We start from the raw sequence: 72,089 nt of genomic DNA, 5'->3' as shown, positions 1-72,089 counted from the left end.
GCATCTCTGCCATTTCTGCGTTCCCCACTATTAACTCCCCAGTCTCATCCTCCAAGGGACCAACATTCACTTTAGCTACTTTCTTTCCTTTTATATTCTTGTAGAAGCTTTTGCTATCAGTTTTAACATTTTGCACTTATTTTCTTTCATAATTTACCTTTGCTCTTTTTATTATTTTTTTAGTAACCCTTTGTTGATCTATAAAAGTTTCCCAATCTTCCAGCCTGCCACTGACCTTTGCAATTTGGTATGCCTTAGTTTTTGCCTTTATGTTAACCTCCTTGCTTAGCCATGGATGCTTTTTCCCCCTCTTACCATCTTTCTTCCTCTTTGGAATATCTTCTACTTGGGAGGAATTGAATATCTCCTTAAATATCTGCCACTGTTCATCAACTGTCCTACCATGGAATCTTCCTGCCCAGTCCACGAGGGCCAAATCTGCCCTCATGCCTATGTAGTTACCTTTGTTTAACTCCAGAACACTAGTGTGGGACTCAAGTTTCTCGCTCTCAAACTGAACTTGAAATTCTAGCATGCCGTGATCACTCTTCCCTAGAGGATCCTTTACTATGAGATCATTAATTAATCCCATCTCATTACACAAAAACAAATCCAGAATAGCCTGCTCCCTGGTTGATTTCACAACATATTGCTCCAAGAACCAATCTCTAATACATTCTATGAACTCTCCCTTGAGGCTACCTTTGCCAATTTGATTAGTCCAGTCTATATGCATATTAAAATCACCCATGATTATTGCCATGCCTTTCTTACACGCTCCCAGTATTTCCTGGTTTATACTGTGCCCTACTGCTGAACTACTGTTTGGGGAACTATAGATTACTCCCTCCAGAGACTTCTTTCCCTTGCTATTTCTTATTTCTAACCAGACTGACTCTACGTCGTGCTCTCCAGTGCCTATATCATTCCTCACTGTAGCACTGATCTCTTCCTTTACTAACAAAGCTATACCACTTCCTTTTCCTTCCTGCCTATCCTTCCGAAACACTGAGTACCTTTGGATATTTAATTCCCAAACCTGTTCTCCCTATAACCATGTCTCAGTAATCACCACCAAATCATACCTATTGATCTCTATTTGCACTGATAACTCATTAGTTTTATTCCGAATGCTACACGCATTCAGATACAAAGCCTTTAAGTTTGCCCTATTGTCAATTTTCCCTACTCTTATATGATTCTCTGGTGCAATATGGCGTCCACACACTCTGTCCCTTCCTTTCACTTTTGGGTAACAATCAGCCTCATCACTAACCTGCACTCTTACCCTCTCCTTAAACTTTAATTTTCTATATTTCCATGCAACAGAACTCTTCCCCCCCCCCCCAACTATTTAGTTAAAGCCCTATCTACAACCCTAGTTATGCGATTCACCAGGACACTGGTCCCAGCATGATTCAAGTGGAGCTCGTCTGAACAGAATAGCTCCTTCTATCCCCAGTACTGGTGCCAAAGTCCCATGAATTCGAATCCATTTATACCACAACAATCTTTGAGCTACGCAATTACCTCTTTAATCCTATTGACTCTGTGCCAGTTAGCTCGTGATTCAGGTAGTAATCCAGAGGTTATTACCTTTTTGGTTCTGATTTTTAATTTAGCCCCTAGCTGCTCGGATTCCCTCAGCAGAACCTCTTTCCTCATTCTACCTATATTGTTGGTACTTATGTGGACCACGATAACTGGGCATCTTTCAGAATACTGAAAGGCCTGGATAGAGTGGACATGGGGAAGATGTTTCTTTTAGGAGGAGAGACTAGGATCCGAGGGCACAGCCTCAGACTAAAGGGAAGACCTTTTAGAACAGAGATGAGGAGAAACTTCTTTAGCCGGAGAGTGGTGAATCTATGGAATTCATTGCCACAGAGGCTGTGGAGGCCAGGTCATTGAGTGTATTTAAGACTGAGATAGATAGGTTCTTGATTGGTAAGGGGATCAAAGGTTATGGGGAGAAGGCGGGAGAATGGGGTTGAGAAACTTATCAGCCATGAGTGAATGGCGGAGCAGACTCGATGGGCTGAATGGGCTAATTTCTGCTCCTATGTTTTATGGTCTTATGGTCTTATGGTCTTTCCCCTCCTACTCCAAGTTCCTCTGCAGCCCAGATGAGATATTCTTAACCCTGGCACCAGGTAGGCAACACAGCCTTCAGGACTCTTGATCCTGGCTACAGAGAACAATATCTATTCCCCTAACTATACTATCCCCAATTACAAATACATTTCTCTTTCCCTCCCGCTTGAATAGCTCCCTGTACCATGGTCAGTTTGCTCATTCTCCCTACAGTCCCTGCTCTCGTCCACACAGGGAGCAAGAATCTCAAACCTGTTGGACAAGGGCAAGGGCTGAGCCTCCTACAGTGCTACTTCCTGGATCCCTCTACCTGCCTCACTCACAGTCACACCCTCCTGCCCCTGACCACTGGCCAAATTTAAGTTAGCTAATCTAAGGGGTATGACTGTCTCTTGAAACACAGTGTCCAGGTAACCCTCCCCCTCCCTGATGTGTCACAGTGCCGGAAGCTCAGACTCCAGCTCATCAACTCTGAGCTGGAGTTCCTCGAGCAACCAACATTTGCTACAGATGTGGTAAATAGGAACCACAATGGGGTCCACCAGCTCCCGCATCATGCAGCAACAACACATCGCCTGACCCTGCATCCCTATTTTGCTTAATTAGTTTTTCAATTTTTTTTTAAGTTTCCTAATTGTCTTTAGTTTATCAATCTGTAAAATATTTCTCCTATTTACCTTTAATCTGAAAGCAAGTTATAATAGAGATTCAAAATATACTTTTCAAAATCAACTGGAACTCACTCTCTCTGCTGAGTTGAAACTGAAGTGTTAGGCCTCTGATCCTGTGCCCCAGTATTCACCTTTAATCTGAAACCAACTTAGAATAGGTAGTTCAAACAAGCAGTTACTTACCAACCAATGAATTTATGGGTTTCCTGTGATGTCATTCTTTGTTTTTTTTTCATTCAGCAACAGTGGCTGCAGAGGCCACTCTTCCCAGGCTGCTTCACGGTGATGGTGACTGCAGAGGACACAATGGGTAAAATGCTTCAAGGCAAGGGTGCTCAGCCACATGAGAGAGTTTGCAAGTGATACAGACGGTGTCAAGTAAGCCTTCAGTAGAGAAAACAGATGAAAGGCTGCTCTTTCTCCCTCTCACTCTTTTGCAATAAATGCTTCATCTGGTATGAGGAGCCAGCTCCACCAAAAACTTACCCACAAACCAAATCTCATAATATTTGCAACATCTTCTACATCTGACTGCATCCAAAGAAGTCAGCTAACAATTAAAGGACACTTAACCATATTGTTTTACCTTTCTTGAATTGGACTCTTAACTTCCTTTATTTCTGAAAACACTGTGTGTTGGGGGGGTGGGGTGGGGAGGCGTGGGGTGGTGGGGGGAGGGAGATGTATGGCTGCATGATGATCAATTGTTGATGTCATGTTTTTATAATTTTTCTTGGATTTAGTGGTTAATAAATCTGCTCTTTCTTTGACTCAAGAAAACCTTGTTTGATTGGCTCCATATTTCTCACAGCTTCAATAGTTAAATATGTTCTGATTTGGAAGACGCATATCCTCGAGAATAAGAAACTAAACCTTTGTTGTGACCAACTGAGGAGGTTGTACAGAAGGGAGCTAGTTCATCCCTTCTCACCTGGTTATAACAACTATGACAGCTAATCTGACAGTGCCGCACTCCCTCAATACTGCACTGCAACAACTACCTAGATTATGTGTTCAAGTCTGTGGAGTGGAACTTGAGCCCACAGTCATTTTATGAGGTGACAGCGTCAGCCAACTGAGCCAAGGCTGACATTCAAAATCATAGCCTCCAGTCAGCTTAACTACAGTGAATCACATGTAGAGAGCATGAGGGTGATTTTCAACTGGAGGCTTTTCTTACCAGAAAGGAAGCCCACCTTGGCAGCCTCATGGACATCCAATTTTCAGACAAGCCTGTAAATAGACAAACAGCATTTATGTGTGCTCCTCTGGCACGGTTGGCAGCCATCTCACTAAAGACTCAACATTTATTTTGTGGGGGGAGGGGAATTTATGCGGGGATAGCAGAAGCTGTAGCAGCTCACGGGCAACAGCCAAATGGAACATGAATTCAAAAACGTTTCAGGCTTCCTGACAGTGGCTTTGATCAGATGGCATGGCTGCTCCACTGACTTCGTGCCCATATGGGACAATAGTCAAATTCGCCTCTTTTCCCATCCTGTGTCTTCTCAAACTCTGAGAGACTTTTGCTAAAGACTATAGCAACCCTAGGTCTGCGGCTTGTATAAAGAAATTAAAAACCTGAAGTTCCCACTTCATCCACTGTAGCATTCACCTACACCTCCTTCACTGTCAGACTTTGGCCTATAATTGGAGTGTAGCTAAACACAACAGTCCCAGAATAGAACAGTCTAATCTTGTCTCAGTCTTTCAATAATTGTAACCTTGTAGTTAATTTTAGATATTCTACAAGTACATATGATGCAATATTTCAAATGTAATTAATCCTTTGGAAACTCCACAATATTCTGACAATGCTCAATGGAAGACATCTGTCATACAAAATCAGAGACATTTGAGAGTGAGTCAATCTATGCTGCATTTTCGTCGTTTACAACAGCTGGTTACAGAACTCCGTTGGCAAAACAGTTGAAACAGGATACATACCAATCCTTCTCATGAGGGAATTTTGCGCTGTACTATGCAGTTAAGGGAACCCAAAATGTGGGATGGGGGTAATAATTATAAATCAGGGAAGGGAATAATTCAAAAGTTTGAAGAAGTTAGAAAATGTTGCATGAGATGTATTTCCAAAGTATATGACATTAGGTGAATGCCATATCAATATAATGTTATAGTGTAATTAAACAAAGATAAGCAGCAGAATTTTTTCATTAAACTCATGAAGATGTATAATGTCAGGAAGTAAATCCATTACAGTAAACAATTATATTATCAACAAAATGATTACAAGACAGATTGGTATGTAGGATTTGCTTTTTTATTTACCTCACATTTGTTTTGGTTCTAAATTTCATGCTAGTGATAAAAGAGAGGAAATATTTTATAGATATTGTATTCAAATCGCAAAGTGAAATTAAGAAAATAGTATATGTAAAGTTTGATCCCTACTTTTCTGAAACATATTCCTGCACCCGATTTCTCCTATTTTTATAATGGTTTGTTAATAATCTATATACAATTAGAAATTTATCAGCTGAAACATGTCCAAAGTGTCTATTTGGCTTAGGAAACTATCCAAACTGTACTTGCTTTGAAACATGCTAGCTGGCTAAAATATCGCATTTGCAAAAAGTAACAACTCATAAAACAGTTATAAGCTCACAACTCTGTAATTTCTGAGCTGCTTCTTTTGATTCTACTGCTCCTGTTGCTTTGGTATCATTTGAAACTTGGACTAACTTAAGTTTAGTTTACTGATCTCTCATTAATGTGAACTAAGTCCCATTGATCCCTGCCCATGTCCCCCACGGGCTATGTAACTTCTAACAAGTATCCATATTTTTCTACTCTTTGGCCAATTTCTTATCCTTTCTCAAAATTTATACTAAACTCCCACAGCTTTGAACGTAACTAACAGCCTTTCATGTGGGACTTCCTCAAATATATTTTGGAAGTTTGGGGATTACCGAACTTTAGAGAGTTTGCTGCTGTTCACTAGGTTGTAATTTCCTCAAAGAAATCAAGAAGTTTGGTTATGAAAGATCTTCCTCCAAGTTGATTGTCATGTATTAGGTTATTGTTGTAAAGATAAATCCACAAGCTTGCTCCTGGTAATCAATTCCATTAATTTCATTGTATTGAAATAAGACTAAAGAGTTTTTACTTGCCCAACTCTGTTTCATCATCCTTTTTGAATATGGGTAGCACACTAACCTGCTTTAAATATATTGGCATATTCCCATTGATCTGTAATTTGCTCATAATGATTGCAATGTTTACAAATCTCTATAGTCTTCCTCAGCCTCAGAGAAATTACCTTATCTTTTATTACTTTGTTCTTTTGAGTTCTTTGAATCTCATTTATAATGAATTAAGTTTTTTGTATAATAGAAAAGCAAAATAATGCAGATTCTAGAAACCTGAAATAAAAACAGAAAAGGCTGAGCTGTCTGGTGGATCAGGCAACATCTGTGGAGATAAGTAAGGTTAATGTTGATGACCCTTCATCAGAACTTCATCAAACTGATTTTTACTTAGGTTACTTCTGTTAGGGGAAGGCAAATTGCTCATATCTTCCCTACTTGAAGTAAGTAATTATCTAGAATATTTACTATCCAGTGCTCATCCTCAATTTTGAGTCACTTTATACCTTTTAGAGCTCTCTCTTCTTTGATTGCCCCATTTTGCTACTGTGGCACTAACAAAAGGTTTCTCAATGAATTTCAGATTGAAAATGGAATAGGAGGTTATAGGGTTAGGTGCACAGAGATGATCAAATACTTCATGGAAAATATTGACCATGGAGTCAGACAGAGATATCGGTGGAGGGCTACAATCGAGTGGGGATGGATGAATGTTCTGAAGTCCTGCTTTCTGTAATATTTTCATTGGATAGAGCCATGATTGATTAGTTAGTACATTGGTGTCTGGAAGAAGCTGGACTAATTGGTTGACGGACATTTTGTGCATAACCTTGTTTGCATATGGCAGAGTTCAAAAGCACCATTGCAAAAAAGGCAAACTTACATTTATGTAGCACAATTTATGTCCCAAAGATGTCCTAAAGTGTTTCATAGCCATAAAAGTACTTAAGAAATGCAGTACTGTTGTAATGCAGGAAATTGCAGGTTCCTTGATGGGCCTGGGAGGAGCATTTCTGCACCTCCTGGTCCACAGAGTGCTGGAGCAGCCATTTGCCTTGGGAAGCCAGCAGCTCATTTATCCATTTCACTGCGGCGTTTCTCAACCCCTAGGAAACGTGTGTAGCACCAGTTAACTTCAAAATGGGCTTAAAATTAGAAGAGCCTAATTTAAGTATGTTCATAAGTGCCCCTACACTTGGTGGTCACTTGGACACCCCAATATCCGTCAGCATTAAAATAGTGGTGGCACATACACAGCAGGTTAACTTCACATTCTGCATGTTTCACTTTTTAATTCCTCCACCCCCTACTCTGTCCTGTCTGTTGCGCAGTGGTTGATATCAAGGCCATGGAGTCAATAGCCCCTATCTCGATGGGTTTATAAGAACTGTTGGTTGGGGAGTGTGTGCCCCAGCTGAAGTGTACATGAATATCTCAGGGACCTTTTAACTTATTCTTGCAATGCCGAACCCTAATAGTGTTTCATACCCAGATCATACTCACCAAAGGTTTGAGAGACAATAGGGCTGCTCTTCCCAAAAGCAGTCGACAAGATGACAATTCAGTGATCTTTCTAACTGACTGATAATAATACATACAACCAATAGGAAATATTTCCAAAAGCACCTATTAAAAAAATCTGAGACAGGCTGCAGATCATCAAATAGCTGCTGGAAAGAGAAATAGAAACAAATCCATTGGTCACTTACCTAGACTCAGTGGATTAGTGCAAAACAAAGCAAGATAAACATAACCTCAGTTAAAACATTGACATCTCAGCATCAACAGTGTTGGCTTTCCCTCGGTTTGAATATGATATCTACACCAGGCCGTGAGTTTTTGCCATGGGTCTTCATGTGACTGAACAGCCAACTCTCGTCCCACAAATCTTTGGACAGATGGGCACGATGTCCCACGAGTAGTGGAATCTGGAGTTCAGGATTTGATTCCTTTTCTATCCTTCTCTGCCACCGCTCTGCCTCATTATTAATACATTGGTCAGGATTTTGCCCTCGTCGGGCGGGCTTGGCAGGGGCAGGGGCAGGTGGCAGTGGTTGGGAAGATGACCACCGCCCGCGATCAGAGCCCAACTGTGAATTCATACTGACAGGCCATTTAAGAGCTGCCTCAGGAAGATCTTAAAAAATCAAAAATAAAGAATTTAAAAATGTTACAAAACATATCCCCTCATATGACTCAGCCACTTGAACAGGGACATGTTATTAATGAAATGTTAAAATTTTTACTTTATTTTTAATTGCTGTTGGAAACCTTATCTAAAAATGTAATTACTTTTAAAAATTACATCTAATTGGTACTTTAATAGCCTTAATAGGCCTGTTAATTGTTGGCACGCAGGTTGCCAACTCCAACGCACGCCCGCTGACTGAAATATTGCGCGTTATTTTATGCATTTTCAGGTTGGGCATGCGCCCGCCCAACGAGGTAAAAATTCTGACCATCGTAACTCAAGGCGTGATGCAGCTTGATGGACAAGTTGTCGCCATTTTGAACAATTGGTAGCAAGATTCCCCCCACTCAATACTGCTGTACTTCAAGAAGAGCTTCAGAGTATCTTTGAAACGTTTTCTTTGTCCTCCCTGGAATGTTGACCATTTGAGAGTTGAGAAAATAGGACCTGATGGGGAATACTTTTCTTGGCCATCTGATCACAGTGTCCAGACCATTGAGGTTGATTTTGCAGGAGTTTTGCCTGGATGTTTGTGGAGTTGGTTTCAAGAAGGACACTAGAGTTTGTTCAATGGTCTTCCCATTGAATCTGGAGGAATTTCTCTAGCCTGTTCATGTGTGGCTGATACACAGTCCAGGTCTTACTACAGTACAGGAGTGTAGTGATGGCAACTGCTGTGTACACTAGAAGTTTTGTTGACTTGTAGTGGTCTTTGTTGTCAAACACTTGCTGCTGTAGTTTGTAGAGAGCTGAGCTGGCACAACTGATCCGGTGTTGGAGCTCATCGTCAATGATGGCCTTTTGAGGGAGGTGGCTGCCAAGGTATGGGAAGCACTTAACATATTCTAGAGTCACTCCTTCAACATATACAGAAGGTGGAATAATTGGCTGATCAGGTGTGAATTAATATGAGTTTTGTTTTAGCAACATTCAAGGACAGGCTGAGTTTGTTGTAAGCAGAACTGAAGAGATCAAAATTGGCGTGCAAACCTGGTGCAGAATGGACAATGACACTGCAGTCATCCGCAAACTGTGGAGCATGTATATCTATGATGGTCAGCTTAGTTTTAGCACAGAGGTGACTGAGGTTAGAGTTTTTTGTGTAGGTGGTTCTTAATACTGACACCAGAGGGCAGTTGATCTTTGATGAGGTGAATAGCCACTGTCAGGTAGACTGTAAATAAATGGGAGTTATCATACAGCCTGGCTTGACCCCTGTCTAGATTTTGAAGGCATTTGTTTCCACTCAAGAAAGTTGCAGTCATATCATCGTAAAGCAATTGCAGGATTGTGATGAAGTTTCTTAGGCATCCAAATCTTTTCAGCACAATCCACAGAACCTTAATGCTTTGGTCAAGTCAATGAAATAGAGTTCCTGATGTTGTTCTCAACATTTTTCTTGGCTTTGTCTGGCAACGAAGACTATGTCAGAGGTTTCTCTGGAAGGTTTAAAGCCATACTGTCTCTGGGACAATTTTCTCAGCCTCAGGAAGTAGGTGGTTTAGGAGAATTCCTCGAGTCATAGAGTCATAGAGGTCTACAGCGCAGAAAAAGGCCCTTCAGCTCATCAAGTCTACGGCAAACAAATACCTAACTATTCTAATCCCATTTTCCAGCACTAGGCCCATAGCCTTGGATGCCTTGGCATCGCAAGTGCACATCCAAATACTTCTCAAATGATAAATGGGTATCTGCCTCTACCACTCTATAAGGCAGTGAGTTCCAGATTCCCACATGTTCCTCACATCCCCTCTAAACCTCCTATTCCTTGCCTTAAATCTATGCCCCCGGTTATTGATCCCTCCACCAAGGGGAAACGTTCCTTCCTGTCTACCCTATCTATGCCTCTCGTAATTTTATATACCTCAATCATGTCCCCCCTCAATCTCCTCTGCTCTAGGGAAAATAACCCCAGTCTATCCAATCTCTCCTCATAACTAAAACTCTCCAGCCAAGGCAACATCCTGGTAAATCTCCTCTGCACTCTCTCTCGTGCAATCACATCCTTCCTATAATGCGGATTCCAGAACTCCACGCAATACTCTGGCTGTGGCCTAACCAGCATTTTATACAGTTCCAGCATAACCTCCCTGCTCTTATGTTCTATGCCTCGGCTAATAAAAGCAAATTTCCCATTTGCCTTCTTAGCCACCTTATCTACCTGTCTCGCTACCTTAAGGGAGCAGTGGACATGCACACCAAGGTCCCTCTGATCCTCAGTACTTCCATGCCGTGTTTGTCCTGCCCAAGTGCATCACCTCGCACTTATCCATATTAAATTCCATTTGTCACTGATCAGTTCATCTGACCAGCCCATCTATGTCCTCCTGTAATCTAAGGCTATCCTCCTCACTATTTACCACCCCACCAATTCGTGTCATCTGCGAACTTACTGATCAACCCTCCTATATTCAAGTTTAACTCATTTATATATACCACAAACAGCAAGAGACCCAACACCGATCCCTGTGGAATCCCAATGGACACAGGCATCCAGTCACAAAAACACCCCTCGACCATCACCTTCTACTTCCTGCCACTCAGCCAATTCTGGATTCAATTTGCCAAATTGCCTTGGATCCCATGGGCTCTTAACTTCGTTATCAGTCTCCCATACGGGACCTTATCAAAAGCCTTGCTGAAGTCCAAGTAGGCCACGTCAAATGCATTGCCCTCATCTACACACCTGGTCACCTCTTCGAAAAATTAAATCAAAATAGTCAGACATGACCTCTCCTTAACAAAACCATGCTGACTGTCCTTGATTAATCCCTGCTTCTCCAAGTGTAGATTAATTCTGTCCCTCAGAATTGCTTCCAATAGTTTCTCCACCACTGAGGTTAGACTGATTGGCTTGTAGTTCTCTGGTTTCTCCCTTCCCCCCTTCTTGAATAACAATACCACATTGGCTGACCTCCAGCTCTCTGTTACCTCTCCTGTGGCCAGAGAGGTATTGAAAATTATTGCCAGCAGCCCTGCTGTCTCCTCCCTAGCCTCACTTAACAGCCTGGGATACATTTCATCCGGGCCTGGAGATTTATTTACTTTTAAGCCTGCCAGACCACTTAAAACCTCCTCACTTTCTATGCTAATTTCTTTAATTATATCACAGTCCTTCTGATTTCCATACCCACATTGTCCCTCTCACTTGTGAGCACCAACACAAAGTATTCATTTAGAACCCTATCTACGTCTTCCAGCTCCACACACAAATTACCACTATGGTCCTTAATGGGCCCTACTCTTTCCCTAGTTATCCTCTTACTTTTAATGTACTTGTAAAATAACTTTGGATTTTCCTTTATTTTACCTGCCAATGTTTTTTTCATGCCCCCTTTTTGCTCTCCTAATTTCCTTTTTAAGTTCCCCCCTACACATTCTATACTCTTCCAAGGCTTCCGCTGTTTTGAATCTTCGGTATCTACCGTAAGCCTCCCTTTTTCCCTTTATCCAATCCTGTATATCCCTCAACATCCAGGATTCCCTGGATTTGTTGGTCCCTCCCTTTGTTTTTATTGGATTATGTTGGCCCTGTACTCTCCCTATTGCCTTCTTGAACGAGTCCCACTGCTCTGACACAGATTTACCTAAAAGTAGCTGCTCCCAGTTCACTCTGGCCAAATCATACCTGATCTTATTGAAAACAGCCTTCCCCCAATTTAGACCTCTGATTTCTGGCCCATCCTTGTCTTTTTCCATTACAACTTTGAATCTAATGGAGTTATGATCACTGTCTGCAAAATGCACCCCACTGATACCTTTACCACTTGCCTGGCTTCATTCCCTAAAATTAAGTCCAGGACTGCCCCTTTCTCTTGTAGGATCTTCTACATAGTGGCTTAAAAAGCTCTCCTGGATGCATTTTAAGAATTCCGCTCCATCTAAACATATCACACTATGACTAACCCAGTTAATGTTGGGAAAGTTGAAATCCCCCACTGTTACTACCTTATTATTTTTAGACTTCTCCGAAATTTGCCTACATATCTGCTCTTCTATTTCTCTCTGACAGTTTGGGGGCCTATAGTACACTCCCAGCAATGTGATTTCCTTTCTTGTTTTTAAGTTCTACCCATATGGCTTCATTTGAGGAGCCTTCTAAGATGTCATCCCTCCTTACTGCTGTAATTGATTCCTTGATCAATATTGTGATACCCCCTCCTCATTTGCCTCCTTCCCTGTCTCACCTAAAGACTCTATATCCTGGAATATTGAGCTGCCAATCCTGCCCCTCTCTCAACCATGTCTCTGTGACAGCAATGATGTCTGGACTGACCTCATTTTTCTATACTCACTAGCACGTGGCCCCGGAAATAATCCAGGGATTACTACCTTTGAGGTCTTGTTTTTTATTCTGTTTCCTAGCTCCCTAAATTCTACTTGCAGGACCTCATCCTTCTTTCTACCTATGTCGTTGATACCAATATGTACCATGATCTCTGCCAGTTTGCCCTCCCCCTTTAGAATGTCCTGTGGCAGTTCAGTGAGATCCTTGACCCTGGCACCAGGGAGGCAACATACCATCCTGGAGTCACATCTACGGCCTCAGAAACACCTATCTGTTCCCCTTACTATCGAGTCTCCTACCACTATTGCTCTTCCCCTCTTTTTCCTCCCTCCCACTCATGCAGCTGAGTCATTCACAGTGCCGTGAGTGTGGCTGCACTCCCCAGAGGAACCTTCACTCTCATCCTTTTCCGACACAGAAAAACAGTTCTCGAGCGAGATGCACCCTGGGGATTTCCTGACTACCTGCCTGACACCTTTCTTCTGACTGATGGTCACCAATTCCCTCTCTTTCTGCTCTTCCGTAAGCTGTGGGGTGACCATGTCTAAAAACGTGCTATCTACGAAAACACCGCCTTGCGGATGCACCTCAGTGCCTCCAGCTGCAGTTCAAGCTCTGAAACTCGGAGTTCAGGTAGCTGCAGCTGGTGGCACTTTCTGCACGTGTGGTCGGTCAGAGTGCAGGGAGCGTCTAGACTTCCCACGTGTTGCAGGTGGTACATAACACGGGACTGAGCTGCCCTGCCATGCCTCTAGTTGAAAAGAAAACCCCTTACTTTGAGTTAAATTCTACAAAAAAATGTTAAATCATTTCTGTACTTTAAATAAAAACTAAAACCCTTACCTTTCCTTAGCTTAATCTATTTTAAACTGGTGAAAAACTGGAGAATAAAATTGAACAAAAACACTTACCCACTACTCACCAATCAGCTCTCACCTCTGTGCTGATGTCACTTTTTGAAGCTTCCCTGCACTCGCGCTGGTTCTGATTTCTCTGCTGCTGCTCTCGCGCTGTCTTGTGATGTCACTCTTGTTTTTTTAAAAATATACTTTATTTATAAAATATCTGGAAGAACATTCCAAAACATTTCAAAAGCATCATCACAAAAGTACAATCAGATTCAACTTTTACACAAGGATCACAAGGTGCATCAATACACTCAATGAATATTACAATAATTTCAATATGGTCAATGCAGACAATCAGACAATGGTATTGGAGTTGTCAACGTACATCATGTTGCACTCTGAAGTGCTTCAATACAATTATAATACAATTAGTATTCAATGCATACTTATATTTTGAGCTGCTCAGGCCGAGGGGATTTCAACAGTTCCCAGCCCCTCTGCGCACTATGGCAGAAAGGTCTTAGGCAGCGACCTTTCCCCATTGCACCTTTGCGGCGGCTGCCCCAAGATTTAGTGCACCCCTCAGCACGTAGTCCTGGACCTTGGAATGTGCCAGTCTATAACCCTCGGTCAGGGACAACTCTTTGCACTGGAAGACCAACAAGTTTCGGGCAGACCAAAGAGCGTCTTTCACCGAGCTGATGATCCTCCAGCTGCAGCTGATATTTGTCTCGGTGTGTGTCCCTGGGAGCAGCCCATAGAGCACAGAGCCCTGTTTCACAGAACTGCTCAGGACGAACCTCGACAGAAACCACTGCATCTCTCTCCAGACCTTTGCAAAGGCACAATCCACAAGGAGGTGAACAACGGTCTCATCCCCACCACAGCCACCTCGAGGGCAACGTGCAGAGGGGGTGAGACTCCTGGCATGTTGGAAGGATTGGACAGGGAGGGCCTTTTTCACCGCCAGCCAAGCTACATCTTGGTGCTTGTTCGAAAGTTCTGGCAATGAGGCATTCTGCCAAACGACTTTGACAGTCTGCTTGGGGAACCATCCCACAGGATCCACCCTCTCCTTTTCCCTCAGGGCCTCTAAGATGTTATGTGCCAACCATTGGCTGATGGACTTGTGGTCAAAGGTGATCTCTGCATAAATTTTTCCATGAAGGACAGGTGGTATGGCACAGTCCAATTACTTAGAGCGTTCCGCGGCAGCGTGGCCAGACCCATCCTTCGCAACACCGGGGACAGGTAGAACCTCAGCACGTAGTGACACTTGGTGTTTGCGTACCGAGGGTCTACACACAGCTTGATGCAGCCACACGCAAGGGTGGCCATCATTATGAGGGCAATGTTGGGCACATTTTTCCCCCCTTATCTAGAGGCTTGTACATCATGTCTCTGCAGACATGATCCATTTTTGACCACCAGATAAAGCGAATAATGGCTCGGGTGATCGCCATCGCGCAGGAGTCTGGAATGGGCCAGACCTGCGCCACGTACAGCAACAGCGAGAGTGCCTTACACCTGATGACCAGGTTCTTACCAGCAATGGAGAGGGAGCGTCGCTCCCACATGCCCAGTTTTCTTTGCACCATAGACACTCGCTCCTTCCAGTTTCTAACACATGCCCCAGTCCCTCCGAACCATATCCCCAGCACCTTCAGGCCGTCAGCCCTGACAGTGAAGGGGACAAAGGATCGGTCAGCCCAGTTCCCGAAGAACACGGCCTCGCCCTTTCCACGATTTACCTTGGCTCCCGAGGCCAGTTCGAACTGGTTGCAGATGTGGATCAGTCTGCGCACTGACAGCTGATCCGAGCAGAAGATGGCGACATCATCCATGTACAGGGAGGCTTTGACATGAGTGCCTCCATTGCCAGGGATTGTCACTCCTCTTATGCCCGGATCCTTCCTGATGGACTCAGCAAAGGGTTCTATGCAACACACAAAAAGGACAGGGGAGAGAAGGTAGCCCTGCTTGACTCCAGATTTAATAGATTGATTGAGACTGCATTACTGATGTTAGTGTAGAGCAGTTGGATCCAATTGCGAATTCCATCTCCAAACCCCAATTTGGAAAGCAAATCCACCACGTAGGTGTGCGATATTCTGTCAAAGGTCTTCTCCTGATCCAGGCTGATGAGGCAAGTGTCCACATCCCTGTCCTGCACGTAGGCAATTGTATCCCTGAGCAGCGTGAGGCTGTCAGAGATCTTCTTGCCGTGCACAGCGCAGGTCTGGTCAGGGTGGATCACCAATTCCAGAGTGAACTTGACCCGATTGACGATGACCTTGGACAGAATCTTATAGTTCACATTCAACAGTGAAATGGGTCGCCAATTTCTAATTTCCTCCCTTTCCCCCTTGTGCTCGTAGATGAGGGTGATGATGTCTTTCCTCATGGATTCTGACATGCTGTATTCTCGTACACTTCTAGCAGGTCTGGGCCGTTCCAGTCCCACAGAGCCGAATAGAACTCCGCCGGCAAGCCGTTGCTTCCGGAAGTTTTACTCTTCTCGAAGGACTCAAGGACCTTAGTCAGTTCATCAGGAGTTAGCGGTTTGTCCATGCTCTTCTGTGTACTGTTGTCTAAGACCTCCGTGATAGAGGACAGGAAGGACTGGGATGCCATGCTGTCTGTGGGCTTCATGTCATACAATCCGGCATAAAAGGATTTGCTGATCCTCAAAATGTCGGACTGCGATGACTTCACTGAGACATCTTCTTCCTTCAGACTGCTGATCACAGAGCTCTCTCTGTGGACCTTTTGGAAGAAGAAACGTAAGCACGGAGCGGACTCTGGACCGGAAGATGATCTTGGAGGCCTCCGAGGCAAAGAGAGAAGCTTGCTGGCTCTTCATCTCTTGGAGTTCCTTCTTGACATCGACCCCCATCGACTGCAGCAGCAGCAGGTTCTGCATGTCTTCTAGAGTAGGGACATTTCCCTCTGTTCCTTTCTAGCTTTCTGGACACCTTTGAGGATGAAAAACCTCTTGATGTTTCCCTTGATCACTTCCCACCAGTGTGCCAGAGACTCAAAGAGGGGTTTCACAGTTCTCCAACCTTTGTAATCCCTCTTGAGCTCCTCAATGTTCTCTGGGGTCAGCAGTTGCACGTTTAGCTTCCATGCCCTCCTGCCAACCCTCTGGTCTTCCTCTAAGTGACAGTCAGCCAGTAGGAGGCAGTGGTCAGAGAAGAACACCGGCTTGACATCGGTGGATCTGACTGTGAACGCACGGGACACAAACAGGAAGACTATCCTGGAATGGATGGACCCGTCTGGCCGCGACCAGGTGTATCTATGCTGTGCTCTGTCTGCAGGGTTGCTGAAGATGTCATGCAGCTTGGCATCCTTAACTGTTTCCATCAGGGATCTGGACGTAGCATCCAATCTGCTGTTGGCCCTGCTGGATCGTCCAGCCGCATCGATGATGCAGTTGAAGTCACCGGCCTGGAGGTCGCCAGCAGCAGTGGGAGCTGCTGAAAGAGCGCCAGCTGCTCGGCCTTTTGTGCCGGGGCGTACACGTTAATTACCCGGAGTGGAGCATTCTTGTACATTACGTCTGCTATGAGAAGGCGCCCGCCCACCACCTCCTTAACCTGGGAGACGGTGAAGCTGCCTCCCCGCAGCAGAATACCCAGGCCGGAGGAATGAGAGTCGTTTCCTCCCGACCAGATCGATGGCCCGTGGGACCACCATCGTGAACATTGCCTGTAGGAACTGAGGTGCGGTATCGCACACTCCTGCAGAAACAACAGGTCAGCTTTGACCTTGGCAAGGTAGTCCAATGTCACAACACATCGCATAGTAGATTTAATGCTACGCACATTTATGGATACAATCTTTACACCCATTTTAAAGCATTTAATCTCTTACCAAACCTGTTGTCTTTGAGAGTTCCAGACCTTTGGTCTGCTCCTGCATACCCATGGTGTTCACAAATTGCCTCACTTTGGATGAGCTGAGGAAACTGTCCTGAACCTCCCCATTGGCAATGTTCTGCTCAGCTGGCATCTGGGGGTTTGTGCAAATAATGAGATTTGAAATGTCCTCTGTTGGAGAAGTCTCTCCAATCCTGTCCCCCTCTGGGGCGCTGCTGCTCCCGGCTTCCCAGAGTTGGGGTGCGCTGAGCGCTTCACTGTTCCCAGATTCCTGGGGCTGAGGTGCGCTGGCCTCTTCGGGTTTTGGGCAAAGTTGGGGTGCGCTGGTCTCCTCATTGTCTCCAATGTTCTGGAGCTCGGGTATCTCATCCTCCAACTCCCTAGAGCTTTGCCGCTTCTTCTGTAGGTGCCGCCCTTGCACTTCTTTGTCTGAAGAGCAGCTGCCCTTGTCATCTTTATCAGATGGGAGATACCTTTTGCCACTTGTCTGGGAAGTGGCTTGGTCCCTTTTTAGTCCATTCTTGCATTTGGCTCTCATCACCAGCTGCCACTCCCCCTGCTGATTTTCCGCTGTTCCCTCCTCCTCCATTGATTCACTCTCCTGAGGAGTGGGAGGTTCAGGGGGAAGTGCTGTTGATTGGCTGTCTGCTGCCTCAATCTTTTCCTCCACCTTGTCTCTCTCTGTGCCCTCCTTTGTCCCGTTGTTCTTCCTGGGGGCCTTGGTGGTTGGAGAGTTGCAAGTGTCCTAAGTAGGAGTGACACGAAGCATTTCATTTGCTTCCCCCTCGTTGGCTTTGGCTGCCTGTGCATAAGTGAGGCAGCATTTGGGGCAGTTCCTGTAGAGGTGGCCTGCCTCGCCACATAGGATGCAGCACTTAGTCTGTTTGCAGTCCTTTGTCTGGTGCCCTTACTGTTTGTAGTTCTTGCAGAGGACAGCGCTGCAGTTGGCCGCCACATGACCAGACTTGCCGCATGAGCGACAAAGTTTGGGCTGCCCAGTGTAGACAAGGTAGCCACTGCTTCCCCTGATAGCAAAGCTGGAAGGAGGGTAGAGGATAGCTCCCTTACCATCGGTCTTGAGTGTGACCTTAACCTGGCGTTTGCATGGCCAAATCCCGAAGGCGTCTCTGACCTCGGTGCAGCTCCCAACCTTGTCAATGTACCTGGTGAGGAAGGTGAACACGTTGGTGGCAGGGACATGGGGGTTGTAGAGATGCACAGTCACCACACGGTCCCATTGCAATGGCAGAGCAAAGAGCGGCTCCACCGTCAGGATCTTCATCTCCGTCTGGTCTCTCTTCTCCTCGAACACCTTCAGGAACTTGACGCAAGCTGCCACATGCTTGAAAGTCACGTTGAAAAATCCAGTGCTGTGGAAGTCTTGCAGTGAGTAGATCTCCACTTCAAATCCAAACGCCTTTAACAGGATCCACTTGATGAAGAAGGTCCGATCCATGGGTGCTCCTCCTTCGCTGTCATTCACCGTCACCCGAACGGTGTTATGTACACCACGGTGTGGGGCTCGACTGGTTTTAGCCACCGTGTCACAACTACACTTCATCTTAGCCAAAAGGCCAAGAAGCAATGCCTCTTGTTATTTTCAACAGGAACTGACTGCAGGACACCCTTCCCAGACTGCTTCACAGTGATGCTGACTGCAGGACACTGTTCCCAGACTGCTTCACTGTGATGTCAGGATCCTCCCCGTGGTGGACAAGAGGGAAATACCTTGATAGTTTCCACAGAAGGATTTATCTCTCTCCTTGAAGATAGCCACAATTGTCACTTTCCTGAATTTGGGCGTGGCGGTGGTGGAGGGGGGGAGAGTTATTTTACCTCCCAAATTCATAGGATGAGTGCATGGAGTCTTGATGTGAGCAAAAGCCCACCAGCTTTGAAGACTTCAGCTGGAATATCATTGCAGGCTTTGTTGTTTTTCATCCATCTGATTTCTTGTTGCAGCTGTCCCACCCATTGATGGTGGTTCACCCATTAATCCTGCTGCAAGGTACTGGGGGATAGCCTGGAGAGTATCAGCTGCCACTGTGGATTCACAGTTGACATCTAATGCCTTCCTGGCTCATATAACAACTATTGGGTCTTTGGTTTTTCTGCTGCTGCTGACCTTTTGCAGTAAGAGAAAATTGAAATGGTGGTCCAGACCTCAACAGCAGTTATAAAAATCTGGATACTTCCTGACAATTCAAAATATAATGAAACTCCTATCTGTTGCAGAGATAAAGATTGGGATAAGATGGAGTTGAGAAATGGGAAAGAAGAAAGAAGTATTTAATTGCTTCTAAGATTGTTTTAAGGTTGTAGTTCTAAAATAATAATAAATAATTTGTAGTTTACCAGTAACAATATAAACACATTTCATCATAATTTCATCCAAGGGTGTCTTCCCATACCTGATATGATTAGAAACTTACTATCAGACGAAAAACAAGTAAAGCTCTTCAATTTAGGGTAATTATACTTAACCAGCAGTGGTTAGAATGAGTACAAGAGGAACAGATTGGGTTTCCCAATTAGAAGTGGTTAGATTGGAAGGCACGAACAAGAAGAAGGAGACTGAATAAAAATTTGAGGGGAAAACAGAAAACCACTAAGCCAAGGAGTCAGATGAAAAGCAGTGTCAGCACAAGTTCAAGGCAGAGAGACAGAGAAGCAACTTTGGCATGTGGTTTCCTTATTCACGTATTAGAAATTTTAAGGGGAATGTTTACGTGCGAGGTTAAAAAAAGCAGAAGCATCAGAAATAGGAGGTGACAATGACTGGACATTTTGCATAAAACTCACCCATGTAGGAAAGAACGAGGTATTGCATCCATGTTATGGTACATGGTCGACTTAATAAATCTAATCTGATTTCAACATTGAATGATGGGAATAACATAGATGCATTTTTACAGGCATTTGAATTGTTAGCAGGACAGCACAAATGCATGGTGGTGCATGCATAAACAGACTGGTGCCATCACTCAGTAGGAAAGATTTAACTGCATTTTCACATATAGAATCCGAATTCCATACAGTCTGTAGTTTTGCGAAATGTGCAAATTGTATTTTTTACAATCTCTGAAGGTTTGGGGGGAATGTTTAAGGTGGCATGCAACGAACCTTACTGTAACACAAAGAATTGATTCCTGAGATGCACAATGCCTAAAGAAAACAGTTTGAGTAATATCAGCAGAAGAGGCAAATGAGTTTGTGCCAACTGACCAAATTCCAGGAGTTGTCCCAGGAGATTTATGCATGTGGCTGCTGGACAATAAATTCAAACCCTAAATGACAGGGAATGTTTTGCAGTCTTGCAAGATTTGAAAAACTGTTAACATGGATGGGGATAGAGGTGTCCATCACCATTGAACAGGTAGCTGAACCTGTGCATTGTGTGCTTGTATTGGACTGCCAGTCAATCTCAGGATGTTGGTGTGTGAATGCAATTCCTAGGGAGTCATGTGAGGTTTCCTAGCTAGCAGTGATAGTGGTGGAAGGGAGGGAGTAGAATTTGTAGTTATCCACATGATTTGTAATTCCAAAGGATTTAGGATTGGATTTTTTGTGGGAAGATTTGAGCTTTAGATTGTATGGCTATCAGCAGAACAGTTCTGAGGATCTAGGTTCCACAGCACATGAAATGAGTTTATGTTTCTAGAAAGTGACATCTTTTATTATTTTGTTCACTATGCCATCATTCTAATTATGCTTGTAAGCAGCATGATAATGAGATGAAATTGAGGAAAGCAAATGTCAATTTTACTGCTGGAGGTCCATTAGTTCTCATTTCTAGGCAGCCAGCATTCCCATTGTCAACTGGCAGGGGTCTAAGTAAAATAGTCAAACAGTGGTCAATTGATGTTCTCAGGCCTCAATCCCGACATCATTTTTCATATCAATCAGCACTGTCACTACTTCCTCAATCCACCCACAGACCATTGGTGGTACAACAATGCATCACTGTCTAATAGGATTCTTAGCTACAGCCAGAGAAGCTTCATTCATTTATTTCTTCAGAGTTTTAAGTCTTAAGGACTTCCATACATTCACCTTTTTAATGCTGTGTGTGCTAATAAAATTTCCCTGCCCCTGGAGTCGAGTGCTCCTTTTCACCCCAATGCTCCCAGCCTCCCCTTTAAGAAGCTTCTGGATTACCATCCCTCTCCAAATGGCTAGTTGCAGGAAAACTGGATTAGCACTGGCAGCTGGCCAGTTAGATAAGGTTTGAACATAAATTTTGACCGTGTCTCTCTCTCTGAGGTTATTGGGCAGGTAGAGTGGACACAACACTGACTACCTGTTTGAACTTCATTCCAGAACAAAATCGGCCACACTGTTTTATACCATTCATTCCCCAAAGGGAGAGAAAAACAACTGTCATCGAACAAATAAGTACAGAATGTGCTAGGTTTGCATCTGTAAATAAAACTATTTGTTGGTTCCATGCCTGAGTGTAAGCCTGGTGAGTACGGACAAATGATTTAGTTTATAAATAAGTTATTGAGCTATGCTCTACCCATGCTTTGTGAGAGCAACTCCTGAATGTATGATTAGTCTGTCTTTCAAAGAAAGGACAATCATGTTGCATTGTTTGGCACATTCTTGTAGCTAATGTACAGAATAATAGTTCTCACAATCCTTTACCTAGATATTGGGCAAAAAAAAAATCATTCCAATTCACAGGGGACAACAGATCTGTTTATAGGGATGTCTGGTGATGCTGAACCCTAGAAAATACCTACTGTAATAACCCAACAATATGATACTTCTGTCAACAAATGCTTATCTAGGTTTTTTTTGTAAGCAGTTTACAATTTAAGTCATAATCTGTTAGAGTTTATTTTATGGCTCTTTTAAAGGAGATCATTTGCATGTTGGGCTTAACTAGAATGTCAAATTTTGTATTTGTAATATTCAATTAACAGGGAGCTGTTGGTTTCTGCCAGAAATAAACGGAACTCATCAGGTTGAACAAGGGGAGAGGACAAAAGGGATTGATGGGGCTGAGCAATTGACAGGCTAGAACAACTTTAAATACTTATTATTTACCTAAGTGAAAGACTTTCTGTCACAGGAGTTGTCCTCAGAGTGTGCTTTCATTGCTTAGGAGGTGACTGTCAATGCTTTGGAGGTTATTTCTGCCACCTTAGGTTTTTTTTACCTTTGATCTAGATTCCCAAGGTGTCTGCCTTCTTAGTAGCATGGGAGCCACTTATTCAGCTCTATCTTAGAACTCAAGTGACGAAGAAGAAGAGTAACAGCACCAACAACACCAGCAGCAACAGTCACCTTCTACTTTTTAAAAATCATTCAATGGATGTGGCCTTCGCTGGCTGGGCCAGCATTTATTGCCCATCCCTAATTGCCCATGAGAAGACAGTGATGAGCTGCTTCCTTGAACCACTGCAGTCCATATGGTGTAGGTATACCCACTATTAGGAAGGGTTTTGACCTAGCAACAGTGAAGGAATAATAATATATTTCCAAGTCAGGATGGTGAGATCTTTAGGCAGATCTCCTGTTTCCAGGCTTCCACTGCTTTTTTCCTTTAAAGCCAACATACAAGAATGGTCTCATGGTGATTATTTTCCCAACCTTTATTGTGGGGAACACATCTGGGATCTGTTTGTGTTTTCAAGCAATGATGAGGACGAATGTGCACGTTTGAAGAAACTGCAGTAGAACAAGTTTCTGTTTCAAAACAATTATTTATTAGTTTTTGCAATCTCTTTTACAGTAGAAACCTTTCATTGGCAATAGAATGACCTGGAAAAACGTTACAGGATTTGGCTAATATTGCTCCACAAGATAATAGAAATTCTCTCTTTTGTTTCCTCCATTGGGGAGAATCAAATCTTTGATGTATTCCCATGATGTAGCAGCTTATTGCAAGATGGACCACATGCTGATGGTTTCTTACCTTACAGAGTTTCAAAGCACCACCCTTTGGGGAAATTCTTCTCTACTGGCCTATGCCTGTATTCTAATTCCTAGGTCAATTAAACTCAGAATGAAAGTAGACTATAAACGATTTAATTTAAACTAACTCGCACAGTAGACTTAAACAAAAATCTGGGATGCCGTCCAAGTCACTATGTTGTGAAAATCTTGCAAGCCTGTTCATAATACCCTTTGACCATGACATTGTGCAAGGTTGAGTCAAGACTTTCTACATTTTCATGCACTGAAGATCATAGATCTTCAATGCCTACTTTCATAACACGCTGATTCAAAGAACTCTTTCTTAAAAAAGGGTTTACAATGTTTCCTCAGCGTGAGACTTATCAGTTAAGGAGCTGCAGACTTAAGCTGGAGGGCCCAGGGATGGGAAAGTAGGAGCAAAAGGAGTGAGACTCAATCAGCAGGTCTGGAGAAATGAAACAAGAGGAAAGGAAAGTGCGAGGAAGCTGACATGAGGAAATATCTAAATCAATTTGAAACCGAAGACATTGGGGTTTGAGTTGTTTTCCTTTTAAAAGTTAGAGATGCTGCAGGAATCCGAATGATAAAAGGAGGATCAGACAATTTTTAGCTATGGCTAATAAAACCCCAATAGCTGGACAATTCAATTGATACTTTTACAGCACCACCTAAGGGTGGGAGGTTTGTTTTGCGACAGGTAACCATTGCAGGCCATTGTCACAAAGAAAAGAACTTGCCTCATATGCGATCCCAAACCATTTCAGATCCTATGAACTGTAATCACTTCTGAAATGTAGGGAAATGCAGCAGTTAATCTATGCAGCAACAGGATTATTGACTAGATAATCTTTTATTTGTGATGTTGGCTGAATAATATTGGCCAGGATTTCAGAAGAACTTTTCAGGTCTTCTTCGTAAAGTGCCATGCCATATTTCACATGCAACAGAAGGGACATATGGAGCTGCGGTTTACTGTCTCATCGCACAATTTTTAACAGCGAAATTCTCATTATAAAAGTTTACATAAACATTTACAATGTAAACTTGTTGACATAAGCATTATAAAAAAGTACTAGATATGGACGACGTGTGTGCTAAATGCAAAACTTAACGATATAGATATTATTCCAAAACTGCTTGCATTATTTAAAAATATAATTTTCATTTGAATCTTATAATATGCACTATACTGAGGGAAAATGGCCAGTTGGGTGTGAGATTGAATTGTGAGATAGATCCTCAACAGAGGTGCATAAAAATGGAATGAACAAGTCAACGTAGCATAATAAAAACAGAGAATAAGGGCAATACTCCGCAGATCTGTCAGCATTGGTGCAGAGACAAAAACAGAGTTAATGCTTCAGGTTGGAGACCTTTCATAAGATAGCAATGTTGTCATCATTTATATAGCAGTTCACATAGCTAGAGAGGAAAGCATAAACACACAGACACACGTATGCATATACTTGTGGCTCAGTTGGTAGCACTCTGAGTCGCAGTCCCACTCCAAGCCTTGAATACAAAAATCGAGGCTGACACTCCAGTGCAGTATTAGAGGAGTACTGCAGTGGTGGAGGTGGGGTCTATCAATTGAGATGTTAACGGAGGCCCCGTTTGCCTGCTTGATGGGCATAAAAGATCCCATGACACTATTATGAAGAACAGCAGAGGCATTATCCCTGGCCAATATTTATCCCTCAATCAAGATCACCAGAAAAACAAATTATCTGGTCATTATCACATTGCTGTTTGCAGTGCACAAATTGGCTGCCCTGTTTCCGACATTACAACAGTGACGACACTTCGTTGGCTGTAAATAAATATATAAATTCAAGTATTTCTTTTCAATCTCTCAGCATTAATTATGTTTATTTAGGCATAGGAAAGTACACACACACATAGTATTTGCATTACAAACGTAAAATTGCTTGCCCAGATACTGGCCTTACCCTCACCCCCAGACTAATTGAAAGCTGGTGCTGGGTGGCATCACTGCCTCCCTCAGTCTGATTGACAGTTGGTGCCGGGTGAACCCACCCCCATGGTGTAGTCTGAATGACAGTTGGTGCTGGGTGACCCCACCCCCCCCCCCCCCCGGCCTAGTCTGATTGACGGTTGGTGCTGGGTGACCCCACCCCCCTGGCCTAGTCTGATTGACGGTTGGTGCTGGGTGACCCCACCCCCCTGGCCTAGTCTGATTGACGGTTGGTGCTGGGTGACCCCACCTCCCTGGCCTAGTCTGATTGATGGTTGGTGCTGGGTGACCCCACCTCCCTGGCCTAGTCTGATTGATGGTTGGTGCTGGGTGACCCCACTCCCCTGGCCTAGTCTGATTGACGGTTGGTGCTGGGTGACCCCACTCCCCTGGCCTAGTCTGACTGACGGTTGGTGCTGGGTGACCCCACCCCCCTGGCCTAGTCTGACTGACGGTTGGTGCTGGGTGACCCCACCCCCCTGGTCCAGTCTGATTGATGGTTGGTGCTGGGTGACCATGCCACCCCGTCCTAGTCTGACTGACATAAAAACAGAAAATGCTGGAAAAAATTCAGCTGGTCTGGCAGCATCTGTGGAGAAAGAAACAGAGTTAATGTTTTGAGTCTGGATAACTTCTTCAGAGCTAAAGAGAGGTAGAAATATGATGGATTTTATGCTGTTTGGAGGGGGGGAGTGGAGCAGGTGGAGCAAAATAGAAGGTCAAGGACAGGTGGGAGCTAAGGAGAAATTTGACAAAGATGTTATGGACTCAGGAAAAAGGGAGTGTTAATGGTATTGTTAAGGATAGCAGAACGTGCTAATAGCAGAACAAGGGTCAGCACTCTGTGAGAGCAAAACATAAAAACAGGTGACAGATGGGTGGGTGGGGGTTGGGGAAAAAGGTAAAAAAAAATTAAAAATTGTTTTAAGAAAGGTGTAAAGATGGAGCGAGTTCATGGTCTGAAGTTGTTGAACTCAATGTTAATTCTGGAAAGCTGGAAAGTGCCTAGTCGGAAGATGAGGTGCTGTTCCTCCAGTTTGCGTTGAGCTTCACTGGAACATTGCATCAGGCCAAGGACGGACATGTGGGCGTGGGAGCAGGGTGGAGTGTTAAAATGGTAAACGTCAGGGAGGTCTGGGTCATGCTTGTGGACTGAGCCAAGATGTTCTACAAAGCGGTCACTCAGTCTGTGTTTGGTCTCCCCAATATACAGGAGACCGCACTGGGAGCAGTGAATACAGTTTACAGTAGCGACTACAGTCAGACTGTCAGTTGGTACTGGATGACCCCCTCCCCACTTCACCCTAGCCCAGTCTGATTGATAGTTAGTTCTGACTGACCCCGCCCCCTGGCCTAGCCTGATTGACAGTTGGTTCTGACTGACCCCGCCCCCTGGCCTAGCCTGATTGACAGTTGGTTCTGGCTGACCCCGCCCCCTGGCCTAGCCTGATTGATTGACAGTCGGTTCTGGCCGACCCCGCCCCCTGGCCTAGCCTGATTGATTGACAGTCGCTTCTGGCCGACCCCGCCCCCTGGCCTAGCCTGATTGATTGACAGTCGCTTCTGGCCGACCCCGCCCCCTGGCCTAGCCTGATTGATTGACAGTTGCTTCTGGCCGACCCCGCCCCCTGGCCTAGCCTGATTGATTGACAGTTGCTTCTGGCCGACCCCGCCCCCTGGCCTAGCCTGATTGATTGACAGTTGGTTCTAGCCGACCCCGCCCCCTGGCCTTGCCTGATTGACAGTTGGCGGTGAGGGTGAGCGCGGGGCAGGCTGGGAACAAAACAAACCCCGGCTCGAGCGGGCGGGCGGTGGCGGCGGCTCGGGGAGGCCGGAGAGACGGAGCTGCGACACTGGCCACACGGTAAGCAGCCGGGGCCTCTAATATAACACGCTGCGTGTGTGGGTGGGTGGGTGGGTGGGGAGCGAGATCGGGGAGTCCTCCTACTCTTCCAGGCCTCAGACCCGCTTCGGATTGGCCTCAGTCTCTCCCCCCTCACCACCACCGCCCCCCAAACTGCCTCCCCGCCGCCGCCGCCGCCGCCGCTGCTAGGCCCGGGTCTCTGTGTCCGCCAGCCCCGCGGAGGAGGCTTTCCTTGCGATTCTCCACCCCCTGGTGTGAGGCGGTGCTGAGGGCCGGGCCCCAGGACCAGCACCAACAGGTATGTGCCTCCCTCCTTCCCCCCCTCCCCCCACCTCCTCCCCACCTCCAGTCCCAGCACCGCGGCCCTGCGTAAACAATGGCCCCATTGGGCTGACAGACACACATCGCCTCGGTCTCTAACACGCCGATCATTACCAGTGCGGCCCCACTGAGCAAAGGGCCTCATTCAGCCTCAGCTCAGTGTCTCACTCACATGCAGACCCGCGTCTGACGCCTTGATTCCTCCACTTTTCATACATTGAAATGTGTTTCTCCTTCAAATAAAAACAACCGGTGGGGGGCTGGGGGTGGGGGTAGGGGTAATTCCTGATGTGTGTTTCACTCTGCAACTCACTTGTTCAGTGATACCGGCAAAATTGGAACATTTTAAGACACCCATACCTCCTACAAATGAGCTGCATTTGTCTCTTCCCGAAATACAAGAAGCGTTGTGCAAATTTGCAGCCATCCACTTCGCAAACAAGTAAACCGTAGCACCTCAAATACCTGAAATACTAAACCAAAGTGCGCGTGGTACTCAGTGAAGACTCGAGTTGTGGACTTTGTGCTGAAGTTTGAAGCTGCAAATGCTTTAAACCATTCCACTCTCGTCCTGCTTCTCTCTCCTCTTGTTGATCCACCACCACTCAACTGTTTAAAGCTTCGGTGTTGGGCAAGTAAAGTTCATTAAATTTTAGTGATAAATTATAACTGAACCATGCTTCATAGTACAGTGATAAATGGCATTGACCATCGTGATGTACACTGAAGAACTGCATTGTTGTGTACAGTTGGAGATTTTTTTAAAAACTGGCGCATTCACTGAGATACTGACAACACATTCTGAAAGCAAAATTGAGGAGGATTTGTGGAATTACAGGTTTAACAGCATGAAAGTTGCAGATTTTTGTAAGAAAGCATTCATGAGAATGCCTTTGCATCTTATTGCAACCATCATGTCAGTCGGAGCTGTTTTTGCTTTGATATGGAGTGAACAACTATTGAAACAATCCTAAGCCCAGCATGACTTGATAAAAGTTCCATACGTGGTGTATTTTAGAGCTTTGAATAGTATAGCTGACTATATTTGAAATTTGATGCACTTGTTAACTAAAATTCAACTAGGCCAAGAATTGGCTGACTTACGTTAGGGTTTCTCAACTATGAAGCTCTTGTATCTTCCTAAACACAAAGTATATGTTCCACAAATGTGTACAAATCAAATAAATCATAATGTGTTAGTCTAGTAAATGTTTCTAAACTAGCTTTTCTAGTATTTCATCAGCTTCTCTGTGAAATCTTCTGTCACATTATTTCAGGAATTATTCATGCTGTGAGATTGTGATTGCCAAATGGCATGAGTTCCCGCAACTGATGCTGACTTTGAAGGTTTCTGTATTTTTTTAAGTATTGAGATTAGGAAACGTATAGTAGGTTGCACGAACTATCTACTACAAGGTTTAATGAGCATTAAATAGTTCGCCACCTTGAAATTCTGAGCTAAATTTTGTTGGAAGTTATTGATAGTGAAAACTAATAGTATGAGATAGCAACGTAAAATAGTAAACTTTCAATAAACTCTCAATTGTGTACTGTTGGCTTTTTATTTAGACCAATCCTTTATATCCAGGTTTAATTATATTAAATTGTCATAAAAGGGCCAACTGTGCTGAATGAGGGGCTTGAAAAATGAATATATGATACACTAATGAAGTTGCTGGTTGGTAGAAGTGCAAAACTGACTCGCCTGGCCAGCATTAACTTATTTAATGTAAGTTCTGCCAGCAAATAGGAGTTACTATACTGAAAGGCAGTAAACTGATGTTTGCAATTATAAGGTAGGGAGTTAATACTTTATTGGAGTTTTAAGCTCAAAATAAAAGATAAATGTCTTTCCCTCAGGTACTTAGGATACAAGGGTATTGAACACAGCAAGGAGGACAAATAATGGGTCTAAAAACCTTCACACACAATTCTCCAGTCCATGGTCAAGAGCTTCTGGGAAAGTTAAACAAACTCCGTAATGAAGGACATTTCTGTGATGTGACGATTCGGGTCCAAGACAAGGTCTTCAGAGCCCACAAGGTGGTCCTTGCTGCTTGCAGTGAATTCTTCAGGGCAAAACTTGTAAATCAATCAGATACAGATGAGTGTATTTTGGATTTGAATCATGTCACTGTTAGTGGGTTTTCACCATTGCTAGAGTATGCATACACTGCTACACTTGCCATTAATACTGAGAACATTATTGATGTCTTGGCTGCTGCAAGCTATATGCAGATGTTTCACGTAGCAAACACCTGTTCAGAGTTCATGAAATCAAGTATCCTGTGGAATACAAGTAGTAATCCGCCAGGACCTGTTCCTCCACTTTCTCAGGAGAATAGTGGAGCTTGTATTGTTCAGTCCCACGATGACAGCCTATCGCCAGTATCATCAGAATGTAGTTCTGTTGAAAAAAGTAAGCCCAGGGAGTCTCGCCGAAAACGAAAGAACTTCATAATGATATCACCAGAGAGTCCCACTGAATCTGCTGCTCAGCCCAATTGTTCACAAGTTGTGAACCCTTCGGTGACTTTTTCAGACAACAACAGGACCCAGCAGTGTGTGGACTCTTCTGTGTCATTTCAGTGGACATACCCATTGGGTGGTGATCGTCGGACCCAAACTGATAAAACTAAACAAACAGAAAGCGCTAGGATCTTGGAACAAACCATAAACACAGAGGTAACAGGAAGACTACCTGAATTCACTGCTTGTGAGAGCACAAAAGCAACATCACCCCCTATAATAGAAGATGATGTACGGATCAAAGTTGAAAGGTTAAGTGATGACGAAGGTCATGAAGTGGTATCGCAGCCTGTTAGTGCTTCTCAGAGTTCACTTAGTGACCATCAAACTGTACCAGGAAGTGAACAGGCTCAGGAGGATTTATTGATCAGCCCCCAATCTTCCTCTATTGGTATGTATGACAAAACTTTTATCTTTTGATATATTTAACAAGCCCATATAAGGTAACACAAAATCTCCATGAAATCAAGCTTCTTAATATATTGAATGCTGTATTTTTGCCATGGTTCACGTAACTGGGATGTTGATTTGTATTCCAGAAAGCAGTGCTGGTGTAGTTGTCAAATACAATACTTAGTTACATTTACTTAGTAAGGAACAAAAATATTTTATATCTTGAATGGTATTCTTTGATTGTAGCGTATGAGGATTTTATTTTCTACAGTTTCTCTTCTATATCTCCAGTTTAGCTGATCTTGTCTTCCTTCAAGTCAGCTGGAGTGACAAGTGAGCCCTTTGTTTTTGTCACAACGCTATGAGCTGCCTTGAGAAATTGGGTCATGCTGCAGGTGTTTATGGATCTACAGTTGCTGTTTGATCATCCTGCCCACATTTTATATAATGCTTATTGAGGGAACAGGAGTACTGCTAGTTGAAAGTTTAAATATTTTCTGTAAAAATTCTTAATTATTTTACTATTTAAAAAAAAATTAAGCAATACTTCATTAGATCATGTTTATAATTTTACAAAAAAGGTAGCCTTTAAAAGTGAGACATCAATCACTTTTCATTTTAATTGCATTATTCCATCATCTCTTTATTAGTATTAGATATTTGTTAAATCTGCATATCTGCTATGTTTTCAGTCTTTTTTGGCTTGCTTTCCTTTTTCATCCTCCCCTTGCATCATTATCCTCTTGAAGGCAGGTTGGAAAATAGAGATCTAGTATTAATGCTAATACAGTTGCAAGTCTCTAAATTTTGTGCTCTTATTTTCTCTTTTCGCTTTCATTTTAGTTAGCAAAGACTAAAATGTGTTTGATGTAAATTGCTATGTGGAGGTTATTAAACTGGCACAGTGTGAAGTGCCAATACAAAGTAAAATGTATTTAAAAATGTTTATTTCATTGCGGAAGCTTGTGCAGCAGTTGATCCTTGAATTGTAAGTTGCTGTCTTGTTAAAGGCTCTGTCATTTCCCTTTCTCTTTACACAGGTTCAGTAGATGAAGGAGTTACAGAAGGGCTACCAACGTTGCAGGGCACTTCCAATGCCAATAATCACCCAGATGATGACGATAGGTAAGTTGTATCTGCATGCATTAAAGTTTTGTAATAAATGAATGTATAGTGACTATAGAGTAATATATGCAATAGGAATTAGAGGCTTCTAAGCTGAAATAAGAAGTTGGTACTTGTGGAAAAGCTTTGTCTAAAAGCCAATTTTACAATGTACACAATGGGATAAGTTTTATAGCTGCTATCAGTACATATGGTGACAGAGGACAGTGGCTGCTCACAGTCACTTCCACTGTACAGATATCAAGTGCCCAATCCAACCAATTTTCTTGTGAATTGTACCAGATCTTAACTTCAGCCCTCACAAGAATGGTGAAAAATTAGCTGCAAGTCTGATTTACTTACTCTTATTCTTCATGAATATTTATTATTACAAACTGATCCTCCACAGCATTACTCAAGATATGTTTAGTCTGTGCAATTGCACAACTGCAAGAGGATTATCCCATAAAAAACACAATGTATATATTGTGCTGTCCTTTTCCTAATACACATCAAGCAACAATTTTGAGGAATGCTCAGAACCTGGTCACTTAACACTCTAGGACAACAAAATGCACTTGCTGTACATAAGTTATCTAACAGGTAATTTGGCTATTTCTTAAGTAAATTAGAGGCTAATTGTTCAAGGCAGTTCATTTCTAGATTTACAGCTTTTTGTAAATCTCTAGATTCAACCCTTGTGGAGAGACCAGATAATCAAGGAGAATAAAATGGCACTTTTCCCTTCTTTTGCTTTTTTTTTGAAAAATACTGTTGATGGGTTTGAAGTGTGATGGCCTTAAGATAAAATATAGTCTCTCCACTTTGTTGAGGGAGGGAATTCCAGAGTGTAGTGTCTACGCATTTGAAGGCAAATATGGCAAGGATGGGGGAAAGGGACATGTGATCAGAGCCTGAACAGTGCAGAGTTTAGGAGCTGAAGCTTGGAGATGTGGAAGATGCAATCGATGTAAGGACCTTAAACATGGGACTGAGGTTTTAAATCGAGATATTAGTACATTGGAAACCAATGCAGGTCAGTGAGGACAGGAGTAGTCAGCAAGTAGGGCTTGGTGTGAGATATGATACACACAACTTTGGATGAGCTGAAGTAAACAGAGGATACAAGGCTAGCCAGGAGTCAATTCTAGTAATTACATCTGGAGATCACAAAGACTTGACTGAGTGTTAGTTAGCAGATAGACAATGAGAGGAGAGATGGGCAATTCCATTAAGTTGTTGGCTAATTTTTTATCCATGTGCATATTAGACCAATGCAGTTAAAGTGTAAAACTTTCAGGATGTATCAAAATAATTATTGGATTAGGAAATGCTTCTTTTACATGTTTGGCAGTGTTTGGTCTACAAGTCAATTTAGTTAATGTATTGGATTTATCAGTAATTGCAACTATCAAGGATAGTTGCTTGAGCACATTATCGGTATGAAGTTGGACCAGGCATGTAAGTTATAAATAATACTTCAATACTATTTAACACTTGATTTCTGTTTGATGAGACTCAGTTCCACCTTATTTCATTGCCCTTTCCTGACATTATGCCAGAAATGTGTGGTGTTTTTGGAAAATGGGGCCTAGACCTGCTGCAATCTGATAAGTGTCAAAATATATTCCCAATTCGGTAACTAATTAGTATGCTTGTAACACATATTTTATACATTGTAAACGTTTTTACAAGACTCATTAGCTGCCATATATTGCACAGATACACGCTGAAAGTGATTGTTTTGTTGTACTATAGGTACCAGGTGGGAACTCTAGATAGATGTTTTGTATTTCAATAAAATCATAGGGGTTACTCAGCTCTCCTTTGGATAGTTCGACTTTTAAATTAAAGTTCTCTTATTTTGTAGATTGGAGAGTGGACAGTACTCCTACCAACTATACATCAACCCTTCCACAAGTGGCACGGAGAGACCTAGTCCAAACGGTCCTGATAAACCTTTCCAGTGCCCTACCTGTGGTGCTAGGTTCACTCGCATCCAAAATCTCAAACAGCACATGCTTATTCACTCAGGTAAGCATTAATGAAAAGTTTTCATTATTTATTTAATCTGTGTTTATTTATGGCTGCAGGATAGCATTTTGCATGGCTGGAATAATCTCCCAAGTTCTGCACCTATTCATTTTGGATATACGCTTGTGGTTTATTAAGAAGAGTCTTCCCTACTTTGCTGTACTTAGGAGTTAACCAATATATACAAAGTTGACTAATATAATTGAATTGGTTGCTTTTTGACTATGCCAGCTAGTTAAAATGAATGTGTGTAGATCCAAAATATTGGAAATGAGAAAATATGCTTTTTTTCTCAATTCCTGAACGTACCTTATTCAAGAGGCATGATTTAAGCAATTACTACATTAAGTAGTAAGTGTGTATTTATTACAAAATAATTTGACGGAATATCATAGACACTTACCAGAGAGTAAGTCAGAGATCCAATGGAATCCCAAGTTTCTGGGAGGATTCTAAAGTTCCTAAGATTGTAGCCACAAAGGAATTCATAATTAGAATTAGTGAGTATGTTGTGGCAAAACCTGGTTGGTGCAGCAACAAATATTTGTGCCACCCTACTTATCAAAACAATTAGTTCTTCAAAGGGATTTAATAGAGTAGAGAGAAAGTAGATATTTCTTCTGGTGGGGCATCTTTAACAAAAGGGCATAATCTTAATCCACACAGGGTAGCGGAAAATCTAAAATTCTCCCTTTGAATGTCAGAGCAATTGAAATTTTTAAGACTAAGATTGATATTTTTTGCTAGGTAGGAGTGTCAATGGAATTGTATATCTTGAAGGAAGATTGTCATGTGATGGTTATCAGGCACCCCCTTTAAGGGGGGGTGAGGTTGTATGATGGTTAGGGATGCCTCATGTTATATGTCACCTTGACTCTTGGTAGCATGCTTAGCTCTGAGTCAAGTAGTTTTGCGGATGGGCAACAAAATGCTGGCCTTGCCAATGAGGCTCGCATCCCATGAAAGAATTAAAAAAAATACAAAATCAGAACGAATGCTTCAGTGAAGTACTGACAGACTGTGTCCTTGAGCGACACATTAAATCAAGGTTTTAATGGCTCTTACAGATCTTATGGTACTTGTTCTGGCCAACACTACCAAAAGTAGACTCTTTGGCCACTCATTGTGTTATTTGTGTGCTGCACACAAAATAACTGCTCTACGTTTGCCTACTTGACAAGTGTATTTGTCTTTCAAAGCAGTTCATTGTATGTGAAGTTTTAGGACACTTCTTAGAAATTGATGAGACACTTTGGAAATTACATTATTTTTCTTCCTACAGACTGCATAATATTAATGAAAGTTATTTTAATGTAAGTTATGTCATTTTATTCTTCTGTAAATAGAAAATGGCATCATATGGCATTTAATCAGTCATTGTGATCTTTTTCTAGTCTCAGTTATAGTGACCATGAAACTATCATCGATTGTGGTAAAGACCATCTGGTTCACTAGTGTCCTTGAGGGAAGGAAATCTGCAGTCCTTACCTACTCTGGGCTACATATGACTCCAAACCCACAACAATGTGCTTGACTCTTATCTGCTCTTGAACTGAACATTTCAGAGGGCAGTTAGGGATGGTCAACAAATGCTGGTTTTGTCAGTGATGCCCACATCACATGAAAGAATAAAGAAAAATAATATCTACTACTGATTCCCCCAGAGTTTACTAGAAAATAAAACTGAAACTGCATTAGTGAGTCTGCATTCCTTCAGTGTTGATCGGTTTATTTTATAAAATGAATTTCAGACTACCTCATGGTCTGTTGCTCATTTTTGAGGATATGAAATTGTTCTGTTTAAAGACAGACAAGTATTAATTAAGACTAATTGCTATCAATATCCTTTGTAACATTCATCATTGCATTTGTGTATCTCTAAGTTTTAATTCAGAATTCACAACACATAGTAATCTTCCTCAATTAAATGGTTTCAAATACGAGAGTTCACAAAAATTAGTATTTAATTAGGCTCTTTTTTTACTATTGAAATAGTTCTCTTGGAAGTATTGTTTGTGCTAAAATGTCACCCATTTAATCTTATCCGTGGTTTAATTTTTAGAATTTTCTATTTTTGAGCAATTATGATTGAGCACAAGAAATTGCAAAAAAATGTAGAAGTGCTGAATGCAGGTTAAAGTGAAAGCTTTTTAAGGTAGGGAGAGAAGTAGCAAAGAGTGACGGGATTTCACAGAGTTCCGGAGCATAAAGCCGCCACGGATGAAGGTTCTATTGCTGAGGGTGGAGCATACAGTGTGCGATGCAAAGGCAGCCAGGGTTTGAAGAATGGAAGGTCTGTTCTGGCACATAGGCTAAGATGAAACAAGATAGTCAGAACAGCATGTGGTGTTCCTCATTTGTGAAACACAACTGACAGGTTTTTTTATTTTCATGATTGATATAAATAGTTATGCTTTGAATGTTAGCTGTGATACTTTTCAGCACAAAGTACTTGCACTTTTAAGAAAAAGTATTGATTCCATTACTGTAGGGTAATAGTGTTGGGGAAATTTTATTTTATTAGTTGATTGAGTTTTTTTTTTACTACGTTCCTCATTTTTAATAACTCAAAATAGCTCACTCTGGAAATCTTTATTTAACCTGCTAATAAAGAACTATAACCTAATTAACTAGGAACATGTGACATGTAGTAGCGTTAAAAACACAAAGGAGTACGATTATGGATTTATTAGAGTATTGTGCCACGTTGTCTAAAGTTTTGTGGGTGACTACCTTCCAATATTCAATGCTTAATATTTTATACCAAGTGGTGACAAGTTATCTTCGCAATCAATAAGCAAAGCACTGTTTCACCAAATACATCTAACTCCAGTATTCCTGACATTTGAACTTTACTGCACCAGTTTGTAAAGAATTAAATTATGTTGTCTCAGAACATGATGGGCATTGACAACCTACTGATATTACCAAGTTCCTAATTTGAACTGTGGCATCAGGGCAAGTTGACTGCCAGAGGCTAAGCAATATTCCCACAGTTAGAAAAAAAAAATGGGTGAATCATCTGAGACTATTTTGACAGCACTTAATGGGCAGATCATTAATGCCAATGACTGGCAGCCTGCTGGTATGTGGTTTAGTGCATAGGACAGTGAACTAATTAATGCATAGTAAGTCTAAAACATTGAACTGTTCAAGGCTAATACAGTAGTCAGTACTGACAGTTGTAAAACTAGGAAGTTAAAGTTCAAATCTTTTCAGTAAGAAAGATTATAGAGCTCTTGATATTTTTCACCTTATTTTTAAAGTATGAAAATCATCACTGAAGTTTTAAGCACTTAAAAATAAAAATGGTTTCCTGATCAATCAAAAAATATGTTAGATCATAACAAAATTCAAATAAGCCATGTAACCCTTAAACCAAAAAAAGTATCTGCTATATAGCATTTTTATAACCATGACAGTTGACGTACCTTGATCTCTAACTTGTTAAGTGTAGAGACAAATTCCAAAACTTGACTTTTAAACATTTGATTTTCCTCTAAGATTTATTAAATATCTTTCTAATTGTGCAACTTTTTGGGGCAAATTAAAATCTCAATTCTAGCTCCCTTTTTAACATTATTTCAGCTGGAAAGAAATAGGAAAGAGAGAAGATATTGTATTATGCTGTGAGAGTATCTTAAGAACAGGTTGAGGAAATGTGAACTTACTGCCACTTTTAGCATGCAGCCATGGAGCCATTGCATGGCATTATTCACTTATTTCAAGAGAAATAGCAAAATTGATTTCCTTTTGGCTTAGGTCCTTTTGCCATCCCAGCAGAATGATGGAGAGCAACTTTGATAGCTGAGTGAAATCATGGGTAGAATTTTCAGGCCGGCGAGTGGGGGCAGGGCCCACTCGCTGACGCGTAAAATGACTCAAAATGACGCGCGATGATGTCGAGCGGACGTCCTGACGTCACTGCGCATTATTTAGATTTTCAGTTCGGTGGCCACGCAGCCAAATTCTCAAAGTCCTATTAAGGCCAGTTTAAAAACTAATTGAAATAATTAAATGAGCTGCCCATCTAACCTTAAGGTTGGCGGGCAGGCGAAGAGCCTAGGCGGCCTTCGCATTTTTCATGGAACCTCATCCACAGGTGGGATGAGGTTTCATGAAATGTTTAAAAATTGAATAAAATTAAAAAAAAAATTCATTGACATGTCCCAGCTCGAGAGGACATGTTTTAAAAGTTTTTAATTTCTTTATTTGGATGTTTAAAACTTAAACAAATCTTCCTGAGGCACCTCTATGCCTCAAGGAGATTTCTGCTCTCTTTTGCACGCATGCGCGAAAGAGCGCAGGCCCCGACTCAGGGTATCTCCCCCCGCCTGCACAGTGAGTGCTTAGCGCTTCTGGGCGAGCGTCACGCTGGGCAAGCCTTAAACTGCCTGCTCACATAAAATGGTGACACGGCCCTGATCGGGGGCACTGATTGGGTTGGCGCCTGCTCCTGACAGTCCCCGCACAGCCCTCCCCAACGGGGAAGGGGGGGAATTTCTGGCCCATATCTTAACTTTTTTTTGTACAATAGTTTACTGCTGAATTGAACCTTTCCTCTCTACTCATAATTTAAAGTAACCTTCGGCAAAAAGAAACCAATTGGTTGCTGAATTCTTTTTGGAAATATTGGTGGTTCTAACCATCTGCTTAATAATATTGGCAGTTGTTAGCAATGTGTTACATAGTGGAATGTGTTTTGTAATGTTATAAATCAATGGTGAAATATTGATTGTGATCTTTCTTCTTTCTCTGGAACTGTACATTGGGTTACAGCGAACAGAATTAATTGAAAGAAGCAGACTTAATCTACATGGTTACTGAACTTTACATGAAAATGACCCTGATGCACATTTACTTATTTAGTTGTGACATAGTCATGCATACTGTGCTTTCTAACCATCGTAGAATAATTCCATGTTTTCTTTAGTGCATTAGTAAATTACATTGTGAACATAACAGCTGAGCTGTTTATTTTTTCCTCCCAGTTTATTGTCAGGAATTTGATTAATGTTTGGGGGGAGTTGGCAGCACAAAAAGGTGTGCAAATTACATTTTGTTAAAAACCTGTTTAGATTGCAATAATTTCTGTCTAATATTTGTAGTTTATGTGTAGATTGGAGAGGGTATATTTGTATGATTTCAGGAGCATTGAACGTTTGTAAGCAAGCATAGGAAAGTAATTTCTGTTCACAGCAGATATGTTACCCTTCTGATTCTAGATAAAATTTTACGGAAATTTGGGTCAGCATAATTTTTTTTTTGATGTTCAACGTACAAATTGCTTATAGCACTGCAGTCTGTAGAGATTCTACCATTCACCAGACATGGACATTAATCAATAGTCATAGCTTATTTTCTTTTTCTTAGAGTACGTTGAACTGTTTGTGAAGTTTGCTGACAATACTTCAGTTTAGGAATTGAGAGAATGAAGGGTAGCTTTCTTTCTTCTCAAATTATTAAGTTGAATATTAGTGACTGAAAACATTACTTATTTTTAGGTATAAAACCCTTCCAGTGTGACAGATGTGGGAAAAAGTTCACGAGAGCATACTCCTTAAAGATGCATCGTCTCAAGCATGAAGGCAAACGATGTTTCCGATGCCAGATATGCAGTGCAACTTTTACTTCATTTGGGGAATATAAGCACCATATGCGTGTTTCGAGGCACATTATTCGAAAGCCAAGGATCTATGAGTGCAAAACATGTGGCGCCATGTTTACCAATTCTGGAAACTTAATTGTACACCTGAGGAGCCTGAACCATGAAGCATCTGAACTAGCATCCTACTTCCAGGGCAGGTAAGGTATAACACAGTTGAAAACTTGTGCTTAGAAAGGAACAATGTTGCTGTTAGTGCAAGAATGGTCTGTGGTTAATAAAACAGTAATAATATTTATTAATCATAGGTCTTTAAGGTTGTGAAAGGGTTTAACAAGATAGACGTAAAAATATTTCCACTTGTGGGGGGAGAACATGGGAGTATAAATATGATAATCACTAATAAATCCAATTGAGAATTCAGGAGAAATTCCTTTATCCTGAGATTGTTAGGATGTGGAACTTACTACCACAAGGAATAGTTGAGATCAGTGACATAGATGCCTTTAATGGGGAACTAAATAAATACACGAGGGAGAAAGGAATCTAAGAGCATGCTGATAGGGCTCAGTGAAGAGGGTTGGGAGGGGGCTTGTGTGGAGCATAAATATTGGCGTGTGTTAGTTCCTGTACCATACAGTCTATGTTTCGTCGATCTGGCTTATAGGATGACTCATTTTCAGTCCACAAAACTCGTATTTTTTCATATACTCGGCATATAGGTTAACCCACCACCCCCCCAATCCCCTTTCAGCCACAACATGTTAGTAGTCAGCCTCAATGTTTTGCTCTACAAATGCATGTTTTACTAATAACTCGGCGTAAGGGGCCTAGCAGGTGATATAGGCCTTGTGGTGCAAGTGAGCAGATCCTGTGTGGTAAATGGTGAAGAGGAATGATTGTTCCAACAAAACAGATGAAGTATGAAGCTGGATTCAAGCTAAAAGTCGTGACATTTGCTACCTCTTCAAATAACTGTATTGCAGCAAGGGAATTTAGTGTTAGTGAAAAACTGGTGTGAGAATGGAAGAAGGAATCAGCCCGGAAGAAGATGCCCAAGACCAAATGTGCCATGAGAACCGGGTCTGGCCACTGACCTGATCTTGAGGAACATATATCGGAATGGGTCCTCAAATCGTCAAACTGGTTACATCGTCACCAGAAATGCAATGTGTGTATATGCACTTCAATGGGCTGAATTAGTCCAGCGAAGATTTTGTACAACTGCTGCTTCATAGAACAAAATGTCTAGTGTTGTGGCAGAAGACCAAGATCGCTCAGACTACCAAAAGACTTTGATGCCAAAATTATCAGTTTCAAGCGATTCTTCAGCAGACAACAGCAAAAACATAATTGCTGTATCGGCATCATGGATGGAACACTTATGAATTTCAATATTCCCAGCAGCTGAACTGTGGAGTGAAAAGGTTCGAAAACAATTGTAGTGAAAACCACAGGACATGGGAAGACAAGTGGCACTGGCCTGTCTGGCTGAAGGAACAAAGTTAAAGCCTGTTGTAATTTTCAAACGTAAAATTGTGCTGAAAATCAAGTTCCCTGCAGGAGTTTTTGTACATATCCATGACAACAGTTGGATGGATGAGGATGGAGTGAAGTTATACGTTGATAACGTGTGGAATAGATATCCTGGTGGCCTGTGTGAAGAATGCAGCTTATTAATGTGGGACATATTCAGATCCTATACAGTATAACCGATGAGGCCAATGAAACTCAAATTGTAGTTATACTAGGGGTTATGAGTGTAGTTTAACCTTTGGATGTGTGCCTCAACAAGCCATTCAAGGATCATTTTGTGCCAAATGGAATAGATGGCTGGCTAATGGAGAAAAACCTTTCAAGTGGAGATATGCCCACTGCCCTGTTTGATGTTTTGTGTTGTTTTGCTATCAAACAGTGGGATGCTATTAGTGCACAAACTATCATCAGAATGCTCAAAAAATGCAGAATATCCAATTCAGTGGATGCAGAGGAAGATGATTTCTGTGGAGGGATGATTCTGAAACCAAAAGTGCCAAACCTGATCCAGAGTTAAGATCCTTACTGGAATGCCATAACCAAAAAGCCTCAGAATGAAGTCGTTGAACTCTTTCTGCCAGATGCCAAAGGCTCCAAATATTAAACGTTTTAAAGTGCTTTCATTGTGGTTAAAGGTATCTTTGTGCAGCTAATTCATTCAATGAACCATGCCATGTTAATTTAATATGAATTACCTGTATTATGTTCTTTTTCACATTTCAAAATGGTGACTACCTACACCCACGATGATGGTTTACATTTTATACTCAGCATATAAGTTGCCCCCCATTTTTGGAACGATTGTTGGGGGCTTCAAAGGTCGACTTATGTCAATATCTACAGAAATTCTTTACTTCAGCGTATAACATGCAAATATTTATTGCAATTAACATCAATACTGAATAACCTGTTACTGTTAGAAGTGGCAATATTGTTACAATACCTGCAGCTCTATGGACATTCATAGATGTTTTGATCCACAATGCCGCTGAACTACTGTGTTGGTTATATCTCTTTCTCTAGTTCCTTTTCTCTCCCTTCTCTCCACAAGCCAGTGATTTTGCTGGATTATATTTTCTGTGGATACCAGAGGCTTTCTGGCACCTTGCCCATGAAGCCATTCTTCATGCTGAACTCCATGCAAAGTTGCATGTTTGGATGCCTTGAGAACTGTATTAATGAATCTCATAATGTCTTGCATTTATTATAGAAGATTATCAATTTCATGGGTTTCTTTGATTGCGTGAAACTTCATGGACTCTGAAGTAAATGCAGCCCAGTTTATAGTTCTAATCATGTGTGCAACCTAGACAGTGTGTGTAGCCTGTTCAATTGTGAGAGGCATCGTAGCCCAGCCAGAACACACAAACGGCTAATTTCCTTTGTTTTTCTTTGATGGTATGCCAAAGGAGTTGGATTGGAGTATGCTAGTGCATGTTACATATTTGGATTTCAGTAAAGCCTTTGATACAATAAAATAAAAGCAAAATACTGCGGATGTTGGAAATCTGAATAAAAACAAGGTGCTGGAAATAATGAGCAGGTCTGGCAGCATCTGTGGAGAGAGAAACAGAGCTAACGTTTCAAGTCTAATATAACTGCAAAACTGAAGGATGGGTCTTATGCCATTGAAAGGGGGAGGGGGAGGAAGAACAAAAGGGAAGAGCTGGGACAGGGTAGAGGGCAGGAGAGATTAAATGACAAAGGTGTCATAGGAGTGGTAATGGTTGTAGTAAAGAAAAAAAAGCATTTGTCCAGAGTGAGTGTGAATGGCAGAATAATGAACAACTCTCTCTGAAAGCAAAGGCATGAAAACAAGATTCAGACTGGCATATGACATAAAAACAGAATCAAAATAGGGGACAGAGTTCATGGTCTGAAATTGTTGAACTCACTGTTGAGTCCAGAGAGTATAAAGTGCCTAATCAGAAGATGAGGTCCTGTTCCTCAAGCTTATGTTGGGCTTCACTGGAACACTGCAGCAGGCCAAGGGCAGGAATGTGAGCATGAGAGCAAGGTGGTGAACCAAAATTACAAGCTTGGGGTCATACTTGCAGACCGAATGGAGGTGTTCCACTAAGTGGTCACTCAATCTGTGTTTGGTCTCCCCCAATGTAGAGGAAATGGCATTGTGAGCAGCAAAGCCTTTGATGCAGTTTTCCTGGAAAGGCTGGTATTGAAAGTAAAGTGTTAATCAGCGGTGATTTTGAAAACTGGATATGTAATTGGTTAACCAGTAGAATCTGGAGAGAAGTTGTGCAGCAGTTGTCAGCAGCCTTTAATCATGTTGCTACTTGGGTTCACCAGATATTTACTATCTTTATAAATAATCCGGAGCTAGGAGTCACCAGCATAGTGGCTTAATTTGCACTAATACAAAACCAATAAAGGTTGTAAACTTTAAAACTGAAAAAATGTGGAAATTGGCCAGATGTGAGCAGATGAAATTCAATGTAAAGAAGGGATTAATTATTGAATTGAAAGAAAATAAAATGCATTGAAAATGAAAGATCTGAGACAATAAACTGAAGCTATCATAGCAATCCTCTGGCAGTGATTAAAGCAACTCAGATGTTGGGACCTATTAAAAGATAAATATTATGCCAAAATGCTGAGGTAATTCTGCCACTTTAGAAACGATTAGCAGAACTGCCCTTGGAATATTGTGTAGTTCTGATTGGTGCAGTAAAAAAATATATACTCCAACTATTTTAAAGATACAGAAGAGAGCAACCAGAATAGTCGCAGGAGTGAAAAGATTGGACTATAAAGAATGATTATCTAAAATGGGCTTGTTCTTACTGGAATAGAAAAAGAAGAGATGTGATCTAGTTACTGTTTTTAGGATTCCAAAGAGAGTGGATAACATAGACCGTGGCAGGTCTTTATCCAGAATAGTAGAAGCAGGAGACACAGCCTCCAAGGGAAGAGGAATAAATTCAAAACAAACCTGCGGAAACAATATTTAATTCAGTGAATGGCTAATCTATAGAAGCTGAAATAGCCTTTTGGGATTCAAATTAATAAGTATTTTGAGACATTAAATGAGCTAAGAATAACATGCCTTGGTGGGAAAAGTGACTGCCCACCACTGGCATTTTCCTTATGTCATATTTGGGCTTCCTGTAAATCATGCTGAGTCAACAATTCTAGTTTTGTGTCATGCAGTTACCAGGATGGTAGAAGGGGAACTAGCTGAATTTCTTTTTTGTTCAGCAATTCTTTTGTTCCTATTTTTTTCTGAAATGAGCCTAGTGTTTCCAGCAACACTTTTCTATCTGGAGCGCGTTCCATATTTTGATCATTTTATATGAAGAACCTAGTAATATTGGGCAGTAACTTCTGACGAGCGTTGGAAAGGACTGGTCCGCAGGAATTAGAAGAAATAAATGCGCATTTACCTGGTCTTGAAAATTATGTTGACACTTCCGTTTGCCGGGGCTGCATCGAAAGACTCTTCGTAGGCCCCAAGAAGTCTAGCTGCAGCGAATTCAAGGAGGCCACATCTCTTTTACGGCACTTGCTGCCGTAAAGCAGGTAAGTTTAAAAGGCCAGGGAAATTGTTAGGCCAGAGGGAAGGTGAGCGTCTAAGGTAAGTGGATAGGATTTGGGGTGTTGGAGATGGGTGGGTTGGAGGTTTTGGGGTCACTCAAAGGTCCAGGTAGGGTGATGAGGGCTCGGAAACCCATGGGGAGAGGAGGGGGTCTGGGTGAGGGTGAGGGGAGTCTTTTGGCTGAGGTGGGTGCGGGGATGTTTGGTGGGGGTGGGTGGTGGTGGCAGGAGAGAGAGAGGGGTGGGGGGTTGTGGGGAGTCCAGTGGGGCTGATCTGGGTCTTCACAATAGTTACTCAGAAGTTGAAAGTGGTTTTACCTCTCCTAACTTTTTCTGAGTAACTATTGGTTTAACCCTGGTGGAACCATCCAAAGTTTGCTATTTAAAGCAAATTTTCTGATGCTTCTCAGTGCAGTGCAATTGCCCAGAGGAAGTATGCACTCCTGGATAATTGCCATGTACACCCTTACCTGGTAACTTCCCAGAGGGATTTCCCAGCGCATCTTTGGGGTAGCCCCCAAATCCGACATTGGGGAGCGTGGAAGTTACGGGCTCTAATAAATTTGCATTTTCTAGTTTGAACTTGTGACCCCTTATCATGTAGCACCAAGTTTAGTTTTGAGTAATTTTCTTTATTTGTCTTTCTTGTATGGTTTGCTACCTTGTATACCTTTAAGATTACTTCTTGGGTATCTCCTTCAAGACTGCTAAGCCCATTTATCTTCCATCTTTTCTCATAAATCAGACCTTTGATGCTAAGGATCAACATAATGTCTCTGAAGTCATTGTCTCCCAGCCCTTGACTCTCTCCTTGCTTCTTTAGTGAGAACTGGACACAGTGTTCAAGGTTTGACCATAACATAGTATCAACCTATTTACCTGCTGTTTTGACAACATGGTTTAACATTCTATTGCCTTTGTAAATTGTTCTACGTTGGTGGGACATTTTCAGCATTGGCTCTACCAAGGCTCAGGGTTTCTTTCAACTTCGTATTTAGCTATTTTGACACCATTCATTAGTGTGTATGTTGTGCTGATTTTTTTTCTTTCCTTCTGGTGCAACGACTTCACATTTCACACTTCACATCAAGTTTCTTCTGCCAAGAAATTTGAGTCCCTTCCTACTGCCCCTTCTAGTTTAGTATCTTGGACAAATGTGACCAATTTGCATTGAGTTCTGAATCCAAGTCATTGATTTAAATTAGTGGCGGTCCCATCACTTGTCCCTATGATATGCCACACCGCTCCCCCCACCCACGCACAGCCTTTTCCCCTCCTCTGGCATAACCATTTGTTCCCTGCCATTCAACCAAATTTTTTTTCCATTCCCAAGATTTGCCTTCAATCCCTACTACTTTGAGACTGACTAATAGCCTTTTGTGTAGAACTTTGTTAAGAGCTTTTGAGGTCTAGTTGTATCATGTCATAGGGATTTCTGCAGTTTTCTTGATCAAAAAAGAATCATGGTGGAGATCAGGAAACAGATTTCAGACATATAAATTTAAACAAAAAACTTAGTTGCATTTAACAGACTTCTGTTGCTAAATTTTATATCTATTAAATGGTTGAAGATTACATAAACTCATTTTTGGTGACAGCCTTCCAGTCTCGCCACATTTGCCACAGAGGAAGACAGTGGGCTGAGAAGATACACAATTTGCTGGCCTCTGTTTTCTCTGGGCCTTCTTCTCAGCCAGAGCTTTTCATTTCTGCTTGCCTCTTCCAATGCCCTTCCAAACAGTTAATCTCCAGAGGTCACGGCCATCAGCAACTACCTCCCCATTGTCAGTGTCAATGTCCGTCACCTCCTTATCTCGCTTACAGGTGTCCTTGTAGCGAAGGTACAAGGGCGCCCAAGATGCTGTGACCCAATGGTCAGTTCATCATACAGAAGGTCTTTCGGCATCCAGCGGTCATCCATTCAGTGAAAGTGGCCAAGCCAGCGCAGTCGTCGTTGGCTTAGCAATGAGTGTATACTGATGGAATTAGCATGCTCCAGGACCTCTGAGTTGGTGATCTTGTCCTGCAAAGAAATGCTGAGGATAGGTCTGAGACAAAGAAGGTGGAAACTATTCAGTCTTTTCACCTGCCTATCACATGTTGCCCAGCTCTCTCAACTGTAGAGGAGTGCACTGAGGATGCCGGCTTGGTAGCCTCACAGTTTGGGGTTTTCAGTCAGGTTGCTGTTGTTCTACACTCTCTTGGTCAGCTGAGTAATTGAAAATTAGTTTAATTAAGATTTATGACAACCAGTATTAAAAGGAAACCCATCCCCACCCACTCCACCATAATTCAGGTATGAACACACTAGTAAGCCATTCAAACATTAAACAGCATAGCTTATTTTCAGTTGAAATAAAGTACTTTGTTCCTTCCATTGGATTGTCAAAATTGAAAAAAATGTTATTAATGTCCAGAAAGTTTGTGCAATTCTTTGTGTAGTATTTTTGACTTTAAAATTAGTTCGATACATAAATACATTGCGGTTATCTTTTAAGTGAAATCCTTTCTTTCTACTTGATGGCTTCAGTACCTGTAATCTGTATTTAAAACTCCCTCAATTCTACCCACCGTCTGTCTTTCACCTCCTACTTTGTTCATTCCCCAAACGAAAGCTTCAGAAGAGTACCCTTTGCTGCACTAGAATAAATTTAAGTTTCCCCTGATGAGCAACCTTGATTCAGGTTCTTACTATAGTGCAACGTTGAGCAGTTTGTAGTGTGGACCTACACCCATTAGGAATGTGTGCTGAATTGAACGCAGTTCTGAAAGACATCCAGTTATTTTTTTAACTCAGCAGTAGGATGAGCTTTCTAATAATTCTGCTAACATAACTCATCACAGCATCTTTGCAGGATTTTTCAGATTATTGCATTTTTTGCAAAGCATTAAGACAAAAAGTTGCAGTAAGTAGTTGAGCCTTCATTGCATTGGTTGAAATACACAGGAACATGCAGTAAGAAGCAGCTGTCTACTAGCCAAAATGGGCACACTTCTTCTCCCCCACCCCCCAATCCCCAAAAGTTAAACTGGGGCTTCCTAGCAAAAATGTCAAAATTTGTTGGCAAAATTAAAGCTCAAGGGGACACTCAGAGTGAATATGAATTTGATTAAGGGACTGAAAGCATAGAGTATTGGTGAACAGTTGCTTTTCAGACTGGACGAGTCTATATTGAGACCACTGGTCCATCTGATCTGTCTTAATGACTTGGACTTGGGTATATAGGGCATAATTTCAAAGTTTGCAGATGACACAAAACTCAGAAATGTAGTAAACACTAAGTAGGAACATATCAGATTTCAGAAATAGACACTTAACAGATGCAGTTTAATATAGAAAAATGTGAAGTAATTCATTTTGATAGGAAGAATGAAAAAAGGCATTGGAAATTAGATGGCACAAGTTTAAAGAGGGTACAAGAGCAGAGAGAGAGCTGAGGGTGTAATTATCTTTGAAGGTGACAGGACAAGTTGAAAAGGCTATTTAAAAGGATTATGACATTCTTGGCATATTAATTAGAGACATAGAGTACAAAAGCAGGGAAGTTATGCTAAACCTATTATAAAACATGGATTATGCCTCAGCTGGAATATTGTGGCCAATTCTGCGCGCCAGGAAGGGTGACAAGGCCTTAGAGATGGTGCAGAAGCAATTCACTGGTATGGTAGCAGGGATGAGCAACTCAGTTACATGGAGAGACTGGAGAAACTGGGGTTGTTCTTGGAGCAGAGAAAGTTAAAAGAAGGTTGGATTGACGTGTTCAAAGTCATGAATGATTTTGATAGAGTAAATAACAAACTATTTCCAGTAGCATAAGGGTTGGTAACCAGAGACACAGATTTAACGTGACTGGCAGAAGAACCAGAGGCAACATGCAGACAGAAACATTTTTTATGCTGACTTATGACCTGGAATGCACTTTCTGAAAGAGTAGTGGAAGTCGAGTCAATAATGACTTTCAAAAGGAAGTTGGGTAAATAATTGAAGAAAAAAGTAGTTCAGGTCTACAGGGAAAGAGCAGGGGAGTGGGACAAATCGGTTTGCTCTACCAAAGAGCCAGCTCGAGTACAATGGAATGAGTGGCCCCCTCATATACTGTATTATTCTGTCTTAAATTTGTTTCAAGGTGTGCTAAAATGTGTGCCGTATTTTTTTAAAGCACAAGATCTTTCCCGCCATGCAGTGGATTCCAATTTTATGTCTGAATCTTTCAGAGTATTGTTTGTTGCAGTTAACTGCCTTTTAAAAGCCACAACCACTACCATCTAGAAGGACAATGGCAGCAGACATATGGAAGCACCACTACCTGGAAGTTCCCCTCCAAGCCACTCACCATCCTGACTTGGAACTATATCACTGTTCCTTCACTGTTGCTGGGTTAAAATCCTGGAACTCCCTCACTCAGAACACTGTGGGTATACCTACACCACACGGACTGCAGCAGTTCAAGAAGCCAGCTCACTGCCACCTTCTCAAGGGCAATTAGGGATTGGCAATAAATGCTGGCTCAGTCAGCAGTGCCCACAAACCATGAATGAATAAATAAAAATTCTTATTCTTTATTGGAATGTGCATGTCACTGACAAGGCCACCATTTGTTGCCCATTCTTAATTACCCTTGAGAAGATGGTGGTGAGCCACCGCCTTGAACTGCTACAGTCCATCTGGTGCAGCTACACCCACAGTACTGTTACAGAGGCAGTTACAGGATTTTGACCCAGCAACAGTGAAGGAACAGTGATATAGTTCCAAGTCGGAATGATGTGTGGCTTGGAGGGGAACTTGCAGGTGGTGGTGTTCCCATGCATCTGCTGCCCTTGTCCTACTAGGTGGTAGAGGTTGCGGGTTTGGAAAATGTTGTTGAAGAAACTTGGCAAGTTGCTGCTGTGCATTTTGTATATAGTACACACTACTGACACTGTGCATCACTGGTGGAGGGAGTGAATATTTAAGTTGGTGGATAAAGTGTTGATCAAATGGGGGCTGCTTTTCCTGGGTGGCGTTGAGCCTCTTGAATGTTGTTGGAGCTTCATTCATCCAGGTCCTCATCCTATCATCACTGTGTCACATTTCTATTTAAGTTTTTAGGATTGAATTTATACCCATTCTTTCCACTGCAAACACTAGTGTTTTCATACCTATAATAGGTATTATATAATGTTGGTGTAAGGTGCATGCTGAAGTTAGTTTCAGTAGTTTAAAAAAAACTTAATAAACAACGTTTCTTCTAAGCTGCATGGCTGCGCACCAACCCGGATGTTCCTGTGCAGGCCGTGCACAGATCGACCCTTTAAGTTACTATGTGTGCGTGGTGGCATTGAAAAATTTAAAAGGCCGGGTGCTCTTCAATCAGTCATGCGCTACGTTAAAATTAGTGGGTACACCGTTTCTAAGTGTATAGTTTTATATGGGCTTCTTAAAACTGTAGATCTAGTACTGGACAAAGTAAGTAATTCTATCTTCAAGTTCAGAGCAACTTAAAAATTACAGTAGCTTTGTGACTTGTTCTATTTTTCTGCACTGTTCACACTTCATCTTAGTATTATTGTGTTTCACATCAGGAGAGGAGATCCAAGATCCATTTTGTTTGGAAAATTTTAGTTACAGGTTTCATTTGGATTTCTGCAGTGCTCTCTCTGGGTGGGACCATTTAACTGTAGTGTTTTGTGAAAGGAATGAGTAGAGTTAAACAAGCCGCATCTTAAAAATTGAGTGCATTTTTGGAATGCTCTAAGTGTAGGTTATTTTCTTTCTCGTTTTGGTCTTCATCAACTTAAAATATGATTATGGGGTAATGCAATTTTGCAGTAATACTGAAGATAAGGACATGAAAAGCTTTTATTATATCTATAGCCAAAATCTTTATTAAAGCTGGTGAAGGAGAATGCCAACATCATTTTAACGACGTAAACACCAGTATTTATTTTTGCCAGCTGCAGATGTGAAGGCCAAGTGCAAATTGATCTTTCTAACTGAGGTGCCAATACGATGTCTATCAGCATTGATTTTATAATGCAGCCTGTTATTTTAACTCTGTTTTAAATAGGCCTGAAAACGTTCGGACAGTTCAGTCACACAAGCAACTAGCATTATTTGAATCCAGCAGAAACATAAATATGTATGCTATTCCTTGCAAAGCGATGTTCTATTTGTAGAATATACCATTTATCTATTGACCAACTCTGGCATGAGAATAATGAAAATCCATTTCTACAAATGTATAGTATTGTGCATGGTTAGTGGGAAAATCACTACTGACACTTGCCTAATGCTTCTCTCTCCATCTTTCAAAAAGAATTAAGGATCTCTGAGAGATGTAATTTAACTTCATATCACGTGAAAGCTCTCCAAACGCTTTTTGCCAAATCATATGCCCCATCTCACTTTATAGCAGATACATTTTCATCTATCTTTTAATATTGAGTGAAGATGGCGTGACTTTCCATCCTGGATGTTGATTTCTGTTCAACATGAAGAAAGACAGCTTTGCTTGGTGCATTATTCTGTCAACAGTCTTTTGTCGTCTCCAGTAGGTTGATTCCTATTTAGAAAAAGTTAAAACTTACCTTGGAGATTTAAATACAAAAAGAATGTGATAGTTATTTACAAGAATATTAGAAGTTTTCTGAAATTTAGATGAATAGCTTAACTCTTTTGCTGTCTGAATACACACTCCACCTTGCATAGTTATAAAATAATCTTACATATGTTTTCAAGTGTCAACTTTCATGATAGATTTCTCAGAATCAGGTTCAAGCTCCACCCAGGGAGCATATAGTCTAGTTTGGCATTTTGATCCAGTACTGAGCAAAAAATACACTAGGAGGTGCAATCTTTCAGATGAGATATTAAACCCAGGTCCCATCTGCCCTATGAGATAGACATAAAAGATCTTTTGGTATTCTTCAAAGACTCCCAAGAAGTTCTCCTGCGGTCCTGTCCAACATTTGTCCCTCCAACCCATACCATTAAAATAGACTATGTGGTCATTTATGTTGAAGCTATTGGGTCTTTGTTATGTGCAAATTGGCTGCCTTATTTCTCTACAGCAAAGATTGCAGTACAAAATTACGTGCTTTGGGGCATCTTGAAATTGTGATTAGCCCTATACAAATGAATGTTCTTTTATTAAACTTGTGGTTAGTAATGGAATTTTAATTTTAAAATAAATACTAAAGCTGCTGTTTCCGATTTTCCATGTAGAATTGTGTCTGGAACCATGTGTTAAATTCCAAGAGGAATGTGCTTCAATTAAAGTTAAACTTTGAATGCCCTAGTAACTTCAAAACAGTAGCTAACCAAATTATGGTGATTGGTGATTGTGTTTCCAATTTAGCAGGTTTCAAAAATGTGACATGTAGCCATTGTCATAATCTCTCAGCGCTGAGGATCCAGTAGAAACTTAGTTTTACAAAAGCTGTCCAAGAGCATATTGCATCAAATGATGTATTTCCTGCGCAATTCAGATGTTGGCTAGGAGCAGTAATTAATAACGACTGTGAGCATCATCTATCATTGTGTCTTTGAGTTCTGTATCCATTGCGATAAATAGAGCAGGTATTTTAACCATATTTTTAGTTTGCTAGTGTCATTTGTTTAGTTGCATGCTGCAGTAGAGAGATAGAGCGCCATCGCTCTAGATGCCCTTGTTATAATCAACCATGTCTGAGTTACAGAAACCTGAAGAGTTCTGAAATAATTGTACTTTGGCTTCAGAAGAAAGTTTAAAGCAAAAATGAAATTTGGTTTTGATACCGCTTTTTTCAGTTATTTCAGCTTTCTTTCTGTATAAGTTCATATCTTACAACAACAATTTTATAGTTTAGCCTGAAATACTATACCAGTCAATGTTTTCAATCAGGTGACTACTATGGGCATCCCATACAAATCTCCATTGTGTAACTGAAAAAAGTTAATCCTGCAGTGTGCCACATCCATGCTGCCAAGAGGGGTATTATGTTTCGCTTCACATCAGATGCAGGCACACCCATGGTTCCTACTTCATTGCTGTAGAAAAATGAATGAATGTTGGGTGAAACTGAACTGTAACAATTTCTTTTTCATCAGTTAAGCTTTATGCATGTAGTCTGTCAGCCAGAATACAGAGAATAGTTCCTCACTGCATTTGATGTTTTCAAGATGCCAAAAAATTATTCCTCCTGAGAATTTAGACTGGCATGATGCATGGAGCAGTTTCATAGATCTTTTAACATCAAAAAGTTACTTTATCACTGCCTGTCCTTTTCAAAATTTTTAAGAAAGAAAAATAAATTTTCTCTAAAGCACATAAAAATAGCATTCGGCAAAATGTAGACAAATTTTAAAGATGTAATTGGGCTTGTGACTTATTTAAATTCCGTGTATTCTATTTTAATGCTGTTGGAATGGATCTTTCTATAAAAGTAGCAGCATGTTCACAACACAGGTTGTTGTTAATATGCAAATTGACTAGCTGTCTGACTTGTGAACCTCCAGAACTTGATGGTCAACATATGCCAGCTTTGTACAAGCAGTATTTTGCCCTTAGCCTCTTCATTATTTTGAAAAAACTATTATGGCAAATTAATTGGCCATAAAATCTACCATAGAAAGTTAAGTCTAATACTTAAGACAGTAAATACATTTTTAACCATGTCACATTGGTATCGCAGTGCCAATCATTCTCTGGCCCAGAAATTGAACAGTTTAAACTGTGGAGTCTCATTTGTTCAGGTGATAGGTAAAATTGTTCTAGGAGATTTACTTTTCTTTCTCTTTTCTCAAGCTCTTAATTCTATCTTTTTTTTCCCTCTCTTTATCTCTCTCTCTGTACGTGATTTGACTCTAATTCATCCTCCTCAATTGTTCCTCTCTAAACACACAAGAAACAGAAATAGACTCTATGGCCCCTCTAGTCTGCTTCACCATTCAGTATGATCATGGCTGAACTTCTACATCAACTCCATTTTCTTGCCTGCTCTCCATATTTCTCAAATCCATGAGAGACCAAATATCCGCCTGTCTTAGTCTTGAATATGCTCAACAATGGGGCATCAACAACTATCTGGGATAGAGAATTCCAAAGACACTCAACCCTCTGAGTGAAGTAATTTCTCCTCATCTCCATCCTAAATGATCAACCTCTTATCCTGAGACTATGCCCTACCCCACCATCCACTATGTCCTAGATTCCCCAGCCAAAGGAAACAATCTCTGTCTACCCTGCCAAGCCCATTCAGAATTTTGTATGTTTCAATGAGATCACTTCTCATTCTTCTAAATTTCAGATAATTGGCCCAATTTACTGAACCACTCATTGGACAACAGTCTCATCTCGGGAACCAATGTACCAAAGCTTTGCTGTACCACTTCAAGTGCCAGTATGTCCTTAACAAAAATAAAAATACCTGAAAAAACTCAGCAGTTCTGCAGCATCTGCGGAGAGGAACACAACGTTTCGAGTCCGTATGACTGTTATGTCCGTGTGATTTGTGCTGAGTTTTTCCAGGTATTTTTATTTTTGTTTTGGATTTTCAGCATCCACAGTTTTTTGCTTTTATCCCAGTATATCCTTCTTTGATGTGGAGACCAAACTGCACAGAGTACTTTAGGTGTGGCTTCATCAAAGACCAAATATAATTATAGCAAGACTGCTTGTTCTTTTACCCCAGTTCCCTGCAATCAACGTGCCATTTGTCTTCATAATTGGTGGTTGGATTTGCTAACTTTGGGTTCCTTGTGTGGGTACACCCAAGTGTCTCTGAATACCTACATTTAAATGTTTACACTTCTTGAAAATATTCTGCTTTTCTTACTACCAAAGTGAATAACTTTGCATTTCCCCATATTAACCTCCATCTGCCACCTTGTTGCCCACTCATCCAAGCTGCCTGTATCTCTTTACAGCCTCTTTGTGTTCTCTTTACAGCTTACACTCCCACCCAGATTTATAACATCAGCAAACTTGGATTCGGTTCTCAGTCTCTTCACCATAAGCTATAATATAGATTGTAAATAGTTGAGGCCCCAGCACTGATTCTTATGGCACTCCACTGGTTGCAACTGCCAAGTTGAAAATGCCTTGTTTATCCCTACTCTCTGTTTCCTGTCCATTAACAAACCTTCCTTCCTTGCTAACATATTACCCCAATTCCATGAGCCTTTATCCTGCCTATGAACCTTTTGTGTAGCACCTTATCAAGTACAATTTGGAAATCCAAGGATACTACACCAATTGGTTCTTCTTTATCCACCCTAATATTCAAAAATCTCTAATTTGGCAAACACGATTTCCCTTTTGTAAAACCATGATGACTCTCTTTGACCTATGATTTTCTAAGTGCATTGTGAAGACTTCCTTAACAGATTCCAGCATTTTCCCTATGATTGATTTCAGACTAATTGAATAGTAGAGTTACCTTTTTTCTCTCTCCCTCCTTTCTTGAATAGTAGAGTTCTATTTGCTAACATCCAATCCGCTAGTACAGTTCAAGTGTCTAGGGAATTTTGGAAAATCATAATCAGTGTACTCACTATCTGCATCTTCCTCTTTTTGAACCCTAGGAGGTAGACCATCAGCCCTTGGGGATCTGTCAGCTTTAAGTCCTTTTCTCTGCTGATATTAATTACTTGATGTTCCACATTCACATTAGCTTATGGGTTTTCCTCTATTTCTGGCATGTACTTTTGTATCTTCCATTGTCAAGACAGATACAAAATATTTGTTTAATGTTTCTGCCATTTCCTCTTTCCTCATGATTTTCCCTCTCTCTGCCTCTAAGGGAACAACATTCATTTTAGCTACTCTCCTTTCTATATATTTGTAAAAGCATTCATTTATAGTCTGTTTTTATATGCCTGGCTAGTTGACCCTGATTCTGTGTTTTCCTTTTTTTTAAATCAACCTTTTGGTGGCCCTTTGCTGGTTTCTAAAACTTCCAAATCCTCTGGCTTTCTGCTATTCTTCACAATGTTATAAGTCTCTTTAATATACTATCCTTAACTTCTCTAGTAAGCCATGGATGGATCTTGCTAATTTTTTGTTTTTTTAATGGGCTATATTTTTATTGAAATTTTTGAGTCATTTTTTAAAATGTTTCCCACTGTTTATTTTCTTCCACACATTTTTAGTATATTTGCACAGTCAACCTTAGCCAGCTGTCCCCTGGATACTTATGCTATCGGCATTAAGTTGAAGCTTATTTTGGACTCCTGTGTGACACTTTCAAAATTAATATGGATTTCAATTATATCATGATCACTTTTACCCCAAAGATCTTGTACTATGTGATTATTAATTAACCCTACCTCGTTACACAATACTAGATCTAAATAAGCTTTATCTCTAATTCGTTCCACAATGTGTTTTAGGAAACTGTTGTGAAAACAATCTACATGCTCATCTTCCAAACTACTTTAGCCAACTTGATTTGTTTAATCTATATGAAGATTAAAGTTCCCCGTCTCCCACCCCATCCACCCACCAGATTATTACGCTGCCTTTGTTACAAACCCCAATTATTCCTTGCTTAATGCTCTGTCCAATGGAGTAATTACTGTTAGGAGGTCTATAACTACTCTCAACATAGTTCCTGACCCATGTTATTCCTAATCTCCACCCACTGATTCTATTTCCTGACCTTCTAAACCAAGATCCTTTCTTCCTACTGTCTTTATGTCATTCTTTATTATCAGGGCTGCTACTCTTTCTATTCTGCCTGTCTTCTCAAAACGTTGTGTCCCCTGGAATATATATTTCCCAACCTTGGTTACTTTGTAAGCTGTCTCTGTGCTGGTGATTAGGTCAAACCCATTTATCTATTTGTACCACAAGTTCATCCACTTGTTAGAAATGCTTTGTGCATTCAGGTTAAAGAGCCTCTCATTTTACATATTTACCACTATTCTTTGCACAGATCTTTTTCACTGATACACTATTGCTGTTAAGCTCTCTGTGTCCTCCTGTTACAATCTGCTTGTCTTTACTTAAATCTCTACACTGCTCTATTGCCTTGACTTTTCTCTTTAGATTTCTAAATTTTCCTTCACCTGACCCCTCCCCTGCCTCTTTTAATTTAAAGCACTATCCACTGCTCAAGTTATACAATTCGCCATGATGCTGGTCCCAGCCTGGTTTAAGTGGAGCCCATCCCAATGGAAATGCTCCCTCATTCCCCTGTACTGGTGTCAGTGTCCCTTGAACCCAAACCCCTTTTTCTCACACCATTCTCTGAGCAACATGCTTAATTCTCTAATCTGCTGAACCCCATGCCAGTTTGCATATGGCTCTGGTAATAATCCAGAAATTGTTAGAGTTGAGGCCCAGTATTGATTTAGAACTCAATTTCTGAAACTCCCTCTGCAGAACCTCATTCTTAGTTCTACATATGTCAATTGTTCCAACTTGATCATGATAACTGGATCCCCTCCCTTCCACTTTTAAGTTCTTCCCCAGCTGTGAAGGAAACTTTGGCAGGCAACGCAACCTTTGGAATCCCGGTCTCGGCCACAGAGAACTGTATCTATTCCCCCAACTATGTTTTGCGCTGTCATTGCCATGTTTCTTTTTACTATTCCTATTTGAGTGGCCTCCAGCACCATAGTGCCGTTGTTAGTTTGTCCACTCAATGTACCGTCGTTCTTCTCTTCCCCACAGGCAGCAAGTACCTCATGCTTGTTGAGGCTCCTTTGTTAGCACATCCTGGATCCTCATACTTGCCTGATCCGCAGTCATACTCTCTTGTATCTGATCACTCACCACCTCTAAGAAACTACTTTTTCTAAGGGGTGTGATTGCTTCTCAGAAAAGGAAATCCCTTCCTGATGCCCTCTAATGTCTGCAGCTCAAATTTCAACTCAACAAATCTACATTAAAGTTCCTCGAGCTGTAGATGCTTCTTGTACATGTGGTTGACCAGAACCACAATGCTGTCCAGAAACTCCCACATGCCACAGTCGTGGTACACCACCTAACCTGCCATGTCTATCTAAACTGTTTACATATTTAATTATTAAAGTAGTTAAAATTCTTTTTCAGTTGATTATTTCAGTTCTGTAGATTAATTAATCTGTCTAGTTTACTAACTAAAAAAGTTACAGATCCTTAACTCTGAATTTGATGCACCTCCCTTGCTTAAAGAGCAAAAATAAAACTCTAATACTTAGCAACCAATCACCTATCTGTTTCCCTGTGACATCCCTCCTTGATTTTTGTTGGTTGGTCCACTTTTGAGTTCTCTTTCACGATGCTCCGGGTTCTGCTGATGAGACCCTGTTTTTATCTTTTCAGCCCTCTCCTGCAATACTCCCCAAAGCCCTCTATAATTACAGCAAGACTCCCTTACTTATATACTCCAACCCTTAACAATAATGGCTAACATTCCATTTGCCTTTCTAATTGTTTGCTGTACCTGCATATTAACTAACTGATTCATGTACCCAAAATCATCTGAATACCAGCATTTATTAGTGTCTAACCTTTTTAGAAGAAAAAAAAAATCTCCTTTTCCATTCTTCCTCCCAAGCTGGATAATTTCACATTTCAATTATAATCCATCTACCACCTTCTTGCTTAATCACTTACCTGATCTATGTCTCTTTGCAGCTTCTTTGTGTTCTCCTCACAGCTTACATTCTCACCTAGCTACGCATTGTCAGCAAACTAAGATATATTGCAACAAAAATAGCTGGAAAAATTCAGGTCTGACAGCATCTGTGGAGAGGAATGCAGTTAACTTTCGAGTCCGTATGACCCTTCGTCAGATGTTCTGATGAAGAGTCATACAGACTCGAAACGTTAACTGTATTCCTCTCCACAGATGCTGTCAGACCTGCTGAGTTTTTCCATCTATTTTTTGTTTCAGATTTCCAGCATCCGTAGTATTTTGTTTTTACCTAAGATATATTGCACTTGGTCTCCTCATCTAAATCATTGATATAGATTGTAAATTGCTGAGACCCAAACATTGATCCTTGCGGAGCTCCACTAGTTACATCCTCCCATCCGACAAATGACTTGTTTATTACTACTCTCTCTTTTCTTTCCCTTAACCGATCCTCTGTCTGTGCTAATATACTGCCCCAAATCCTCTGGGCTGTAAGCTTGTGTGCAAGACTCTTGTATGGCACTTCATTGAATGGCTTCTGAAATCTGTTTCTTTCTCAATCATTAAATCTCATTGATTAAGGAGGTACGTTTTTGGTCCGACTGTTCAGTGAGATTCCAGATGCCCTGTTGCCATGGCCACACTGTTATCCACTCATGCAGCAAGTTTAACTTGAAGGTTTCATGAAAGAAGTCTAACAAAATGAGCATCATTGTTATGTGTAGAGATTTTGCTCAATATACCCATGTTCATGTCTTAATTGCATATGCAAAATCAGTATTACCCATTGTAGTACCCTATGTAATTTCTTTCCAGACTGAAAAGTTTCCATTTATGGCTACTCTCTGTACCTGCATTTGAGCCAATTTCTTATGCAGTGCCCTGGATTCACTGACACCACATTAACCATTAATTGCTGATGTAGAATCTTGTTGAAAACTTTCTAACTATCCAAGAATAGAACGTGTTCAAACTAAAATGGTATTTCTTCCATTTTGTAAGAGAGACTGATTATGTAATGAATAAATAGCTATAATAAAGGCAGTCTGAACTATTGAGTATAATTTTAAATTCCAGCACCATGGGCTACTATTCTATACAGTTATAGTGTGGCAATGTAAAATGTTCATGTATAACCAGCTTTACTTTCATTGTTAAGCTTTGTTTTATCTGTTGATATGGCAGCTGTTTGCATTTGCAGTAGCTGATGATTTTCAACATGAATGGATTTCTTTATTACATCCGTACTTGCTATGCAATTGGGATTAAATGATGTACAGAAAAGTGTACGTAACACATTTCACAGTAGAACTGTTGGCTTTGAATGAACATAATGACAGCGATTAGTCATATAGATTTATGTATGTTCATTGCAGACTAATGTGTAGAAAGCTTAATGGTCTGCGGCAGATACAGTAAAGTGAACAGTGAGGTAAGAGTTACTAATTAAGTGCTTACTGATTTTTTTTGAGAGGAACCAAATGTTTCACTATCACTGTCAGCAATGGATAAGTTTAAAATTTAGAGGGCCCTTTGCTAAGATTTGTAGCTGCATGTTGAACTTGCACATGGTCCAAGTTACCATGTATGCCATCATGGTTTGTCCTGCCCCCAAAACCTAGTGGTTTGATAGGAAATGGTGGAAACATTTGCATTTGCTGCATATTACACTGGAAAGTACCAAAATTGCAGATTGTAGTTCATCTGGCTGGTACAATACATTCCTAATCATAATCATCCATTCTTTCAAGTGACCAATTTTTCCTTATGTTTTCCGCACAATCAGTTTCCACTGCCTTTCTGTGTAGTTAAACCTAAACTGTCTGTGGACCTCTTGTCTATGTTTGTAATCAGATGGTTTGTGATAATATTTTGAAACATAATCACCCAGATTTTGTGGTACAAATAATGGCGAGGCTATCAGCACTCACTATTATCAAAGAATAAATTAGACAGCAGTCTTCTGCAGCTACACATGCACAATTAAATAGAGAAATCAAAGCTGTTGTCTGATTTACCTTGCTCCTTCAGAAGCTTCATTGTACCAGTATCTTGCTGAGGGACTTGGCATTTAAACAGTTGAAATGGCTTGAGATTGCTGTATTTGGGTAATAGATACCCACTAAACTTGCCAGAAAAGTTGGACTTGTTCATTCCGGGGTAAGTAAACCTGTAAAGGTATGGTAAGTTTTAATTTAAGTTAAAAAACCCTTGGCCTTGAAAACTAAACTTTTCAAATGTGGAGTCTTCTTCCTTCGGATATTAATTATTGTTGGAGAATTAAAATGTAATTTTTAAACCTTTCTTTCCCTCTCTTATTCTGCGTTCTATATGTGACTCGGCTTTGAATTAAATATTACACCTACCGGTTCAAATCTTGTGCACCTTAGTAGGAATTCTTCAATCTGGTTAGGGAGCTACACAGTTGCTTGCTCTGTTCACACAGGTCACTGTGCTGAAATGAATTCCTAATCACTGCAAATTCCAGCACAAAGCTCCACAGAAAGTCTGTATAGAACAGGCTGGCCAACACCCGGCATGCAGGCCAGATGCGGCCCACAATGCCTCTCTATGCTGGCCCACAGAGTCACAGTTCAAAATACTAGCAAGAAGGGTAAGTGAATTTGAAGATCCTTCAAGGAGCAAGAGGCGGGGAGGGAGAGAGACTGGCTGCCGGGCTGGAGGTGTGGAGGGAGGGAGGTTGGCTGTTGGGCTGGAGGTGCGGAGGGAGGGAGACAGACTGGCTGTTGGGCTGGAGGTGGGGAGGGAGGGAGACTGGCTGCCGGGCTGGAGGTGGGGAGGGAAGGAGACTGGCTGGGGTGGGAAGAGAGATGCTTCCAGGCCCCGGGGGTGGTGGGGGCAGAGAGTCTGGAGCCTGGGCGTGAGCGAGAGAGAGAGAGAGAGCATGTGTCTGTGAGACAGAATTTTCCATGCCTGCTGGCTTCAGGTGCCATGGCAGGCGTGAGCAAACGATATGGCTTCCTGCCAAAAATTGGTTTCATGACGTTGTGAAACCAGTTTGCAGTAATCCGCTCCGCCTGTCAATGGTGGGCTGCATTTCATGCCGCTGCACTTTGGGAACTTCATTGTAATACACCTGCATATCCAGCTCACCACAATCATCCCCGTATATCAAATTTACTCCCCACGTTGGCAGGAAAACGTGCTGGCGCAGAACAGGTCTTGCAAGTGTGACATGCAGAATGCGTCAGGGCCTTCTCACATAGTGGACATCTCTGGAGCAGAGGATGCTGGAGCCCGACAACAATGGGAACCTGGAGGAACGGTGCATTGCAAGCTGGCTGGATTCTCATGGACGTGGCTCCGCTGCTAGGCACCTCACGGAAGGTGGAAGATCACCATTCAGGGTCTGCTTCGGGACCTCAGTGTCTTGGCCATGGTCTGCAATGAATGATCGTTAAGTGGGGTGGAGAGGAAGGTGTAGGTTTGAGAGAGGAAGGTGTGTCAAAGGCTAGTGAGGTTGGGAGGGGGCCAGCGAAGGTGTCGAGTGGTGAGCTTTAGTGGGGGAACAATGGTATCGGGAGGGTGAGGTTGGAAGGGGTGAACAAAGATTTCAGGGGGAGATGAAGTTGGGAGGGGGGATGAAGGTGTCATGGGGAGGTGAGGTTGGGAGGGGGGACGAAGGTGCCATGGGGAGGTGAGGTTGGGCGGGAGGGAATGAAGGTGTTGGAGGTGGTGAAGCTTTGGACGATGGTGTCGGTGGGGAGGTTCAGGTTGGGGGGGGCAAGCAGGGTGTTGGGGGTTGAGGTTGGGAGTGGGGAGCAAAGGTCTCGGGGGAGGTGAGGCTGGGATGGGGGGAATGAAGGTGTCGGTGGCGGGGGGAGGTGATGTTGGGAGGGGAGGACGCTGTAACGGTGGAGCATACTGCACCTGAGAAGTTAGGTGTAAGGGGGGAGGAAGGTGTACAGGAAGGAGTTCCAAAGGAGATGGAGTTCCAGGCTGGGGGGTGGTGTCCAGGTGAACATGCAAGGAAAGGGCCTGTGGAGTCAATGATTGCCTCTTGGGGAGCAAAATGAGGGTGTGGTTGGAGGGAATGGTGAGAATGAGAGAGGGCAGAGTGAGCCATTAGGGTGGGATGGTGAGGTTGTGATGCTATCAGTAGAAGGGATGGCGAGAGTGGTTGGTGGAGGGCGGGGGAAAGCAGTGGGAGAACTCGCAAAGCTTGTCAATGAAGCTGAAAGACACTATTACACATTATTCAATGAAAAGGAATATATTTTCAGATTATGAAGTGACAGTGTGTTCATCCATTCCTAACACTTCTTGGTGCAACCCTGACATCCGCATCAGGGGTGGCGACAGCCAATGCAATGGTTGGTCCTGACGCTTCTAACAACACGTGCGTGGGTCCTCTGTAGTCCTCTGCTTGCTTTGGCAGTTCTCCCGTGGACCAGCTGTTCCTTCTGCAGTGACAGAGGACGATGTTGAGGGGATCACAGGCAAAGGGAACTCGGAGACATAGGACAGCCTCTGAGGTTCCTGAGTGGATGACGCAGGGGTGTCCAGCTGCTGCTGCACCTCCCTTCGGGTGCCTGAGGGCCTCAGCCTGATTCTTTAAGGGGAAGAAGCACCTAGAAGGATGTTGAGGTGCCCCGTTTACCCCTTGCGTTGAGACAGTGTGTGGGGGCGCGCACGTGTGGCAGAGTGTGCAGGCGCGTGGCAGAATGTGCGGGCGCACGGCAGGCGCGCAGCAGAGGTAATGTGGGGACGTGGGTCACTTGCAGTCTTAGGGTTCTCACTCACCCTTACCCCCACACACCAACATATACAACCACTCACCCAGTGGTTGAGGGTGAGACTGGGAGTGAGCGGGACACGCGCACACATTCCTCCCACACTCCTAATATTAATTTTTATTGATTACTTTTTAAAATTATCAAATTATTGCTTTGATATTGCTTTATTTTTGCTCAGTAAGTTTTTTTTATTTGAAATTCAGGTTTAATGTTAACCTTTTTTTTATTTACATGCTGAATTCAAATTCTCAAACTGCTAACTCACATTCTCTGAATAATTAGCCCAGTAACAACATCGCTGCAATACCGACCATTGTAGAGTTATATTTTATCAAATTTTGGGATTCCAACTTGTCATTAAAATGTATCAACAGTAGAATAAAGTAGAATTTTCGATGACATAGATAATCAATAGTTAAAAACAGATTTTGTACATTTGTCTATTATTAAACCATTATCAGGAAATTGTCTAGAGTTGCTAAGGTAGAAAGAAGTATTGTCATCTAGGAGTTGCATGTGATCTGATTGTACCACGCAGTGTCCTACACCAGTTTGCATTCATTCAGTCTTGTATAGAATTGGTGATCTAGGTGTAAAGTATTAACGGGTTGTTCTTATTTTTGGTGCTGCATTAAATGTAATCCGCTAGTAAGTTTATTTCAAAATTCTAATAAATTTTCATTTAAGATGTATGTTTCTGTTTCCATGGATTAACAATGGATAATTTTACAATGATTTGCATATTGGCCATTTTCAATCTGTAGTTTTATAAATTTTGATCTAAGTACACCAGGTTTAAAATTTCAAGGTAAAGAGACAGATTAGGATTGAATTGTACTTCAATATCCTGGATAAAATATTAAACTTACTTGTTTTTCAGTGACTTCATTGTGCCAGACTACCTGAAACAAGAGCAAGAGGAGGCCCTTGGTCAGTATGATATCGGAGACAATGGCTTTGATAGCAACTCAGCAGTGCAAATGCCAGTTATTTCACAGGTGTCCTCCACACAGAACTGCGACACTGCATTCCCACTTGGGCACTTGGCTGGACTTATGAACAAGGACGATGAAATAATGGAAGAACAGAAGACGAATGGCTCAGATGTAAATGGAATCCTTGGTGCAAGAGAAGATCTACATAAGAGAGGTTCTCCAGAGGAAGGACCTCATATCCTTTATAATTAAGTTATCCCTGGTAGTTAAATTTCAGTTCTTTTGGAGAAAGTGCCTGGACCTGAGTCAAATGATTCTTGGAGCTTTTCTTCCAGATTCCGAACTATGATTTAAAATAGGTCAACGTTTCATTATTTGACCATCAGAGGTTTCAGACGTATCAATGGGCCTTCACTTACTTAGAAGCACATTTAACCACGCATTTCTTAATTCACACAGCAGGCATAGACCTTGGAAGAAGCTATGGTACAGCTTTTGAACAATATACAGCAAACAGTACCTTCTAAAAATGTTTTACATTATACCTTCATAAAGCTGCCAATAGTACTTTGCCTGTCATATCGGCATCTGGGGACACAAATTAGGATCAAAGTTTGAAATGCTGCATTGGTGGACAAGAAAAACTCATCTCTGATTTTATCTGCATCAAGTCACTGGAAACATATCAAATGTTCAAATACTACATAAATGTTATCTGCCTGAAACGATTTTATGACAGATATGTTGAATATTCTAATACAACTAAATGATGTTCACAGGGTATGAAATTTCAAAATGTCCATCAGAAAGTGGATTTTTTTTCCAGCAAAAAATACATTTGTACAATAATACAAACCTTTTTATCAGTAAGAATTTGAAATTGGCATTGTGAATATAAATGCTAGCCTGGATATCTATTCCTGAATAGTTGCTTCTTTCGTGCACTCCAAATTGTGCCATATTTCCTTCTGTACAATCAGATGGTTTTTGGTTACTTGTTCAAAGTACCACCTAGTGATGGGAGTAAGGGAAGGGAAGATTTGTTGAAAGCCATGAGGACCTTTCAGCCAGGCATCTGACTTTTTGAAGAGCCATTTGACCATTACATTCCTGGCTGAAAAGATTAGTGTTCCAATTGCTGTTTTTCCAGTTCAGGAAAGAAATAGATTGGTATTCAGCATAGCACAGTTATAAAATTAATGTCTGTTGAGTGTAAAACTAATGTGTAATTAGTTTCCTGGCCAACTGGGTGAAGAACCTTAAGAGTTCCATCAGGAGTTGGTTTCAGAGCCATTATTACATATTTGGCTGTGACCTGGTGCCACCAAAGTGTGACCTTTTTACATCTACGTGATTTAAAACTGGATATATTCAGATGTTTTCCAGTACATATTTTACTATTAATCTGAAGTAATGGTGAATGCATATTCCCTTCAGAAGTGTTTAGCTACTTTTTAGTCTCTTGTAACTTGTGGATGTGCGTTAACATTGACACCACAGTTGGTGGCACGTTAGTGAAGAGTATTTTCAGGGAGCTTGTTTGCCTTGGCTGTTGTTGAATCAGTGGTTTATTGCAAACTTTTCTAAAACAGAAGTTTTTTGTGCTAACAGATAACTGGTTTTAAGCTTAAATGTTCAGACTTAGATTTCTACGGCTGTTAAAGGTTTTTTTTAAACAATCTACACAATTTGCTGTTTTGTGAAGTGTTCACCTTTTTGAAGGTGTTAATTACAATTGTTGATTCATTTGTTAATATGTGCATAGGATCATGTAATATTTGGACAATCTGAAGGCATGCTGTGATTGATTAAGGCATGTGTGTTTTAATTTTTTTTTTATTTTTAGTAACTTCTGTAGTCTTGGTATTCAAAATATTTAGGAAGTAGCACTCCTGAGAGTAAAGCACAGATAACATTGATGGTTTGGGCTTTATTCAAATAAATATATTCAGTTATATATTAACCTTACCAGCAATACCGAAAGATTCTTGTCTGGGTAGTCAGAGTACCTTGTAGAGAAATAAAAGCTGAAAGTATGCTGGAAGCATAGATGGAAAAGCCTCTTACCATGTTAATTTTGTATGCAAGAGGGTCTGGATAAATGTAATACTGATCCATGCATAAAATTGGGTGTTTCAACACCTTTAGTGTAAAGATGTTTAGACTATCCAATTTTGGCAGGTTAGTTATGTGGTGGTAAGGATTCTGTATTCCACTCAGTCATGTTGACTTGCATTCTGGGAATGTAGTTTATATGACTGTCAAACTGCTCAACGTCCCAAAAAGAAACTCAATTAGTTGCAGAGATATTTTTGATCAACACCTCTGGTGTTCTTAAATATCAAAACCGAAGATGATTTAAGTAATTTCAGATAGCACCACCTTGCTGGTTTGGTTAAATTTTGGCCTATTTGCCATGTGAATCAAAACTTCAGCTTATGTTGTTTATCTTTGAAATACATGCATGTTAATTCTAAAGGATGGCCATGCTGCAGTGATTTTTCCATTGTAAAACCTGAGTAGCCAGCATTGTAACATCTCTAATGGTTTAATTTTATCTTACTTTGAAAATACAAATAATTCTTTTTTGGAATTTATATTGGCTTTTCAGTCCAATTTTCCAGCAGTCAAGCTATATCCTCTTTGCAATTCTAATTGAGGCATGCAGCCATCAGACAACAGGATAATTTTACCCAATACCCCAATCAGTCAATTTCTGAAGTGTGCAAAAATGAGAAAAAAAGTAAACCCTTCCCTCGCTGTGAAATATTTTCATTATAGCTAAATAAAAATAGCATTTACATATAAAGAAACACCTTTACAAATAGACATAAGGGAAGTGGATGCCGAAATAGGAAAATATTAGCAACATTTGAATGTTTGAGAAATTAAGTTGCTTCTCTTACATTTATTAATATACCATGTTTTTAATTGTTTTCCATTACTAAAAGCTCTGTTCTACCAGAGTGGGTAAATGGTTAAATCAACTGTACATGTCCACTATTCAAAATGATAAAGGAAATTGTAGGTACAGTCAATAATACTACAGTAATTGTCCAGTTTGTTTACATGGGCATGGTTGAAATTAAACATTTTATGTATATCTATAGTAGTAGATGCTGAAGTAGTTCCTTTGTCCTGTACTTCAAATGTGCATTTTTTAATTGTGTTTATATACTTTGCATTCTTGGAAAGCCCAGCACTTTGTCACTCTACATTTTAGTGATCTTAAACTCATATTCCCATCACTGCCATAAACTATTTCAAAGACATAAATAAAGCTGAGCCTACAGTGTCCCTGTTGTGGTCACCTACTTGTACATACTGTATAGTCTAATGACTTGGAAATAATGCTAACCTGTTGAGCAAAAGAATTCAGATGGAATTTTTGATAGTGCGATTGTCAGTAAATTGGATATTTTTTTGGTTTGAAAACCTGGTTTTCACCAGCTTGGCCCCACGGCAGGCTAGTATTTTAAAACGTAGCCAACGTTGAAAATGAGAAGTTCCAGTTTCAATGTGCTTGAGTTGTAAATGTAAAGAACTTTCTGCTCTGGCTATGGGTTTTACTATATTCATCCTGTTGTGGGGTGGGTGTATATGTGTGTGTGCGTGCGTGTGTGTGTATATAGGGAAAAGTTCACATATTCTATTTTCATGCTCATATGGTCACAAGAGGCAAGTAGCATTGTATAAAGTTTGATAAAATAATACTGCAGTTGATAATCTGTGTGGAAATTATAAATAAAACTCTTTACCATTATATACTGCATACTGTGGTGTGCATGTTTTTGTCCAAAATAAAATGTCTTCTTTCCACAGTCCAATATTTTTCATAAGTACTTGAGTTTATTACATTGATATTGAAACTGTAACTATAGAAAATCAGGTGTCAGTGTAACTATTTTTCACAGCTAACCCAAATGAACTGAAGGTCAAACTTGTAGCATCTTAAAGTTTCCCACATTGTGTACTGAGTGTACAATTACTTTTAATATTTATCTCATTTTTGTTAGTGATTAGTTTTTAAATAATTGATAAATGAAAGGATTGTATTGCGATATGTTTTTCTTCATTGCATTCACTTTAAAAATCTGTTCATTTTTTAAAACCGACTTCTTCAATTAAATTGACTTGCAAGCACTTAAGGAAACTCATAATGGTGTACTTTTGTTTGGTTTTCCAATGATTATCTGTACTGTAAGTTATTTAATACCATTCTGGATTCCCTATTTATATCTCTGTGATCTTGAATTGGGGAAATACTATCCTCTATCACTGCTTTTTAATTATGCCTGGTAAACCTCACTGCAAAAAAGACAATTAAATTAAAATTTTAATTAGTTGTGTTAACTAAATCAAAATGTTTGAAAGTATCTTAAACACAAAGATTTTATGGATGGAGGCGGAGTCATCAAACTACTTGGGATCTCCTCAGTAAAATACATAAATTGTTTGCAATTACCTTAAAGCATTTTTGATCTTTACTAGAACAAAATACTGGGGATGCTGGAAATCTGAAATAAAAACAAAAGATGCTGGAAGTACTCTTCAGGCCAGACAGCATCTGTAAATAGAAACAAAATTAATGTTTAAAGGTCATCGGCCTTAAATGTTAACATTGCTTCTCTTCACATATGCCACCTGACCTGCTGAGTATTTTCAGCACTTTTGTTTTTCTTTTTAATCTGTTGTTGAGTAGAGGTTGTAATTTTCCAGAACTATTCAATAAGGTTCAGTTTAAACCTTTACATGTGCACTGCAAAACTGTTTTGACAGCTCATAGTTTTATGCCAGTTCAGGTTCTGCCTGCTCCCTGCATCCCTCAACCCCAAACCCCCCACCTCCATCTTCCCTATGAGCTTTGGGAATCTGTGTAACAGTAAAGAACTTAGTGTACTTGTAAATATAATTAAATCATATTACAAACAAAAGGAAATGTAATTCTGCTTTATATGGCTATAAATTTAGTTGCTTGTGAACATGGTGTGCCTTAGATTAAAATATTTAAACTTCAAACCTGCCAACAGTGGTGGAATGCTCCTCATCTCCTGGTCCTTTTGCCAGTCACCTTAAATCTGTCCTCTGATTATCAACCCTACTGCCAGTGGGAATATTACACATTCTTTCATTTATGATTATGTAAAAGTGGGCACAGCAAATTATTCCCCTGGTATAGAAAATTGGAAGTATTGGTCAGCTACTTGTTCTGCATACTTGCTTCTTTCTATTTGTCAGTTACTGATCTGTGTGCTGAATTGGTTCCATTTTGTCAATTAGAATTCATTGTAAATGAGCAGCATAAGAAAGTGGTTTTCTCCCTACCCTAGTGCTTTAAGTATTTGGCATGGTCTTAAGATGGGTAAGTTGACCATGACTAGGCTCAGTTCCCGAACTTTAAGGGTGACCTCAAGTAATATTCGCAAAGCAGTGTTTTTCATTCTGGTGAGGCTTAAATCAGTTGAAGGCAGAGATTGCTAATGACAATGGCAATTCCAGAGATACATGGCCAAATTGTACTTTATACAGATTTGTATGGGACAAGACATTTTTGCTGGGTAATCCAATAGCAAAAGTGGGCACGGAATCACGATGTGTGATTGACCTGTGCCTGTTGCATTTGATGCAACAGCACACAAATTTTGTTCTATCTGCTCATTTAAATAATTGTAACTTCACTCTGTACTAAGCAAGCAGAGTTGTTGCATGAACAGGGGGCCCAAAATCGCGAAAGGCTAGCGAGAGTTCAAGCCAGCCTGCACTACTTAAAGCCAGCCTGCACTTTTAAAGGGGTGCTGTTTTTGGCTGGAGCAGCTGCTGGAAGCCCTTCTGAAAGTGATTTTTGGTGTGAGGAAGACACAAGAATGCCTCAACATGGCAGAGAGCAGGCTCTCAGGATTTGCTGACATTGCACTTGAAGCCTAGGTGCCAGAGGAGGAGAGATGTCACTTATTCCAAAGGGGCCAGGACAAACTTTACAAAGTCAGTCATCTTCATAACCATTGGCAGTGTCATCCTCATACTGCTCTGAGGCTACAGATGTGGCTGTGGCAGATGGCAGATTTCAGTGACAACATGAAGTGGAGAAGTCTGACCTTGTTCTTCACTGAGGTGCAGTAGGAGAATTGTTAATTTTCTCAGTATCAGTCCCATTTGTTAATTATTGCAGCATCGTTTGTTAATAGGATTCAAGCCGGTTGGTGAAGTCAAAACCAAGACAGAGCTTTTCTCTATCAAGAGAGTTTATTGACTTTCTTCAGCCTTGCAGCGCTCTCACCCGGTGACCCAGCTATCCCGTTATGTGTTCAAAGTATTTAATTAAACAATGCCCTTCATCTGTGTATCCTAACAATGTAATTAATATACATCATTGTATGAAGCTTCAAAGTTGTCCAATATTTGAAGCTAATTATTTTAATCATGAAAACCAGATATCTTTTTTTACTGAGGAAATGCAATAAGAAAGTATACTTTTCAGGTAGGCTGCATTACTGGCATCAAAATCTATTTAACTTGTATAGGAGCCATCTGGCAACAGAAGAGGCACAATTTATACTTTTCATCAACGATTTATCAGCATTACAGACATCACAATATGTCTACTCTGCATGCTTCCAGCGGTTGCCCCTGCTGCGTGTGGGCCTTCTGGGAGCAAATAAAAGGACACCAATCATGGAGCGGTGACTGCGTTTAAACAAGTGGACTCGGTAATACGTGCACTGTGGCCAGCCTTGCACCAGAACAAATTAAGTATTTTAAAGCAACCTTAGTATATTTACATTTGATAAATATTAGCTTCAATAAGCAAAGGAATAAAGATTTCTCCAATGGCTTAGCTGATGTCAAAGGCTGAGAAGTTCAGGTCAGGAAGGCCCCAAGTTCCATCTGATGATGCTGAGAACTGATCTCACCTAGGAAGGTGAGATCAAGGCAATGCAATCAATATCCCTCTGTAGTCATGTTTGTCCTTCTCCACCTCCTCCCCTGTACATCCTGATGCAATGTTTGGCATATGTGGAACATAAAAGGAGATTTCACCGCTATTAACTTGCCCTGTGCCCCAAATCACTGCAGCAATTGATGATCCAGGGCTGTACACTTATGTTGCACGCTGATGTGTTTGAAAATAATATCTGTTCATGTAACCTGATGATTAAATGTTGTTCTGTCACTTTACTAAATGTTTTGTTTTGTCTTCACAATGATTATCAACATTGACATTTGCCCAGCAGTTTTTTTTTGTAAATCCATTATCTGAAATCAGAACTGTCAGGGTATGCCAGAATATTTCTGCAATGCAGCATGACATTTTGATGTCATAAATCTGGCTGTAATGGAGGTACTGCAATATGTGCTGGGTTGTGCAAGAATGTCAAGAAAAAAAATTACATGACAGTGATAATGGTTTATCTGTATTTGTTTGTAAAATGGCACATTCCATTTTGTGAAAAATGCATTTATGGTACTGAAGACTTAATGCCTGAACTGCTTTTGGATTAGTATTCTGTGATGGATTTCTGTTGTGCAAAAAAAATCTATTGAATATTCCAAAATAATCATGGATGGAATATCAGAAACTGATTCCCAATAATCTTACCATTCCAACGCTATGATCAGCTCTATTTGTGTTCTGTAAGTGAATCTTAAGTCATTTTTATTTTGGGCACTGCTGTTGACACCTAGCACTACCAGGTCAGATATTGAGTGATTTTGTTATTCTACTCTGTACCAGCAAAATGGCCTAGCTCCAACCTCAGGAACATTCATGAAACTAGAAAATGGTGTTTTTTTTCCCCATTTCCATACCTTTCAAAATGAGAGGAGAGTGTGAGGGGAGGACCCTGGGACAGCCAGTCAGCAGCACCTAGTGGGGAATGTGAGAGGAGGGCCGTGGGACAGGCAATCAGCAGCACCTAGAGGAGAGTGTGAGAGGAGGAACTGTTTCTATCTGTCAGAGCCGATGTTTTTCATTTCCTGTAATAATATTTCTCTTCTAATTTGTCTCTACTCATTGATTTACCGCATCTTCCCAAATTTGCCCCACTACTTAGTTTAAAACCCTCTCTACTTCCCCAGTTTTGCAGCCCGCAAGAACACTGGCCTCAGCACAATTCAGGTATAGACCGTCCAAATGGTACAGATCCCACTTTCCCCAGTGATGGAGCTAGTTCCCCATGAACTGGAACCTACTTCTCCCACACCTGTCTTTAAGCCACACATTCATCTCCCTAATCTGATTTGTCCTATGCAAATTCGCACATGGCTCAGGTAATAATTCAGAGATCATGACCTTTGTCATACAGTCATAGTTATAGAGGTCTACAGCACAGACAAAGGCCCTTCAGCCCATCGAGTCTGCGCTGGTCGAAAAAGTACCTAACTATTTTAATCCCATTTTCCAGCACTAGGCCCATAGCCTTGTATGCTATGACATTGAAAGAAAACAGGTAGGTGATTGGTGGGTATCTTTTCCATGTCTCTCTTGATTGGCCAAGTGGTTTAAATCAGGAGATGTTATTACAGCTGAAAAGCTTAAGGCATTCACTTTTAAAATATTTAACATCCAAATTAATTAAATAGAATAGAGATGGCTGGGCAGACGATGTGTTGCAGCTGTAGTATGTGTAATTTAGAATTACATAATCTAATTAAGCAGAGTCAGCATGACCTCATGAAGGAAAAATGCCTGACAAATTTATTAGAATTCTTTGAGGAGGTAACAAGCAGCATAGATAAAGGGGAACCAATAGATGTAATATATTTGAATTTCCAAAAGACATTCGATAAGGTACTGCACATAACACTAATTAATAAGATAAGAGCCCATGGTGTTGGGGGTACTATATTAGCTTGGAAAGAGGATTGGCTAACTAATAGAAGACAGAGTTGGGA

The 72,089-nt window shown here is 41.1% G+C and overlaps 1 protein-coding gene across 2 annotated transcripts; it reads left to right on the top strand.

Annotated features, from left to right (window-relative positions):
* Window positions 1-26,732: 26,732 nt before the first annotated feature.
* Window positions 26,733-66,960, top strand: LOC121269630 (zinc finger and BTB domain-containing protein 44-like). Of its 2 annotated transcripts, XM_041174374.1 has the most exons (6): window positions 26,733-26,847; window positions 29,029-30,088; window positions 31,131-31,215; window positions 33,065-33,228; window positions 38,733-39,033; window positions 63,143-66,960. In XM_041174374.1, the coding sequence occupies exons 2-6, from the start codon at window positions 29,074-29,076 to the stop codon at window positions 63,447-63,449; spliced, it is 1,872 nt and encodes a 623-aa protein (XP_041030308.1). In that variant the 5' UTR covers window positions 26,733-26,847; window positions 29,029-29,073; the 3' UTR covers window positions 63,450-66,960. The 2 variants fall into 2 exon arrangements, with proteins under 2 accessions (XP_041030308.1, XP_041030309.1); XM_041174375.1 differs by lacking the exon at window positions 29,029-30,088 and having other exon boundaries at window positions 26,758-26,847.
* Window positions 66,961-72,089: the final 5,129 nt, after the last annotated feature.

The sequence above is a fragment of the Carcharodon carcharias genome, chromosome 25, assembly GCF_017639515.1.
Source record: "Carcharodon carcharias isolate sCarCar2 chromosome 25, sCarCar2.pri, whole genome shotgun sequence".
Lineage (NCBI taxonomy): Eukaryota > Metazoa > Chordata > Chondrichthyes > Lamniformes > Lamnidae > Carcharodon > Carcharodon carcharias.
This window is presented reverse-complemented; position numbering and strand designations above follow the sequence as displayed.

Coding starts and splice junctions, on each gene's coding strand:
- LOC121269630 (XM_041174374.1), top strand. CDS start 29,074: ATGGGTCTAAAAACCTTCACACACAATTCTCCAGTCCATGGTCAAGAG. Junction 30,089..31,130: donor CCCCCAATCTTCCTCTATTG/GTATGTATGACA, acceptor CTCTTTACACAG/GTTCAGTAGATGAAGGAGTT. Junction 39,034..63,142: donor GCATCCTACTTCCAGGGCAG/GTAAGGTATAAC, acceptor CTTGTTTTTCAG/TGACTTCATTGTGCCAGACT.